Below are 71790 nucleotides of genomic sequence, written 5' to 3'. Positions count from 1 at the left end.
TGGCCTCAGCACACTTTGTATATCTAGTATGAGTTCCTGAAAGAAAGGACTTTGGAGTAGCTTGCACCCTAACCTAGCACTTTGAAGAGAATGGTTATTCTCCAGCAAGCTGGGGTCCATATGTCCTACTTCTCTACTGCACTCTTTGGGCTCCAGGTATTTGTTTTTGACACTTACGCTGGGAACAGTGAGCCCTGTTGCAACACCAAAAGCCTTGCCAAAGATGCTTTCTCTACACCGGGTAGGCAACCTAAGGCCCGTGGGCCGGATGCAGCCCAATCGCCTTCTCAATCTGGCCTACGGACGGTCCAGGAATCAGCGTATTTTTGCATGAGTAGACTGTGTCCATTGATTTAAAACTCATCTCTGGGTTACTTGTGGGGCCTGCCTGCTGTTTTTACATGAGTAGAATGTGTGCTTTTATTTAAACTGCATCTCTGGGTTACTTGTGGGGCATAGGGATTCATTCATCCCCCCTCCCCCCAAAAAATACAATCTGGCCCACCACATGGTCTGAGGGACGGTGGACCGGCCCATGGCAGAAAAAGATTGCTGGCCCCTGCTCTACACCATCCTTGGCTTTTCTTAGTTCTTTCTGCTCAAACTCTTTTCAGAAGTGTTTGCTGCTTCTAGGCATAGTTAGCAGTTTGTGGAACAATACACGCTTGGCTTGAAGGAGTATACCTTGCCTATCTGCCTATATATCTATTCTCCCATGCCATTAGGTTGCCTAGAAACCTCTGCTTTCAAAGAGTAGAAGTTATGATTGGGGGGTGGGAAGTGCTTAAAAAAAACTGCTTTGGAAGACTGGAAGTCTTTCACGTTTACTATTGCAGTATGATTAGAGTAGGCCTGGGGTCAAGTGTGTCCCTCCAAGCCTCTCTGTCTTACTCTCTTTACTCTCCCCATAGGACACCCTCTCTTCTCCCTGGTTGCAGGCAAGTCAAAGGAGTGGTGGAATTGATAGCTCAGTTGGTTAGAGTATGGTGCTAATAACACCAAGGTTGCAGGTTCGAGTCCCCCTATGGGACAGTGGCATATTCCTGCATTGCAGGGGGTTGGACTAAATCATGGGTAGGCAAACTAAGGCTCACGGGCCGGATCCGGCCCAATTGCCTTCTAAATCCAGCTTGCGGACAGTCTGGGAATCAGCGTGTTTTTACATTATTAGAACGTGTGCTTTTATTTAAAATGCATCTCTGGGTTATTTGTGGGGCATAGGCATTCGTTCATTTTCCCCCCAAAAATATAGTCTGGCTCCCCACAAGGTCTGAGGGACAGTGGACTGGCTCACTGCTGAAAAAGTTTGCTGACCCCTGGACTAAATGATCCTCAGGGTCCCTTCCAACACTACAGTTCTATGATTCAGCCCCCCCCCCCCCCAAGCCTGCTGATCCTCCTTCAGTGTTTTTGCAATGCATTTCTCCAGTAAAAAAAAAAATACACACAAAATTGTGTATGTTAGAGTACAAAAATGAATTGTGTTATGGAAAATTGCCAGGAGAAATGTGTGTGTTAGGTAAATTTACATATAACGTGCACATCTACAGTGAAATGTACACAAAATTGCAAACAATCTTTTGCCTGGACCTTCCCCCCTTCCCCTTTTTTTAATGTAAACTAATGTGGAAAAGGGGCAAACTGAACTTTTAAGACTGGAAAAGTGAGAAACCGAAACTGATAATTTTGTTCAGATGGGGCTCTGAATCTTGGATGTTCCCTTGCCTATGGGCATCTCAATCGCACTCTGCTGCATAGCTTTTTGGGGGTTTTTGTTTTGGAAGTCTTTTGGAAGGAGTGGCCCAGTTGGCCAGCTGGCACTCTCTCATCCCTCCACGTTGTTGTCAATGGATGCTCTTTCCTTCACTGCTGCAAGCTGCATCACGCATGTGTCACCACCAGAGGGTGGTGGTGTTTGCGTCGCATGGGGACATGGGGCACAGCTCACTCACCTCGAAGAAGGGAGAGCGAATAGCCTCAGCGATGGAAACTGGCAATTACGAATGCATTCTGCTGGGCGGAGGGTGGTGGCACAGTGAGTAGCCCCCATACTGTATGCCCGTTATGTAAGAAGATAGAGACTGGATCCAACAGCCAGGCAAGCCGCCTCCCAGGCCTTGCTCGTTGCTTCCCTCCACATCCATTGATGGAACGAAACAGTGACTGTACTTGAAAGAGTGGGGGATTAAGGCGCCAGCAAATGCTTTCCGACAAGAAGCATGGTATCCCCAGGCGAAGTTGTGTGTGCGCAGTTAATTCCAGCTCTTCCTTCAGGGCGATCTTCAAGGAACAGAGAGGCTTGAAGCTGCTCAAATCCTGCCCCATGCACCAAGTACTCTTTCCCAGCAGTAGCTGGTGGTGCCAAGTCCTGACTCATAACCCCGCTCACCTCTGCTTCCTTAACGTCAGTCAGTGGGATTAGGTAAAGGTGTGTCATGTCTGGGAGGGAAGGAGCTCCATAGCTACCAGATCTCCACCGGAGGAATCTGCTTCCCTCGAAGAAGGAAAAGGGGGGTAGGGAATAGAAGTATAGTACAAAGTGCAACTTAAGTGCAGTTTTGAAGAGGGGAGTACAGTGGTACCTCGGGTTAAGTACTTAATTCGTTCTGGAGGTCCGTTCTTAACTTGAAACTGTTCTTAACCTGTCCGTTCTTAACTTGAAACTGTTCTTAACCTGAAGCACCACTTTAGCTAATGGGGCCTCCTGCTGCTGCTGTGCCGCTGCTGCACGATTTCTGTTCTCATCCTGAAGCAAAGTTCTTAACCCGAGGTACTATTTCTGGGTTAGTGGAGTCTGTAACATGAAGCGTCTGTAACCTGAAACGTATGTAACCCGAGGTACCACTGGTTTTCTAAAGCAGGTTGTTGACGTTCTTTTTTAAAAACAACTCCCAATGTTGTTTTCACATGCAATTTGACATTTAGATTTTGAAAATGTGTCGTTCTAAAATATCGAGAATGATCTCCTGATGCTCTCTGACAGCTCCCCAGGTGGTCAGTTTTAAATAGGAGGCACCCATGCTGAGTGTTAGGATGCCCAAGTTAATTCCACACTGTTATGTTGCTACCCAGGCAATCAGAAACTACATAGGAACGGGGTAAGAAGGCAGCAGCAGGTGAATGTGCCTGGCCTGCTTGTGCTGCAGTGTGTAAAAAGTGCCTTCTGCATCTCCTCCTCATCCACGGAGAGATCTGTGGGTGCCTGGTGTTACCAAGCACGTAAGGAGCTCCCTAGACACAACTTATGTTGCTTCTTCCTCTGCTGTTGTGAGCCCACAAACCTTTCAACTCCAGGGCATCTCCCCCTTCATGAAAACGTGTGTACAAACTATCATTTTACTCTCCTTCGCACGGACCGTTCAGGCAAACATTTGCATATCCTGTATCTCCCAACCCCAACCTGCTCTATACTCCCATTGCCGTAATTCCTTTATTTGGCCTAAGCATCTCTTTTTCTACCCAAACAGGAGACTCCTGGCCCATTTCCACTGCATCTCTTGCGATCGACCTTTGGAAATGGTGGTTCCTGGCCCGTAAGTCCATGTGTGGAACTCTTATGGTGCTTTTGTGCTTATGCTCCTGTCCTGGGCTCCTTTGTGGGGAAGGATAGAAAATGAACAATAAATATTTATAGGGGTATGTGGTGGTTTAAAAATTGGTGCAGAACAGGACTTGGAAGCCGGGCGATTTGGATTTGAGTCCTCCTCACTCAGCCATGATGGGGCAACCACAGCCTCCAACTGGTAGCTTGGGAAAAACACATCCCATCAGCCAGCCCAGGGCCATGCATGGCCTGCCCTTCCGTGACAAGCAGATGTTAGCAGCTGAACCAGGGACGACTTCCTTGTCCTGTAGCTGCTTCGTTTCCCCACCCCTCCCTTTGCTTAACCTGCCTGCTTATTGTCTTGGCAGACACATCACTACACTCCCTGCTGTGCCAGGTTTACCTGCTCACCAATCCCTCCGGCCATACATGGTTTATGAATTGGAACAAATCAGGCAGCTGAACCGCAGGTACGCAGAGGACAAGGGGCTTTGGAGGGTTTTTTTTTCTGGTTCCCAGCTTGTGTGTATTTTAAGAGGCAGGTCAGGTGGGAATTGGACGGGGCACAGATTTGGAAATAGGGGGCCTGCTGGGGAGAATGAAACTGAGAAGAGAGCAGATGCAAAGTGCCTCTGGCCTTGGTGATATTGCTATCGTTCTGTTGGGGGAAGGCAGGAGTGGTAGGAAAATAGCTTGCAGCCCAAATACTCCTGCCTAGCAAAACAAGATTTTTCACTGACAGGTTGGACAGAGGGAGCTCCCCCATTTCCTCTGCCCCATTTGCATGTGACAAGAATGGGGCAATCATTTCAGCAAATTGGCAGGTTAGGGGAGCAGGACAGGGAATTAGTCTCTGTTGGTGTGGCGAGGGCTTTCCTGGCAGCTAGTGGATGCCATTGTTTGTTGCCTACAGTTCTCTTGCAAACAATATTCTGTCACCGTGTAGCAAAAAATTACAGTGGCATCTGTTAACCAGAGGCTAGAAGAAAGAGCCCAAGTGCCAAAGTTAGGAAACTGGTGGTGGAAGGGAAACGGGGACATAAGGGGGTAGGTGGGGGTGAATCCCTCCCTTTCCTCCAACCATCCCTCTCAAAAATTGGCTGAAAGTTTCCTTTGGGCAATCTCTGAGACAGAAGTGTCGCTGGATGGGGCAGTAGGCCTCAGCAACCCCTCCATTTGTTACACCCAGAGGATCTTCTGTAGAAAATGTGTCCCATTGAACATGTGTCCTTTGCTTTTTAGATTCTTCATAGCTGTCAGTTTACGTGAATCTGGTTAGGTCCTCCCGGGTAGCACAGCTCCATGTAAATGTTCTCACTAGTTCCTGCTTTCTCACAAAAGGAGTGTAAAATGCGAGCAAGGCATGCTGGAAGCAACAGCCCTGCTTAACAGTATGATTTCTCTTTTCCGTTCTCTTTCTGTGGCTGTTTGCCGTCTCCTTGCTCTCTGGCTTGTGCTGCTGCACCCCACCTTTCCCCTTCCCATCCTATTGTACCCCACCCTAGTCTGAAGTTAGGACCTGGTGTCCGTTTTGATGCACTGGAGAAGAGCGCGAGTCTCAATAAGCTGCGCCGCATCCATTCCAAGATGCTCATGGATATACAGAAGGTGCAGAGCCATTACAGTGGTGGAGCAGCGAAGGTCAACGCTCAGATGATCAGGGAGATGCTGCAGGCCCAGTGTCTTGGCTCAACCCCGTATGGCAAACGGTAGGAGAAAAGGTCTCGAGCAGTTGAAGTTCATAGCTCCAAAGCAACGAGAAGCAAAGTAGGGCTGGCACTCAGTTTGAAGGCACCTGGGACAGATCAACCTCCACGCCCCACCCAATTGTGGCTTCCTGGCCTCACCCACCGTACCCCACTTCTGCCACCACGCCCCAGTTCTTGCCAAACCTGGTGCGAGCCAGGGTGCTCCTCTGAGTGTTGCTCCCCCAGGGGAAAACCAAGCAGCAGCCAGCACACAGGAACACCCTGGCTCTTGCCAAACTTGGCAGGAGCCAGGGCACTCCCCCAAATATTGCTGCTTCCTTGGCTTCTCCACCTGGAGGCTGGGAAAAGGAGCAGCAACGCTGCACACGGGAATGCCTCCTCCTGGTGGCAGAAGTGGTGGAGAGGGCAGAGTGCTCCCTCTTGCACTTCCACCACCTGAGGCAGGCGCTGTTCCCTGCATCACAGGCGAGCCGGCTCTGGGTGGTTGCTGCATCAGCCTCCATTTTATTATCCCAGAATGAGTCTGGAGGAATAAAAGATGTTGGTGGCTCAGGCCATTTTGCTCAGTGCTTCTTTGATGAGTATGGAGTTGGGTAAGCTACGTTTAAAAAATCAAAAGGGGAGGGCAGCAGAGTCAGCTCCAGTGGACTTTCTGGGATTTCTGGGCCCAGACATTTACCCCATCATTTCAGGTGCTGTTGCTGGGCTTGAAGTAATGCTTCATTACACAGCCATCCTAGGGATTTCAGGGCATGGACACAACAGAGCTCCACCTCCTGTTCAGAAATCCCTGAAAGTCAGATTTATAAAACAGTCATTAATACTTAGCTAAATCTCTGGGTCGAGCTCCTAGTTAATTCTTTTTATCCAGGTGGATATTCCGAATAGGGTGTGAACAGTATCAGCTTTGCAAGAAATCAGCCACAAGAAGAGTAGGAGCAGCTAACTATTTGCTGAGCCTTCTCACTTACCAATGTGGAACTTCTTCACTTTCTTTCACACATGGGTGGAAATTCCTATACACAGAATCCACATTTTGGAACAAGTTTCTGTGTGGTAAGAAGCCACAAACTCCTCACGTGCTCTTAGTCTTACCACATTGGATACCTGACATGCAGGATTTATGCAGATTCTTATGCAGAACCAACTTCAGTGTAGGAATTTCGTCATGCCTGAAGCAACCCCTTAAGGTGCTTCTCCTTAGCGTACATTTAGCTCTGTGAATGGAAAGAATGCACATATTTAGTGGTCAGACTTGCTGCTGTTGCTGCATGGTAATAAAATCTGGAATTCCAAAGCAAACTCTGAGCTTGAGATGTCTGTTGAACAAGTTGGACCTGACTGTTACAGCTTCACAATATATTTACTGATGTCTGCAGGCCGACTCCTTTACCTGCAGAACCAAAGAAGTAACATGCAAACAAACACTAACCTTATACTGCAGGTCAGGTATGCCACCCCAGTTCCCAACAGCAAAGTTCCACCAAGACTTCAGAAACCCCTCCCATCAAAACTGGCAATGTAGCTTGCATTTTTATTTCTGCTTCATTGTTAGCTTGCTAGTTGCTGCTAGTTGCTGCTCCACCTATTGCTTCCATGCCTGAAATTCTACTTTCTGTCTAGGAAGCTCCCTCCTTGTCTACATACTGACTTGCGACAAGATCTACTCTTTCATTCTGTTTTGTGTGTGTGTGTTGCTGCTTGATGAAGTGCAGGCCAGGGAGACAAAGCCAGGAGCAGGTTGTTTTGTGCACTGAGTATGCACCTAATATTTCAGTTTTCCCTTCCACCGTGACCTCTCTGGAGCGGCTTAGTGTTTTCTGCTTTATTTGGGAAATGAATCAGTTTTGACATTCTGAAAATGTTCAGTGCAATTGTGAGTGGTGTTTTGTGGGACAATTAAGGACAGCGGTGCTAAATTGTGACAAAGACACAATTGTGACAAAGCCCCCCCCCCCAAAAAAAAGTGCTTTCTGAAGTTAGCATTTCAAAATATCCTTGGGCAGGACTTGACCCTAAACAACCTGGGAGAGGCATTTGGCTGGCTCTCTCATATTTATCTTATTTACTTGTCTGTTCCCACCTTTCTCCCTCCAAAAGGAGACTCAAGGTAGCTGCTAAAGTGTACCATAAAAAATCAAGCACAGCATTACTGTGCCATATAACACATGTACACTCAACGCAAGCCCCACTGAGTTCAATGGGGCTTACTGTGGAGTAAGCAAGTGTAGGATTGCAACCTAATATTTTTTTAACATTCGGCACCGAAACCAAATTACTATTGCACCTGGAAAGAAGACCTTTCCTGTTCCTTTTAACCTCTCTGCAGCCACAACAGAAGGTGGTGCCACAAACCTTCCACCTTGCTCATTTCCTGTTCCCTCTTGACCATCTTCTCCCCAGCTATAATGTCCAAAAGGGAAGTCCTGCCTGGTCTAGCTCAAGGGTAGCTTCCAGAAGAAGCTGGACTCCCTTCAGCCCCAGCCAACATGGCCATCGGTCTTTAATGGAGCTGCAAGCCAACAGCATCCTGTTGGTTATCACTGGTCTAGCTAGTAAGCCGTGATTGTGGCCGATGGATGGGCTCCCCAGTTGGGTAAGAGGACAGGGTGGGTGGGTGCTGTACTTTTATGAGCTGCTTAGAAGATGGGATTTCCACATGCAAGGCTTACTGGCTGAGATTCTCGTCTTCTGCACAGTTTAAAGATGTGGTAGCTCACCCTGGTCCCCCTTTTCACCTGGCCACTGTAGTGAGGTGAGAAAATAAAGAATCAGGCAGGAGGAGTTGTGGCTGTGTGTTGGGACATCTGGTCTGTTAAAGAATTGCTGCAGCATGGAGAAGCAAAGCCAGCACTAGCAGTTATCCAACAGTATGCAGATTTTGTCACAATCCCCCAGGTACCTATGTATGGTTTGGGGTGTTGTCCTCCAGAAACCAGGTTAGTGTAGTTGGTTCGGCTTCAGACTCACTGGTAGTGGGGAGCCAGGGGAGCAAGAAGACAGAGCACCTGTGCCTTTGACAGTTGTGTAAAGGATGGTGCAGTTTGTGTTACAAGCTATACTTGCTGAAACTCCACCTCCTACAAACCATTCAAGGTTCAAGAGCCTGCTCTTTTGCATTCGGGCCCCTTACACACCGGGTTTCCCCACTTTGACCTGTTGACCCTTGATTCCTAACAGCGACAGGCTTGCTGATATGTCAGATTTCAGCTACATAAGCGTTCCTCGGCACTGTGGAGGCAGCCACACCCTCACTTACCCATACCGGCGTTACGGACGGCTGCAGCAGTTTGCACAGTCTATGGCACCAGTCCAACCGGACGAAAACGCCATGTTGGCGGTGATGAAGGTAACAAGAACTGGGGGTGGGGAGGAAGACGGAAGGTAGGGTGTGGAAGTCAGGCTGGACTCATAGCTGACCTGTAGGTTTTGGAGCCTACAAGGGATGCACAGGCCTGCACTTACTTTGCATGATCCACTTCACATAAGAGGGAGAAATACAGTCTGGATTGCACTGAGTATTTGCTCATCCTCTGTCCATTTGGTTTCTTCACATGTAACTTTGAACCTCATCAAATTTATTTGATTTTTTTAAAAAAGAAAACACTACTGCACCTTGCATTGGATGATCCCTAGCACTAGTAATAACACAGAGAAAAACTCCCCCCGTCAGTTTTGGCAATACTATGCCTAATTTTATAAACCTCAGGCATGTTTTTCCTGGTCTGCTCCCTGCCCTCCCAAAAAGCTCCAGTGCTTTCTTTTGTCACAAGGGAAGTGCTGCAGCCCCTTCATTTCCTGCACCTTTTCCACCTCTACAATATCCTTTTGGAGATGTGGCAGCCATACTTCTACATAGCATCTCAACTAGATTGATATGAAGGCCCTGTGATATCTACAGGTTTGTTTTCAGTCTCTTCCCTATTAATCCCTAGAAAGGAATTTGCCTCCTTCGCATCTGCCACAAACTGGGTTGACACTGAGCTTTTTCTTCCAAGATCCGGAGACCTCTTCCATGTCACCGCCAGTACAGGCTGATCAAACTATATCTGAAGTTGAGATTACTTTTACTTTTGCCCCAAGGTGCATCTTTACGTACACTGAGCTTCCACCTCCCATTTTGTTGCCTACCTACCCCATTTGGAAAGATCCTTTTGCCTCAGCCAATAAGGAGGTTGACCCTCTGCCACCTGCACACACAGTACCTGCGTGCATCAGTGCCTGTGGAGAGCCCTTTCCCACACTGTCTGAATGTGTGAGGGAGCATTTCCTTCCTGCTTGCTGTCAGCAGCAGACATGACGGTGGTTGTCAATGGAAAGGGCCCCAGAACCCCATTCCCTTGTCATTTTTAACATGGGGGAGAGGGCTTATATGAACTTCCCTACTGAACTTAATAGTCAGGCAGGTTCATATAGGAAACTGAAGAGAAACGAATTTTACTGCTCTTGGTCTTAAGAGAAACCACATACTTTCTTTTTCCTGACCATGGTGTAACCCTTCTTTCAGTATTAGAGACTTGACTTTCCTTCATAAATTTGCACTCGTTCACATAGGCTCTATGCTACTATTTTCTGCTAATTTATTTTAGTAGAAACTGAAGCGGGCCAATTTTAGGTTCCCATTTCAAGGCTCTTCTACTCTTGCATGTGGGCGGGGGACGGGGGACACATTTAAGGTGGTTTTCAGAAACGCAAATGTTATAAAACCCAGGCCCACAATTCTGAGTGCTGTGTAAAGGCTGAGTACTGGAACGGCAACAATAAATGGAAGGCAACACAATTATTGGTCTGGACACACTTGTTGACCTTGAGGAAGTTGCTGTATAGGCTTATTTCAGACCCTGCAAAAAGGGAATAATGTATTATCTAAATGAGAATGAGAACAAGATCACCGTGTGTAGAAAACACTCCTTTCTAGCTGACATTACAATTTTCTCTTAATGGCAGGACTAATGGCTTGGTATTGTTCCTGTGATACACATTCCACCTGCCACCAGCTTATCTCTCTCTGAATTATGTAACATGAAGATAACTGAAAAACAAATTTCCTTTTGACCACACTCTCCTGATTTCTTTTTTTTATTATCTTTTGTTAGCAAAAAGTTAATTTAGATTGCAAAATGTTTTGTTCATCCTTGCTAGCTCAAACCAGTGCTAGTTCTAGGCCAGTATCCCAATTCTCATAGTGCTTGTTGCTAGAAGCCATGCAAGAAATACAATGACTAAAAGGTTTGGAGGCTTCTTGTGCATCAGGATACATGTCCTGATTGTGGATATTTGTTTAGTTCCTTTTTTTATCTCAAATGTTCTTCTCCCCCAGATACCCAATCAGATGCCCACCATCCAAAGTGCAGCCTCTATCTTGGTTTCCACAGCCTTGGCCTCCTTTCCTTCCACATTTCCCTGACGTAAAACGTGCACCCCACCTCTCTCCCATGAATGGCACTCAAAATAGTTAACCACAAGAAATTAAAACAACTGGAAAGTAAAAATATTGAACAGTAGAATTCTCCCTTCTCCAGCTTTCAATTATCCCCCCCCCTCCAAAAAAATATTGCTCAAGCTCCTCCTACTGCTTGGAAATTTAAATGCCACACATAAACAATACAGTATTCAAGTAGTCATTCTGCCTGTAATCCAAACCTGCACGATGGACCTGCTTTTAATTTAAAACATACTTGTTAATCTTTTATTTCCTCTGCTTAGAAAAATGTAAACATATAGCTCTCTTGGTCTGACCTTACCATAGTACAGAGCCCAGTACAGTTGTGGGTTACAGACCATTAGTTCCTGTTCTCCCTTTTCTGAGGGCAAAGTATAGAATTCCTCACCAGTGGCTGCAACTGGGCTCTTTCATTAACTTTTCTAATTCTTGAGGTTTTTAAGACAATATTATATTGTTGCATTTTTAAGTTGACAACCATGGCGTGTTGGATTTACATGAAAGCTGCCAGTCTAGAAGACGAGAGCTTATCTTCCGCTTGGGCTGAAATCTTACACATATATGCACTGGGAGACTACTTTGGATGTCAGAGTTTTAAACCAGTAGATGGAAACCAATGTGATAAAGGGTTGGGACAAATTCATCTTAAAATCCAAGTTGCCTGTTACATCATTGACAGTCTATATCTGTTTACTGCAGAGCAGGGATTCCAGCGTTTCCCACTCTTTCTCAGTCAATGGAACCACCAACAGGTTGCAACCTAGAGATGAAGTTTCTACCTTTGTAAACTCCTTGGTAGAGTAGGGCAGCCTTCTGCAACAATGTATGCCCTCCAGATGTTTTTGGACTCCCATCTCCCATCAGCTGCAGTCAGAATGGCCAGTGGTTAGGGCTGATGGGAGTTGTAGTCTGACAAAAGCTGGAGGTGGGAGGTAACATACAAACAGGTGTGAGTGGACAACAGTACTAAGGCAGAGATGGACAGGGAAGCTGTCACTGGATCAGGGAATTTAAAAGGCAAAGCAGGGATCACTAGGTTCCAGCCTGGCCACCCTACTGTCAAAGTGAGAAAGCTTTTCAAGCTCCACCGTAAGTGTTGAGACTGATGGAGGGAAACTGCAGGGCTGGTTTGTAATGGATTTTTAATGTTTGCCCTTGGGGCTAAATTGAAATCTGCCCTGTGCTTGCATTGATTCCTAGCATGAAGAGGTAGATATACTGGGTCTTGATGGTCATATCTACAAAGGACGGATGGACGCACAACTCCCATCAATAACTGGAAAGGACGGTAAGTGTTACATTCCATGTGCAGATGCTTTGGGTACATTTTGTTAACCCTTTCATGAACACTGTTCAGGTTATTAAGTGTTAATATGCAGAGCTGGCTTTACCTTGCATGGAACAATGTGAAACATTTGCCTTCAGCTGCAGAATGCAAAGCCAGCACCGTTTTCCTGCTGCCGGTTTCTATGGATAGGGGTGATTAAGGGGAAAAAAGAGCTTTAGTCCATCTCTTGATTGACCCTTACTCCAGTCTCAGAGCTGGGATATGTGCAGCAATTGCCAAATGGTTTACTGCAGGGATGGGGAACCTGTGACCCTTCAGATGTTCCCGGTCTACCATCTCTATCACCTCTGGCCATTGGCAGGCTGACTTTGGTTGATGGGAGTTGCTGTCGAGCAACATCTTGGCAGATCAGATTGCAGGATCCTCGCCCCTGGTATACTGAATAAGCACATCTGTAAGAGACCTGATGCATGTAAAAGGATGACTCTTGTTTGGCTTCTTTAAATCACTACATCACTATTTGTATGTGTGTAGCAGAAATACTGAAGTGTCCTTCCACCCTCTGTGCTTTTCCCACCAGGTGTTTTAAAACCGAGAAACAAGCTCATTCGGTCGTCCTCACAAAGGCATCATCCCACGCTCAGTGACATTGCCAATCTTCCAGTTCGTCCACACACTGCCAAAGTGTCTTTGCGCAGCATGTCAGGTAAGTTCCAAGCCAGGTCAGGATCCAGAAAGGATGAAACCCACTCAGATAAGATAGTGAGGTTTCCTTAATTTATATACTCACTCTGGGATATGTGATCTGGGATACTCACAGTTATATGTGATTTCCGTTATAGGACAGTCCACACAAGTGGAGCGTCTGTGAGACAAACTCTGCTTTTATATTGGTTTTATACTGTACCTAGGGCCCCTGCAGACATCCTTTTTATGCATTCATGATTATTTGTGCTAATGATGACATTGGCACAGTTATATGTGATTTCCGTTATCATTGGCATCTACATTGGACATACAGTTTTGTTTCCAAACGTTGCATGTCCTATAATCTCCTGCTGAAATCTGGTAACTTTTCATGCCCAGAATGTTTGGGGTGGTGATGGATGGTCAAGTTTAAATACACTACTAATCCATTGTTAATTGCACCTGCAAAAAACCCAAAACCCACTAGTCTGGTCGGCCTTAAAACTGTTGTGACTTTCCCCAAATAATCCTGGGAATTGTAGTATATAGAGGGAATCTTGTTAAGAGAGCTGTAGTTTGCGCACACTCTTTGCAGAACTATGTTTCCCATAATCCCTTGAGCAGGGGAGATTTCAGTTAAGCCAGTTTTAAGGCTTTAGAGTGGGCATTTCCTCTGTACGTTCTATAGGCCAGTTCCATTGTACATCTTTGCAGATTTTGTGCTCAGGGAAGTAGCTTCAAGTCAGAATCATGCAGGTTCTTTAAATTTAAAAAAAGGGGGGCCAGCAAAGGCTTCTAGTGAGAGGACTGTCACTGGTTCACTGATTCTAGGTCTGCTTGCAATCTCCACGCCTGCCAATCCATCTGTCCATTATAGAGAGCTCCCTTCTGGTAGCACCGTGGTGCTGAACGCTCACATCTGAGATGTAATTGCAAACACAGTCAGTTAGAACAATTGGACTGTGTGCCAGACTGATTGAAGAGCACTGCAGGAAATCATGGGGCTGCTTAGCATAGACCAAGAGCACTGTTTACTTAGCAGCGCACCTAAGTTGTGGAAATGTACAGAACCCGTCGGTGAACTTTGCCTGCCCTGTGCGGCGAAGGTGGGGGAAGAGTGGAAGGAGCAAGGTTGAGGGTGAAAGGGAAAGGAAAGAGCCAGTGGCTGCTGGAGAAATTTTAACCACCTGGATAAAATTCTCTCTCTGCTCAAAGCCGGCCGTCATTTTGCATATAGGAATGACAAGAAGGGCTTGATGCTCAACCCCATTACACCTCGGCTTGAGGGCTGCTTTACATGTTACAAAATTGGCAGTACACTAAGTGTACCCGTGAAGTATTCTGTAACACATGAAAGGCAAATATACTTTTTTAAACTGAATGTGGGAAAACAAGTATACATTGTGAGAAGACTGGACCGATAAAGGCTCTCCACAGCCTTAAAGGTGTAGGGATGTGGGTGTGTGAGAGAGGGGGGAGTGATGTGTTTCCTTGGGTGGAGTACATATGATGCAGCAGGTATATTCTGTTCTGTGCATAACAATAGAAAAGTTGCTAACAGGATCTGGAAGATCATTCCTCTCCTCTTTAGCAGGAGATAGAGAATTGCAAATGCCATATTTCATTTTCCATAGTGACTTCTAGCACTGAAAACTAATCCTGGGGTTAAATGCTTCAGTCAAATTAACCCTGCCTCCATTCAACTACTGACTGTTTGAGATGCTGCTATCTTTTTAAAACCTAGATCATTCGTCACAACCCCATGAGTCTAAAATGTTTGTCACGGTAAATGGGCCAGTGCACCTAATATGCCAATTTTGTGCATCACTTTCACTTGCAAAATAATTTTTAAAAATAAAATTGGAAGCCTTCAAACTCCATGCAAGGAGGCATGGGTCTTGAGCCTTCTGTTGGTGAAAATTCATGCCTCTAGCAGTCAAAGTCTGGCTAGGTGAAGCATCAGGCGTTCTGCATGGGAGCTACATCTTCACTTTTCTAGAAGAACCAAAGCCATGTAAAAAACTAATAAATTTGCCTTCAAGGTCATAGTGCTGGGCAGACCTCTTATCCTCTGCCCTGTTGCTGTCATGTAAGACAACAGGTGGGAGAGTGCTGCTGCACTCAGCTCCTACTTTTGGGCTTTCCACAGGTATCTGGTTGGTTACTGTGAGAACAGAATGCTGGATGAAATAGGCTACTGGCCTGATCCAGTAGCCGCCTCTTCCATTCTTAACAAGATGATCTGAAGCTCTCAAGGCTACTTCCCACATTATAAAATAAGCTGGCACAACCATATATGTAAGGAATTGTTAACCTGGTGCCTGCTAGATGTTGTTGGAATACAAACCTCATTATCCCCAACCATGTTAGCTGGGGCAGATGGTAGCTGTAGGCCAGGCATAGGCAAACTCAGCCCTCCAGATGTTTTGAGACTACAATTCCCATCATCCCTGACCACTGGTCCTGTTAGCTAGGGATAGTGGGAGTTGTAGTCCCAAAACATATGGAGGGCCAAGTTTGCCTATGCCTGCTGTAGTCCAGTGGATAAAATATTGGTTAATAAGTTTCTTATACTCATAATAATTAGATCTGGGCTCGTAGTCCATTCCAGTTCTACAGTTCTATGATTCTGTCTATGGCTGTTGTTCTGTGTTGCAGCTAAGTCTGCAGGGGACAAATCCACAGCCCATTTGCGGATCACGGAAGAGCCTGGGATACAGGACAGAGAAACCATTGAGCTACGAATGACGATTCCCTCAAGACACTCAGATGAGCAGTCAGCATAAGCAGAGACCCACCAGCTTTGTGCCCCAATGAAAGCATGGTTCTTACAGATGAAAGCAAGACAATAAAGAGTGAACAAAATATGAAGAAGATCATGCAGACATACTGCTGCCACAGGAACACAGCCTTCTTGCTGTGCTTTGCCTACAGCAGGTGCAGTCTCTGTGGTTCTTCCATACAGTGATGTTCGCAAGGGCTGGGCTGGGCTGGGCTGGTATGGGCTTGGGACCAAATGTGTTTGGGGGGGTAGCAACATTTCCTTCTGTAGAAACCAGTTTTACTGGGTCAGCGGCCATTCATTTTATTTGTCCAAGGAAATTGGTTCTTCAATACAAATTCTTCTGTTCAAAACAGTTAAAGAGACAGCTGATTTCAAGTCTCAACAACTTCAGCTTCCTCCTTTTCCTCTTGTTGTTTCTTATTCCAGAGCCAGGCACACATTGGCCACTGAAATAAAAAAAGTTGCTGTGACATAAAGGGGCAATCCGGTTTGGGGTTCAGCTAATTGCTGCCCCTGTTGACTTTAGGGAAGGTGGGGGGAAAGATACAAGACTGCAGTGGCTGAGTGGAGCACTGCATGTCGGGCTTTGTATTCTTTAGTTGTTGCAGTTTTATCTTACGAAGTGAATACAGTTGCTTTTGGGTTCAGCACGTATAAGTCATGACAAAATTTATCACTCCTACGTTCATTAATAAATATGGAATTCATAGCTTTCACCAGAGTCAGTAATTCAGATCTGTTTCCTGAGTGGAACTATTTACTGTTCAAAATTTAGATGGCCATTTTTGTTTGTTTTGATGCAATGCACACCAGTAAGGATACCTGTGAGCAAAAAACTAGTTCTCATTAGGGATTGAACATGCTCAGCAGGTTCCTGCTTAAAATGTCTACCTCTTAAACCAACCAGGCCATGCTAATTGGAATGTATGTAGTATGAAAAGATATGTGTTCAGTTATTTGGCAACCAATGTAACATTTAAATGGGTTTATGTTGTTGGCTGGCATGCCGTGGTCATCTTAGTCCTCTGATATGACTGGGCAAGTAAAATAGAAACTTCATACAACCCCAAAATAGCAGAGGAACTGTGGGGAAATACATGTGGGTTTCACAAGGTGAACATTTATTTTCTTCGTCTCAAGTATGGGTTTGAACTGATCAGTGAGTTGAGCAAGCCGCTAACTAAATTCCACTTCTGTGTGGCCAAAACTTTCACCCCCTTGCAAATCTTAAATCATCACTTTGGAATTCCAAAAGCTTTCCAAACCAAATAAGCTTTGGGTGGAAAACATAACATTTGGTTCCCCAGTATGGCTGCGGATCTTTCAGTGCCTAGTTACATCATGCAGAATGCAAGCAGACTGGGAAAATATCACAGGCTGTCTCATAAGACAACAGAAGGGCGATATCGAACTGTTCACGCGGAGGTGCTAACACACAGTAGAATGAGAGGGATATTGGCCGAATTGTTCTTGGAGGTCAGCATGGGTAAGTTACCAAGAACTGTGTTTTAGCAACATCTGTGCACCTATTCAGTCTTCGCCCTGATGGCACAGCTGGCACCAGAGACTGACAGTATCAGGCTTTTGCAAGGACTCAGAGAACAGTAGCAGGGCCACTGCATCCACGTTCTTGCTGTCTTTTATTTTATGCAGGACATTCAAGAAGCTTAAGTAGCAGTGAGAAAGAAAAAACTTCCGGCCACACTCCTGCCTAAACACACCACACAAAGCAAGAGGCTTCACCTACCCTTCCTCCAGAGTTCTCTGAAGGACCAGAGGAGATAGGATTGATCTCTTGTGTCACACCAAGGCCTGCAGTGTCACAGTATTTTCTGCCCACTGTAGATCACAGGTGTCTCCCCACTATACATTATTGGGAAATGCTTCACAGGGACTGAGTGCTTGTGGGAGTCACACCTGGGAACTCTTGGTGACCATGGCAGGTGGGTTATCAGCCCATGTGCCAGCTCCCTCAAAATGGGCAGAATATAATAGAAGTAGAATCTTTACAGATGGGAGAATCGTTAATCCAGAGGTGGGGCACTTGGGACCCTCCAGATGTTGCTGGAATACAATTCCCTTCTTCCCTGACCACTTGCCATGCTGACTAGGGATGATGGGAGCTGGAGTCCAGTAACCTCATGGGCTCCCCACCCTACCCCCTGCTTTTTCCCACCATCACGTGGGGGGATTTAACTTAAGAATTTGTGAATAAATGTGACAAAATTACATTAGTTTGCGCAAGAACCACCCATAGGGCTGAAATTAGGACTCGTCAAATATAGGCTACACCTGAGGCTGTGGAGTTAAAATACCATGATGCTGTCAACGAACTAAAGAAAGGTGTGTGAGACAAACATTCCTCAATGTCAAGCTGTTTCAAAAGCAATCCATCTAACATACAGCATACTTGGGAGGGGTTTAGTATTCAAGCAACAAGACCTGCACTCTGCCTGTACCTGGCTCCAGCTTCGTACAGCCTCCCCAAACCAGAACGGTCAGTCTTTTGACAAAAGTCTCTCTCAAAAACATTGCCAGTTTATTTTGATTTATTTAATAAAATTTATATGTGGCTTGACTGTAGAAAAACCTCTGAACAGTTTATATATTATCAATTAAAAATGTAAAGTATCAATAAAGTACCTTCCATGTATGTACAGGAGGCATGTAGGAGATGCACACCAAGAGATGTTTGACATAATAGTCCTCAGGCTTTTTTGCTGCAATCCATCCTATTGTGTTTGTGAATCAGGAAATCTTTTACATTTGGTTACAAACAACAGAAAAAACATGCTGCTACTCCCCAGACACATTCCTGGACCCAAAGAACTCTGCCCACTTCAACTGCTCCTGCCAATACCATTTGTATTAAGTAGTCAAAGATCCAAAAACCATAGGTATACATGATCCTTCAAGCATGAGACTAGATTTAGCATTTGGTCAAGATAGCCTTCAAAATTCGCTGGAGACTGCACAGTCTACTATGCATTTCCCCCCCAGAAGCAAGCATGGGCTGTTGTATTTTATGCATGCTCCTTTTTATTTGTAGCACTTTCTCCATCCCTAGCATGCATTTGGGCAGCACACACATCCCCTCATCTCTACATCCTCCCAAAATGCCTCCTGCACTTCTCCCTCCCCCCCCAAAAAAACCCCCAAAACCATAAGGCTTTCTTTCCCTCCAATGCTGCATCCTGCCTGCTTTCGCTATACTCTCTCAAATGGTTCTGAAGTTAATGTGCTGCCCTCCACAGTTTGGGCTCCATCATATTGCAAGTCAAACAGATGCCCATATGCCAATGAAAGAGATCCTTCTAGCATAGCACAGCCTAGCTTAAAACGACACCCTGGTCCGAGAGAAATGCAAGGAGGGAGGCAGAATGCCCAGGGCACTTGTGGTCCTCAGCTATTTACACCCCACGGTCACCCCCTTGACACTCAGAACATGTCCCCACTGCAACCCTATCTCCATTTCTTTGTAGTGTGGGCAGAACCTAAGCCAGTAGCTTGCATGCTTGGAGTGTTGAAGTGAGGTAACAAACAGCCAAGCTGTGGACAACCATCCACATTTTATATTCCATGTGATGAAAGTGGAGGAGGGAACTGCATTTCACCACCACTTCCTACTGTGCTTGGCTCCTCAAAACGCACTTCCAGTGAATTTAGTGGGACCTACCCCCAGGTTTGTGCAGGATTGCAGTCGAAGTGTGACGACGAATGCTGTGACAAAGAAGAGGTGTTAGTGTCCACCATCATACCAGAGGTAATATGATAGTTTAGGGGGACCTGCACAGGCAGAATGGCATACAGAGCTCTGCCAAGAGAGAGGAATGGTCACCCCCACCCAGCAGCTGCTGCTTGAGGCAGTCATCTCCGCCCCGTCTAACATTAGGGCCAGCCCAGCATGTTAAGCAGCAAGAAATTGCAAGCTCTCTTCTCCTCCCTCCATACTGTGGCATCTCTAAGCAGAAGCTCCTTTGGTTTCAAAAGTGAGTTATCTATCTTCTCAGAACGACCAGAGCTGTGGCCTGTGGCCTACAAAGTCATCTGCCTTTCACAATATGGTATCCTGTCTCCAGAAGCAGAAGCATCATTCATAACCCCTTCCTTGGCCTGTTCTCTGGGACTGGAGATAGAACAGCAAGAGCCGGAGACACTATCACTTCCATATACCCTCCCCCTCGCCTCTTATTTGCCCTCACAAGCTGCCTCTCATTCACCAACGGCCCTTTCCACTCATTTCAAAAGAGCTCCTGAGGGGCTGTTGCAACACTCAAGACTGGAACACCATGTCACTGAGGGGAAACCACAGAGACCTTAGGGCTTTTTATTTGCACATTAAAAAGGAAGTTGCAACAGCAGCTTGTGCTTTCTTTTAGACATTGTGAAGGGAGAAACTCCCTTGTTTGCACCACCCTGCACTGAGAGGCGTAGGGGCTAGGCCCACATCTGGAACTGGGGCGGGGGGAAGAGACCCACAAATTCCCCCTCTCCGTGTCGTTTTGCAGCACATCTTTCTTTCAAGGACTTCAGGCCAACACATAAATATGGGCTACAAATGGAAATGAGATGGGCCATAGGACTTGTTTTCAATTCTGTTGTTTTGTCTAGTCGTGTAAAGAGCCATAATATAAAGTGCAAGTGATGCCTGCCCTTGTATCTGCATGGAAAATGTAAGATAGAAGGAAAAGGCTACATGGGCTTTATCTCACTAACCTCACAATATAGCCCTGAATGGAAATTAGGCTAGACTCGAGATGAGAATTACCTAAGGCCAACCCCAGTGAACTTCAACAAAGATTTGAACCTAGGTCTCCCTGGGTCAACTACACTACACAATATAATAAAGCATGTGATGCGGCATCTTTCATCACCTCCTGTAATGTGCAACATGAGTTTGAGGAACATTGTGACGGCAGTTCTCTGTCCAGCCTCCTGCAAAACAGAAAGCCGGCGAAGATGCTTTAGCTGTACCTTCTAACATTGGACTAAAGAAAAACCATGTACAGTGGTACCTCGGGTTAAGAACTCAATTCGTTCTGGGGGTCCGTTCTTAACCTGAAACCGTTCTTAACCTGAAGCACCACTTTAGCTAATGGGGCCACCTGCTGCTGCCACACCGCTGCTGTGCAATTTCTGTTCTCATCCTAAAGCAAAGTTCTTAACCTGAGGTACTATTTCTGGGTTAGCGGAGTCTGTCACCTGAAGCGTATGTAACCTCAAGCGTATGTACCCCGAGGTACCACTGTAATCTAAACACACTGGGTACAATGGCGCCCAGATTTTTTCCCTGGACTTTCCACAAAGCATGCAAAGCTGAAGGTGCACAAGTTAAATGTATGTAAGATGTGCGCTTACTATACTGCATACCGCACACAAAAGAACTTCCTAGCATGTAGTGAGCTACTTGGCGTGTTATACAAAGTGTTTTTTTTAAAGGACTGTAGATTGGATTGAAAGGGGTCTGGTCAATTTACTGCACTGATCCAGTTTGTATAGAACCCTAAGCCTAAGAAATAGATAAATAACCGAGTGAACACTATTCCCTCCTGCACTTAGCACTCTGACGATAAATTTTCGAAGGAGAGAGACATCAAGGCGGCATTCTAAAGAGAAAATGTTTTAATAAGTGATTTTAGCTTACTCTCACATCGACTTGAGTGTTCATGTTGAGGAGACAAAATTTCTCGATGTGATAAATTACTGTGACCCAGAGAAGCAGGTCAAATTCACACAGCTAACTAGAGGGGAGGCAACCCCTGACTTAATCACGAAGGCGCTCAGATCTGGGGCATGTTATTTGCTCCTTTACGTGTCATGCGCACAATGAGGAGTTTATGAGAAGGTGAAGCAGGGGTGCACCCTTGTGTGCCTCCCCCTTTCAAGCCCCTAATATCTACACGCAGGTGGCAGGGGGTCATGCAACAACAACTGCAGTGCCAGTGGCAAGGTTTTGCTTCCCCTTATACTCACAGGTACTTATTAATTTGTGTCATGAAGTAGTGATCCTGTGAGCAAGTATTGGTTAGTGGCTTGGAGGGGAGACTCAGGAAATTGACCCCCTCCTTGACAATGTGTACAATGGTAAGGGAGACTTGTGTTACTGAACTGCTTGGGGACAGCCACGCATTTATATGAGTGGTAAGATGCTCCAAAAATTCAATACATTTAACAATGAAAAATGAACTCTGTAATAGAAGATTACTTGCAATGGGAGATTCAAAAACGGTCAGATATATTGAAGATGCTCAAAGGTTAGTTAAAACTGTCGTATTAGGAACTCGAAAACAGAACGTTTATCTTAAAATTGGAAAGTTACAACAATCCAAAGAATGCACCACTGTGGTAGACGAGTTGAGTCAAAGAAACTATAAAAGGAAACACCACGAGACAACTTCCTTTAAAAAGTGGAAGTCCTGCCCAAACGAGATAAAACATGAAAGAGCGCAGATACTGACAAAATAAATATAAGCTGATAAGACAAGCAAAAAGATGTCAAGAAACACAATGCAGCGGAGATGTTGGAAAGCATAATAAAAGCCAGAATGAAGAAGCCTTGCTGAGGAAGTGTCAGCAGAACTTCTGCCAAGTCCTGATTCTCCAAACTTTTAGAATTCTTTTGGTGGGCTCAACACGTTAGGGTTGCCATATATCAAAAAGTAAAAACCAGGACACCCCAAAAGTTGTTGAGCCTTTTTTAGACAAACCCCAAAGCTTTTGAGGCTGACTTCCCAGGTATGTGGTTGCGCTTTGCTAGCAAACTAGCCCAATAAAACAACCAGCACATAAATGTAACTGATATAATATTGCAAAAAAAGAGTCATTTGCACTTAACATATGATCCACACAGACTCTCAAGGAAGTGTGGTTGTGCACACTGTAAAGCTGGTGCTATCATGGCAAAGAAATGTTTCGGAAACCTTTTAAAAACACAACTTGATCACAGTTGACCAGCTGACTGTTGTACCTGGTACCTAAATCAAAGCAAATTAGCAGAAATGCTCAGGAAGGGAGGCACTTGGTCTTATCAGTCTCTTAGTGCCCAGATATAAAAAGCTGGAAGCTACATATGGTGCTTCATAGCAGTCACTGTTTACAAATGATGAACAAGTCTAACTCTGGTCTCAGACCACCACGCTGTTGGTATTTTTTTGTACAACCGATGTGTGTGAGGGGGAAACTGCTTTTTCATCATACTTCTGGCAAGCCTTCAAGTACTTCTCGCAACCGCCTCTTCCTCTCTCTCTCCTGCCCCACGCTTTATGTCTTAAACAACGCAGGAGTGGGGAGGAAATCCAAGTCTGGGTAGAGTGTAGCAGGGCATGCCAGGAGGAAGCACACTCCCCCCAACCCACAGTTCCAGCAAAGGCAGCAAAGCTGGAGAGGTATTTTTATTCCAGAAACCAAGCCACTTGCTTGTCTTGTGGATGAAAGGAGATAAGACGCTTCCTTGAAGCCACTCGCTGCGCAACACGTACGGGAATATTGCATTGGCTCTCCCTATGGCTTCCCTGCCCTTACTTGGCCTCTGTCCAACAACACTGGTCGAGAGTGTTAAAATAAACCTGTTGCAAAAGAATGGTTTTGTATACATACATAGGGGACCTTTAAGGGAAGTTTAGCGGGTGTGGAAGGCCTCAGTCCTGAGTGAAGCAAGAATGTGCTTGCACTCCTAGAACAGGAATTGTTTTGAGCAGCCAGCGGGTACAGTTATCAGTAACAAGGCCAGTCTTTAGCCTTTGTTTTGCAGCCTTGGTTCGCCATGAACCCAGCCTCCTGTTTCACCCGTAAGGAGTGGAAGGGAAAGGAGGCAGAACTGTGAAACGCTACCAGTGCTTTTACTCTAGGGGGGGGGAAAGGTGCTGGTAAAAAAAAAAAAACTTGTTTGTAGCTCAACAACTTTGGCCAAAAAATAACTTTTGTGTCTGGATTTTCACTTTTTAAAATATGGCAACCCTAGCTAAAAGCGCCTTGTTTTTGTGGTTGTGGGTTGTTTTAAATTGTTTCTAATGGTTTAAACCCACCCTGGGACCACAAGGTGAAGGCCGGCTAATAAATTTCACAACAACAACAATATAAAAGAGGCAGTGTTCAAAAACATGTGATACAGATAAAGCTCCTGACTGGCTGAAGGAACCCACAGGAAAGAAGTACAGCTTTTTTCCATATTGGGGGGTGGGTGGGGAGTACAGCTCCTATGCACAACATGAAGAAGCACTTGCGAAACCTGCACTTGGAGTCCCTGAACTAATTTGTGTTGTTGAGCTTGCGGTGTTTGCTGCGTTTTCCTTGGCCGCAATGCCAGAATGCAGCTTGAACCAGTTGAGAAGTCAGGTGTGCCTCAGGTTCAGGGAGCCACAGAGTGCAGGGCTAGATTGGTTTTCAATTTTTAATGAGGAACTTTCCCCCATACAACTCATTTAAGGCTTTAGAGCTGGCCCTCTGACAGAGCAATCCGACAATTTGCCCCACAGCCAGCTTTAATGCACACCCTGGTTCTGTGACTGAAATATCAACAGACTTAAAAAACTAATTCAGAATTCCTGTCATCCATGAGGAAGCACAAAAACCTGCCAGGGTATGCGTGGCGGCAGCAGGGAGATCCAGTTTAACCACCCTGACAGGGTGATTAATGGACAGTTAATTCACAGAATAATAGAATCGTAGTTGAAAGGGATCCAAGGGTCATCTAGTCCAACCCTCTGCAATGAAGGAATCTCAGCTAAAGCATCCATGACTGATGGCCATCCAACCTCTGCTTAGAAACCTCCAAGGAAGGAGAGTCCACCACCTCTCATGGGAGTCTGTTCCACTGCTGAACAGCTGGTTGCAGTTTAAGGACCGCGTAAACTAATTTATTATAGCATAAGCTTTTTGGTCTAGAGTTCACGTCATGTGTAAGCTGCTTGACTGACCTCATATACCTGCCAACTGAGGTAAAACTTCATGAATCTGATGGCCTCTGGGCCATGAAAGTTTTGAGTCATTAAAAAAAAATGCATTCATCTTTAATATACTGTACCAGGACTCTTTTGAGAGACCAGAGGTATAGCAGGTGGGCACCACCTTCCCTTTGCAACACAGTTTATTCAGCTTTCCAGTACTTTAATTTACATTACGGTGTAAACCCTACTGCCCCCTCTGGTGGTCTGAGAGAAGGCATTCTTGGCTTCTTACAGGTATTGCCGTTTCAACTCCCTTTAATACAGGAGTATGCAAACCATAGGCCTACGATATTTGGCCTAACTAAAGAGAAAGCAAGCAACCCAAAGCAAACCAAAGAGAATGCAAGGAAAGAAAGAAAAAGTCCTCTGTGTGTGTGTGTTAGTGCCATAACATGGTCTACATAAAGTACAGTACTTCCATTTCCGACTGGCAGTCGCACGAGAGCCTCAGTCTAACTAAAAGTCTGCACAGGGCAACTAAAAAAATGGTGATACTGTATAAATCAACCCTAATTGAATATAAAAGGGTAAAGCTTCGCTACCCACCGTAGACAGCTTTTATATCCAAGACGACCTGCACTGCACAGCAAGGCCGAAGATATACCTCATTCCTACTCTTAAGGCCTTAATGCTATGAACAAGACAGGCCCAATAAAATGGCCGTTGCGGAGGGGTGGTGTGGAGTCGACTGCATATGGGTTAATCCGTTGTCAACACACACAGCGCTTATGAATGAGCCCAGCGCTCTGGCCCTTCCTGCTGTCAGCCTCCATTGCTCCCTGAACAGAGCAAGCATTCAGTATGTTGCGGGTGGAAACGGGGCAAAGGAGCCCTGTGAACTAGCCTATTCATTGCAGCTCTCCATATTTCCCACAGTGTCGGTACATTAAATACATGAGCACATTCAGTCCTGAAGCGAGAGAAAAGAATAGGCACCGTAGAGTCAAAACAAATTCTAGCCAATGAAAGGCCAACCAAGCAGGCCTGGAGCTGTTGGGCCTCCCTGCTAGGATGAGAGCAGCAAATGCTTTCCATACGTGTGTGTTTGTAAAAATTATTTCTTAGCAAGGTGGATGAATGGCCGCAGTTTATCCACGCTGCTGCTGCTGCTACATGCTACAGGGATCTTAAGTTTATTCTGTGGGCGTATCCAAACTACCAGTGAATACATGCCCCCAAAGAAATTTCAGCATTCATGCAACAGACCTCCTCTATTTAAAGATGAGAACATATTTTGGAGGGGTGGGCGGGCAATTCATTTTACACAATGACCTGAATGTGTGCTGGAGGCGGGGAGGGAGGGAAAATAGTACAGCTTTCCAAACACAAACTTAAAAAGCAAAAGTTTGTGAGACGGCAAGGTGTTGATGCATGGGAAGGGGGGTTGCTACTTAGGAATAGGACGAGTCCTTCCAGGCTTGAATGGGTACAGAGAATGGCCTAGTCCGCATGCCGTATTAAACTATAGTTTTTTAAAATATATATATATGGTTGAATGTGAACAAGCAGTGTGCTCACGCATGCTGCTCAAAAGGCTCCTCCCACTCCTTTTGCTTCTACACTGTCAACAAAACAAGCTGGCGTCTACTTTGTTGTGATGTTCGAATCTGGGCTTGTGGGTTTGTTTCCTCTAAACATGCAACAAGCAGTAAGTCAAGAATAAAGCATGGTTACTGCTTGTGGCTGGTTTGAAGAACGATGAACCACAAGCCAGATACCACAATAAGCCAGACTCTACCTAGTTTCCCAGTGGTGCAACAACATCAGGAGCAGCGCTTATGGGTGGGGAGCAAGAACTTGCTGCACATTCACATTAATGTTGTATTTTAATCTTGTTTTTTTAAGCTGTGGGAGGGCGGGGTATAACTAAATTTATTATTATTATTATTATTATTATTATTATTATTATTATTATTAAACCATAGTTTGTTTCAAAAATTTGGTTTAATGTGATGTAAGAATACATCCCAGTAGTGATGTATGGAAGTGAGAGCTGGACCATAAAGAAGGCTGATCGCCGAAGAATTGATGCTTTTGAATTATGGTGCTGGAGGAGACTCTTGAGAGTCCCATGGACTGCAAGAAGATCAAACCTATCCATTCTGAAGGAAATCAGCCCTGAGTGCTCACTGGAAGGACAGATTGTGAAGCTGAGGCTCCAATACTTTGGCCACCTCAAGAGAAGCGAAGAATCCCTGGAAAAGACCCTGATGTTGGGAAAGATGGAGGACACAAGAAGGGGACGACAGAGGACGAGATGGTTGGACAGTGTTCTCGAAGCTACCAGCATGAGTTTGACCAAATTGTGGGAGGCAGTGGAAGACAGAAGTGCCTGGCGTGCTCTGGTCCATGGGGTCACAAAGAGTCGGACACGACTAAACAACAACAACAAAGAACCAGGGCCAATGCATGTAACTCTGCTTCTACAGTGGGGGGGGGGACTTGGGGTGGTATTCATCCAAGCTTTACTCACAGCAATCGCACTCAAATTAAAGATCATGACTAAGTTAGGTCCATTAATTTCAATGGGTCTATTCTGAATAAAACTTAGTTGACCACCACCCTTTATGTCACACACATAAAGAGGAAGAAAGCTGTTAGTACTGGAGATGGCACAGGGCCCCCCATAAATGGGGCCATGATTCTTAGCCACATTCTACAGAGCAGTCCCTTGTGCTTGCTCAGATTCATGTGTTAGTTGCAAGTCTCATCCATTATGTGTCCCAGTTTGCTATAGTAATAGCTGATGTGCCTGAAATTTTACAAGTGGGAATTCAGAACAGAATACCAGGCGACTGGATTATTGCACAATTTACATGCCATTTGCCAGAATGCTAAGGCGTTTAATGAGCAGCTTTGTTGCTGCCATTGCATGAAACTGGAGGTGGGAGGGGTAGGGTCCAACTATGGCAAGTTTTAACTAATGCAAAGTACACAGCAGAACGTAGGAAGAAGACCACTGGTTCATCTAACTCAGTACTCAGATAATCTGCCTCTCCAGATTTCAGTTAATCAAAGGAAAGATGTACACTTGATTCACTGATAACTCGCAGCTGAATGTATATGGATTCATTGCCCGGCATAGTGTTTGAGGAGAATCAGGCTCTGTAGTGTTTAGTTTCAAATGCCTCATTCAACACCTGCAAGATGCCAAGTTTCAAACTTGCATGTGTGAACCAATACTAATGAGAGATATTTGATTGGAGGGTCAAGGGGGGGGGGTGCAGGGAGAAGAAGCAACACGTGTTTAGAGCCTAATGAGTAGTTCCCATAAATGTAGACAGAGGGGGGAAACCGTTGTTTAGAGCTTTGGGCATTCTAAACCTTCAGCGCCACACTGTGCAAAATACAGAATCCGTGGCCAGGTACAAAATGCATCTTCCTTCAGCAGAATGATGGCTTATGGCTACAGCAGAAGCCGTTAGATGCTAAACATTCAGCATGTGGCTTATTCTGTCTCTTAGTGCACTGTATATTGGCATTATCATACCACATGTTCCTGTGGTACACACAATGAGCAGCAGATATATATAATTGCTTCAACCATTATTTAAAAGAACCAGGGCCTATCTAACATAGGAATGGGGAACCTGTGACCATTGGGGCCATGTTAACTGGGGCTGATGGGAGTTGGGAGTCCAGCAACATCTGGAGAGCCACAGGTTGCCCTTACAGCTGTGAAGAAAATAACAAAACAGGCAAGCAGGCTGAATCCCTTTGCAATGCTCAAGGAGGGTAAGATTCTGTACACAGCATAGTCTTTTTGTCCATGTCCATAACTAGAAGCAGCAGGCAAACTAATGCAAAACAGGCATGTACAGTCAAAGCATTAATGATAGCAGCAAGCTTAAAAAGCACAGTAAACGTGCCTGACAAGACTAAGGGTCTGTTTAGTCCAATGTTTTGTTTCTAGCAGTTAGATGCTCCTGGGGAGCTCACAAACAGGACATGGAATCGTCCTCTTTTGCTTTCCCCCCAGTATACTGCCTCTGGCCAGACAGTTTTCATTTATGTAGTTATCATGGCTGATTCTTATGGGTTCCTTCCTGCATTTGTCTAATCCCCAGCTTTTAAAAGCCATTTCATGGAGGTTTGCTCCTCCTGGAGCTTCACCAGAGCCCTTTCTGCAGAAAAGAAACATTATACAGTGGTACCTCGGGTTACATACGCTTCAGGTTACAGACTCCGCTAACCCAGAAATATTACCTCAGGTTAAGAACTTTGCTTCAGGATGAGAACAGAAATCATGCTTCGGCGGTGCGGCAGCAGCGGGAGGCCCCATTAGCTAAAGTGGTGCTTCAGGTTAAGAACGGACCTCCGGAACGAATTAAGTACTTAACCCGAGGTACCACTGTACACTGAGAAGACATTTTTGATGGTTAATTAGGGGTGGGTGTGGATTTTTTAAAAAATCATTTGCTCTTTTTAATCAGCATTGTTACTGACTTTAAATCTCTGATAGAGGATAAGATATAAACTCACACCACTGAACCCTTTTGCCTGGTGCAAGGAAGCGAATTCATGTGCATTTCCAGGAATCTGCCACGTGTTGCAAGAAGAGCGGAGTACACACAACCCGGTGGGGAGGCTTACGCAAGAGGGCAACTCTCGCTCATAAAAGGGCACAGACAGCAGCACCTGCCAAGCAACTCTCAAGCCGGGATGACACCAGATCCCTAGGCTACCCCAGCCAACTAGGACTGGGTTTCTGAGGTCCTGTGGAAGTGATAGCATTTGGTGACAAGAGTCAACAGTGTCACTGGCTCCATCACTTAAGTCACTGGTTGCTTCACCCTTCTCCAACTTCCCACTGGTTGACATTCTGCAAGGCTATTTTCGGATTTGTTCCCAAAGCACAGCCAAGACATTAGCTTGTTATTGTTCAGCTTCTCTCTCTGCCTTTGTGCAAGATTTAGTAAGTGTAACACAGCCAAGGTTTTTTAACAACATTACAGCATTCAAGGCAGCTTCAGTTACTACTGGAAGAAAAACAGCAAAGCTTTTCTCCAAACCACAAAGCTATCAAGCTAACTGCGACTACGGCCAGGCATTCTGGGGGGGAACCCCCGATCGCCTACTTCTGAAGCAACCCTTTCGCAGTTGTGGCATGCAAAAACCCCACACAAATTGGTGGTCTGTCCCAGTCCCAGGCGATGAAAGCAACAATCGAAACACATGTGTGCTTTGTAGCACTTTAGAAGTCGAAGCACTTCTCTTATCTTCTCAGGAACCCCTATATAAGAATCTTGAAAAAGGTGAGTCAACACCACCCTCATCCTTGCACAACAAGGCACCTACTGAGGTCGGGTCAGATAGATTTGAGTAGAGAACTTCCTGGTTCGCTGCTCAGTTGCTTAACCGCTACATGGCACCACCTCTTAGCTTTGGACTATGTTTCTCTGTGCCCAAACAGTGCCCCTCCTACAGCATGAGTCAACAAATCTAGAAGCAGTTTTTGTGTTGCAAGATCTAGCTGCCAACAACTTTTACTTCAAATTTACATACAGAATCAATCCTGATTAGGGCACCCAAAGCACTATGTCTGTACACTTTATCCCTGCCAGTCTATAACGTCAGCCAGGTCAAGCTGCATAACGTGCCTGATCCTTATCTGTATTGACAATGCCTGCGACTGTGGCGCCATCAGCAAACTTAATTAAAAACACTCCTACTGCCATTACCCAGGTTACTACCCAAAGTATTTCCTAACATGGGTCCCATGACTCACCCTTGAGGAATGCTGCTTGGTACTTATCTCTAGCATGGAAGCGCTTTGTTCTCTCCACTAATTCTTTACCCACTGCATGATACCTGCACAAAACGTTAAGTTAAAGGAGGATAATATGAGCTTCCTGTGCCTTATCGTATCAATGGTTTGCTGAACCAGAGAGGCATAGGTTTTATTTGACCAACTGATGTTCATGTTGCTGAACCCGAGTTTTGATTTACTGAAATCCAGAGAATTGGTTCGGACCACATTTCCCTAATTAAGGAAAATCAGCAGCAATTTTTAGAAGATATCAGATTAGGGTGCACCGATCCATTCTACATTCCGTTACCTATCAAAAGCGTTCTAACACTCACATAGAATCTACTCCGTCACCTTTAGAAGTCTCACTTTTACAGTTTGGTCCGGGCCTTGTTTACCTCTGAAATTAAACTAACAGGTCTGCAGTTACCTAGGCAACTTATTCCCTCTTGTTACATATAGGCAATATATATAACCATCAAGCGGCAGCCATCAGATTCCGTGTCAATCTTCTATTTTACATACCAGCTCCTTTGACACTCTCAGTGGTAGATCAGTATAGGAGTTCACAGAGCGATATATTGAACATAAGCTTAACTGGAAATAAGTCTCATTAAATGTGACTTAGCCCAATACTTCTGAATAGGCGTGGTTTAAGACTTTCAAGGTGTGCTTCCAACAAACGGAGCAAATCTTTCTCTATGATCATTATTGGGACTAATAAGAGTATTCACTGTATATTTATACTACACTGTACCTGATCTCTCTCTCACACACAGCAACTGAAGTACAGTAAGAAGACAGGTGTAGCAGCAACACGTTGACACAGCAAATCCTATACATCAATAGCGAACTCATTCTCTTAAGTGTGGTTCCTTCTGAAGCTAGAAAGGACTCCATCCATGCCTAGTAGGGAAGAAACCTCTTGACAGGTTTGCAAAAGTATGAAAAACAAGGGTTAGGAAAAACCTAAAAGGAGATCCCCAGAACAAACCAAAGATTTTAGCATGCTTAAATGAAACATCCCGGAAAAGGGAATGGCCAACTCATATTATGGACAGGAGCATTTCACACTGCAATATTTCGTTGTAGGTCCAGTGTTTTCTATACAGTACTTCTTATGTTTACAAAGCTTCAAGTATAGCTCCTAATAAAATTTTAAAAATACATAAATCTAGATGCCCACATTTTTGCAGCCTAAGACTTGATTGCAGTCTGATGAACAACAAAGGCCAGAAGACTTCCCAAAACAGAACAGCAGACTCCATTCCCCTCCTGAAACCATTTCCCCCACAGCTGCCAAGTTGCTCATTTGCTGCTTTCAGGAAACAGTAAGTAGCGCATCAGCAGCAGCTGCCTGGAGTTTAACCTCTTTTATACGTAATGCTTCACTGTAATTTCTCGGCTGAACGTGGACACAGTGTGAGTCAGCCTGACTAAAGCACAGGAGGGAGAAGACTTATTTGAAGAAATGAGACCATCAGTGGCCAAAGCATCCACCCCTTTGAAAGGGCATTCTGATCTGTTGGCAGAACAGGACGGGCACTGCATGAGTGTCAATGCCTCTAAGGCAACAGCTGTCACCCATATTATGCACACACAATATCTAAACCACTCTTACTTTTGACTCAATCCATTCTAATAGCAATTTTGGGTCTTTGCACTACTCAAGCTATTGGGTCAATGAGGACTAGAGCCATGACCATTTAAGAGAAAGGAAGCTATGGTTTCCCCTGTAGCCTAAAGCCAGATTCCAGATTTTATATGCCATGCTAGGCATGTGGCACACACAGCAGCTTCGCTGCAAGCCAGGCTTCGAACATGCTTTTTTAAAAACAACAGTAGTGATGAAAACCGATCTTTCCAGAGGGAAAAACACAGAGGGGAAAACCCTCCTGTGTTATATACCCAATTTCTCTCTGCCAAAGCTCAAATCACTTGTAGCACACAGACAGCAGATGCTGCAAAGACATTTTCAGAAGCCAGCCAGGCTGTGCAACTTTCAGCTCCCCTCGCCTCCCATTTCAAGCTCGTTGTTGGTGGGAACTCACCACAGGCAATAGTCGAAAGCCAGAGAGATATACCCCTCAGAAACTTCCAACTGGTTCAAAATGCAGCAGCCAGATTACTGGCTGGGGTTCCATTTAGAATTTATGTAACCCCTTTTTCAAACGGTTGCACTGGCTGACAGTTCATTTCTGGGCCCAGCTCAAGGTGTTTTAACACATTTGTGTTTAAAAAGCACTGATCACATAGCTGTGTCTTGCATTGTATAGCTTTCCCCATATGCTGAAGACACGCCTCTCCCCTGCCCCAACTTGCAATATTTTGTTTTATGGGGTCCACGTCTTTTGCTGAATTTACACGGTTATGTTTCATTTGCAATGGAGAGATTGTGCAATGTGGTTTTTTTTAGTTGTAGATTTCATTGCTGTGATGTGCCCCGGTGGAAGGCAGGATGTAAGAAATCGTATGAACAAACCCTGAAAATGATGAGTTGCAGGTCTCTGCACCTACTCCCACAATTTTCATTGCTTGTGGAAAATGCAATGCCATCGGCATTAAGTTCAGGCCTTACTTAGCCACGTTAAATTTGAGGTGGACCTAGGGGTTTTGAAAACACACACAAAGAAAGTTCTTTAGAATCCGGGCCATGCATCCAGTGTACTTCAAAGAAGCCCAAAATAACACCAGCTTGGTGCTTTTGGCACAAGGAGTCTAAAGAATTGTAGCTTAGCTACGCTGCATGTGAAAAAGTAAGAATCTAATTTCTCAAAGAGGGGCTCTTGGAGAAGGTATTCGAGAGCATCAAGAGCCAATTCCACAGAAGGGCTAAAACCAGAGAGGGAGATTGTAATTCTCCATGGCAACAAGGACATGGGAAGTGGCACCCCTAGCAGTTTTTTAAACATAGAAGCAATCCAGAGGCATTTAGGAAGCAGGGTAAAGCAGCACATGGGCGAGCTGGGGGGGGACAGGACAGTGTGGGACCAAGTGCACTACCTCTACCCCCTGAATCTCATCACCTGCTGCAAATTGGAGAGCACAGCATCATGCAGAAACCTGAAAAAGTAGGGACAGTGGTTGCATGCTCAACCCCCAACAAAAGCCTGAATAGGGCTTAAGAGTCAAGCAAAGATGTTAAGCCTATAGCCTCTTAAAGGTATGTTTAATTCAGGAGTCTTCTACCCAGAATTTTGCTTTCTTTCATGTACGCTGTTATGTTTTGATAGTCAAATTGCTGGGATCTGGGCAGAACAGGGGTGTTGTGGCTCTCCAAACATTGTTAGCCTGGAATTCCTTGTATGTGTGTAAACCAGGGATGGGAAACCTGTGGCACCGCAGATGTTGCCAGCCTCCAACTTCCACCATCCAGCACACTGACTATACTGGAAGGGGCTGATGGGAGTTGGAGGCCAACAAGATTTGGAGGGCCACAGGTTCCCCATCCCTGGACTACATGGGGTGGAGTGGGGTGGGGGAATTCTAGGCTGCTTCTGCCATGCCATCATGCTATTAGAAATAAAGCTCAGCTATTACTGACTGTAACAGAATGGTGCATTCTACTCACTAAAGAGTATTTTTGTTTACCTAACACCGAGATGAAAAGTTGGAACCAACAGTCTCCAGTCTTGCTAAGGATGCTTGACTCAACTCAGCCTATAGGTTTTGTCTCTCAAATGTGTAAACATGGGAGCAAAGAGCCTTCAGTGCTTGGTTGCAAACACAGTACTACCACTCTATACAAATATATGCAAAGCAGGTCCTGCCCACCAATGTATATTTGGGCTGAAGGTGGGGCTTCTGGGTCAGAAAAAGTTGAAGACTACTGGTTTGGAGTGAGCTCAGCGGCTGCTAATATACCTGATCAGGTACGTGGGGGCCACAGGTCTATTGAATATAAGGAAGATTTTAAAAAATGGTCCATTGGTAGATCACTAGAATGACAGACATTTGCCTGAACAGAAGGCAGTCATACAAGAAGGCCTAAACCGAATTCACCAACACCAATGTGGTCCAACAGCGCAAGGCTGGCCTACAGAAGAACAGTGGCAGTAGCACACCATTGCCTGCAGGAAAGTCTTTAGCAATGAAGTGTTGATGACAGCCCCACTTTTGTTCTTACACCAAGTTGACAAGGGGGGGGGGGAGAGAGAGAGATTTGAACAAGTGTTAAAATTCACACTTATAAAGCTACACTTATTAACAAGGCCAATAGCGTGAAGGAAGGGCTTACAGCAGACTTTAGTCTGGGCTGTAGAAGAAAAGATGGGACTGAGAAGCAAAATGGATCTCCTTCACCAAGTTCTTCTCATTGCGAACAAGATCTCCCGGACTTCTTTTTTATGACAGCAGGCTTTCCCTCTCTCTTCGGAAATATGCATAGCACTGCTCTTTTGGGTTACATTATCCCAACTGAAAGCAATAACGGCAGTGACAAGATTCCACAATGCAGAGATCAACCCCCGACTCATAATTATCCCCCAGGTGATGTTAAATTCTACTTTCCTTGCCCATAATTTTTCACCCACCTTCCGTTATATATTGAGCTGCTGAAGGCACCCCCATAGTAAGAACAAACAAATGTACATTCAAACACCCACCACAATTTGGACTAAAATCCACACCTTTATATACATGTAGATACCTACCTCTGTGTGCCCGAGAGACAGAGAGTTTCACACCCCTTGCATGAAACTGGAACTGAGGGATCTTGTGTTTTTCTGGATGTTGGCCTGGCCCTGATCCTGGTAGGAAATGTGTTCAGCATCCAGATCCTGCATTCAAATCAATGTGTGGCCCCTCTGTTCACTTCTCCATGTAGTGAGGGGAGGGATGGCAGAGGAAGTGTGTAACCCCATCTTTTAGTGACACAACAGTGTGTGTGTGTGTGTGTGTGTGTGTGTGTGTGTGTGTGTCTGTTTGCATGCACACTCACACACAATGGAAAAACATGCCTCAACACCCACTTCAATGTGTTTTTGTTCTGGTCAGAGCCTACTCAAAAACTTCTATTTAAAAAAAATCCACTTCTTCCAAAGCAATAACGCCGACAGCAGAGATAAACTTGAATGCAGCTTGATATAGCGGCTCCACACAGAAGTCAAAGCAGCCAAGTGTTCACTACAAGGCAATTAAGATGAGAACATACAAGCACTCTTCTTCAGGGGTCTAGGGTGGAACTAACATGAGGAGGTGGTGTGGGAACAAGTCTGCGAAGGCTGCTGTTTATTCCGTTTTCCTGACATCTCCCTAAATGTTATTTTGCACATTATATTTGAGCTTTTGCACAACGCAAAAGCTACTTCGGGAAAACGAATGGAATGGAATATTGTGCAAGTTTAGCACTCATTTTCATGTTATTTGACTCCAGCAAAAACTGTTTGCAGCCCTCTCAACCTGGAAAATCATGGGACCTTTAGTGTGGCATTCCCCCGTTTTCATGCCGCAGCTGCTCACATGACAAGCCGAGAGGCGGCATACCAGCATGCACTGCACTTCCTGCCCATTTTGAGGCTCATGCCCTCCTTTTTTTACCTGGTTAGAAAGCGTGCCGGAATTTCAGCACAGAACGGCACAGTGTCAAGGGACGGCATTTTGACATCTGTGCGAACGACATTTCCCGCACCGTGTTGGTGCAGAGATAGATATGTGGTGGAACAGGCTTATGCAGCATGCAAGGAAAGTTAGCAAAACCAGGCACTAACCTTATAATAAATGAACGCAATACACCCACCATGCGAATGAAACCGAAGTCTGCCCCCTGCCCCATCATCTCCCTCTGCAAATTAGAGGGCAGCAGCCCGAAAGGGAGGTCCTGGCTCCTAAACAGGCATGTTTCCCATGTGATGTAAATCCTGGTTTTCCAGGGGTCTACACTGCATGGGGGAGGATACATGAGTAGAAGCTGGCTCCCCGATTCACAAAGACACCCTCCAACCTCTGGAGAGAGAAATGGGAATGGGAGTACAGCTAGCACTCTCGTTCCCATGTTTCTCTCCTCATCTGGCACTGAAGTGTGTAAGTGCTTTTTCTTTTTTAACCTGAATTAAGAAGCAATTCCAAATGAATGCTAATATTAACACTGACGACCTAGTTTCGTTTTGCATTTCACATAAGCCAATGAGTGACGTGCAGCAGGGACAACAGGGAAGAGCGGAGTAGGTTTCTAGATAAAGGAAGGGAGGGGGAGGAAGAGGAGAGCAAGCTGTGTGCCTTTGCAATGTCGCGTATGTAAAGAGGAAGCATTGGTTTTTGGTTTCCGTTCAGTTCTAACGTATATCATTCATACCCATCAGATTTCTTTGAATTAAAGAAGAAGAAGTGTAAGGCAACAGGGTGGGGGACAAAGAGACAAGTGCCACTCTGGTTAAAAAAGTGATTTTTTTTTAATTTTTAAATTAATATAAAACCTTCAACCTGTTTAAGCAAGATTCTGATTTTAAAACCTAAAAAACAAAAAAACAAAAACAAAAAGAGCCTCAGCATCGCCCTTGCCGCCGGATGTCAGGGAGCACTCTCTTGAGTCCTCTTTCGAATAATCCATCTTCTGGGGAGGTTGACGTTTGTGTTTTTATACCTTTGAAAACTTCAGCAACTTCCCTTCCAGCTTATCCTCCCAAATGCTTAAACTTTGTCCTTTTAAAAAGGGAAACAGCTTGAGAGCTGAAGGGGAAAACCATTCCCCCAAAAAACAAGAAGGGGACGGGTGGGGGTGGGTGGGAGAGCAATAAAGAGTCTGTGGTAAGGTACCAAAAAACAAAACCCCCAACCCATTTCTAGTTTCTGCTACTTGGAGCACACCTGCTGCAGCCGTTGAAGAAAAAGGGTTTCAATAGGCCAAAGTTGGGGCAATGGAGAAAGGGTTTGAACCCAAATGACAGCACGGACGCAAGCCCACGAAACCCCACTCTCGCCCATAAATTTGCCAGCCCATGTATAGGCTAGAAGAGCTAGCTGGTTTTGCCAGACTGTACATGTCTCGGCACCTGTCAAAAAAGGACAAGATTTGCCTCCTTGAATGTACAAAATCTTGAGTAGGACTCAACATGGTCTCACAGATTTACAGCCCCGATAACGTGACATTTTGCACTATTCCATTTTTTTCCTTTTCTTTTCAGGCTCCTTCTGTGGCCTACAGGAGAGCCCTGTGGAGCGGAGCCCACAGTGGAAAATTACCTCCCCAACCCCTCACGCTCAGTCACAACATGGGGCAGGGGGTAGAAGCTCAATTCCTTTAGCAGGTGACACCCCACCCAGCCTAGGAGGCTCTCTGAACCGCACGGCCACACAGACAGCCACAGAATCTGAGGCCTGTGCTTTCCCTTCAAGCAAGGAGGGTTTCTTCCCTCAAGGCCCCTCAACCGTCTCAGCTGCTGCAGGCAACTCCTGACAACCAGGAGCCAAAGGAAAATCAAGAGGAGGGCAACAAAATTGGGAAAGGGTGGAAAGGAGAGGCAACTTTCTGAGCTCTCCCAGCCACCCCCAATCACATACATACGCGCGCACACACAAGGAGACACCTTGAACCCCCTCCCCGACCCCCCGGATCCAACACAGCCACCCTTCTTTTTTCCAGGCAGCTTTCGCAGAATGCTACCTGGATCTTTGCAATTCCGTTGCTTTCATTCGTGATGTATATACATTAGATATATTTATATATTTATATATTATAGTTATATAATTTTTTTTCTTTTAAAAAAGAGAAAAAGATCAGTTATTAACTCTCCTGAAGAGTGGATAAGGGAAGAGAAGGAAGGTGGGTGCGGGGGAAAGGAACATCGGGGTTTGGGCTGATGACGACATCTCATCAGTTTTTTTTCTTTAAAAAAACAAAACTATAAAATATTCCAGTGCGATCTTCAGGGGGGAAAAAATACCCCCACCCCATTTCCCTGTGCCCCCTTGGATTTGCCACACCCTCTTTACCGCCCCCGCCACCCTATCAACTTCTTCCCCCCCCATTCCAAAAACATTAAGTCTTATCTCTGGCCATCCATTGCCGCCATGGCTTTCTGCTGGGGGGGCCCTTGCTGAGACACAGGAGGCCACATGGGCTGCTGGTGGTGGAGGTGGTGGTGGAGGTTGTGACTGGTGGGCGACGAAGGAGGGATCCAGGCAGGTTGGTGGTTTGGAGGCGATGAAGCCCAGTAGGGGCTGAAGCTACCCGGAGGAGAGCAAGCCATGGATGTGATAGGGCTGTTGCTGCTCTGAAGGTTCTCTGAAGTCCGCAGCTTGGAAAACATGGCAAGGGCGTCTGGGAAGTTGGGAGGCGTGGCTGGAGTATTGCTGGGCGTGCACATCTGGAGGGCAGAGAAAGAGAGAAACAGGGTTATAATTGCGGCTCCCTTCGCCTGGTCAGTGCAAGGGTTCACCTAATGACTTCCCAAGTCTACTTTAAAAATAATAATAATAGAAGGATATCCAGCTTCCACATGCAACACAAGGAAATAGCCCCAACAAGAGCACATGGCTTCCTCTCCTTCCCCCAACTAAGCAGTACAATGTAGAGTCTGGGAAAATAGATAAAAGAGTTTAGGTCGTTTCCAAAGCATGTGCCACACCCTTGAGCTCCCTCCTTAAAAATTAACTACCCCACTCTGATAAATATTGGCAGAGCAGGGTCCCATATTCACAGCTAAAACCAGTGGCTGGATCGGCATTTTCACCAGCCTGACTGAATGCACCAAATGGAAGGTCTGAGAGGAAGGGGAACTCCATTTTCCACATGGATTAATCAACTGGATGTGCAGCGGATCAATAGGAGCTTGGTGTAAACTATTTTGAGCTCATGGTAGAATGAAATAGAATACAACAAAATGTATAAATAAAACCAAGTGATGTTTAAGAAAGGGTTTACAGCTGGTTAAACAGATTTGATGACCTTGGCTATTCAACCTATAGACTGGCTACATTGCCCCTACACCCATACCTGCCGGCAAGCTTCTTCCTCAATAAATTCCCACCTTCCCACACAATAAATTATTGAAGGAGGATGGGGCAGATTGCTGCTTGGTGAGCTCCTCCTACCCAGAAGTGGACAACCTTTTGCTGACAGTAATTACAAAATGTTGCTGAAGGAAACCAATGGCAGGAACTGTTGTCAAGATTCTGGCCAAATCTGACTTCAGAGAATGCCCTGCTTTAGGCAGGGGGAGGAAAGAGAGAAAGGGGTAAAGTGATGGGGGGCGGGGAGAGGATGCAACACTGGTTTACAAGCTGCTTCACAGAAGGATAACAACTAAGGTCTACACCAGTGCCCTTCAGATGTTGTTCAACTACCCATCTTCCCTCACCACTGGATATCTGGCTTGGAGTGATGGGAGTTGTAGCTCCAACAACTGGGGGACCCAAAGTTGAAGAACACTGGTCTACACCATCCTCCATGTTTATCCAGCCCCCAAGCAACTTTTTCTGCCCTTCCCTCCAAAGATGGGGGGGGGGGGGCAGAGAGATCTGTGTGTATGTGTGGCCTAAAAATGTTCGCTCCAAAATCTTCCACAACAATATCTAGTTGCTGATCAAGGTATTAAAACCTTCCCACACAATAATAGTAGGAAACTAAGTGATTTCCCTTTGCACAAACCTGCAGGAAGCAGACTTTGGGCTGGCACCAATCTGTGGGCTGGTAGTTGGAAAACACACATAACCCCCTTTTTGGTTTTTGGTGACAATATAAAACCGAAGCAGGAGGGTTTAAAGGCCCAGACCGTGTATGATCCAGAATGCATGATCTACATGCCAGGAAAATAGCTGGTCCTACAATTCAGAGAAATGGATGCAAAATCTAAAAGCCTCCAAACACTGGTACACACTGACCAAAGAAAGGCAGGGTGTGTAACTGATGCCTGTTTGTCATGTAGTTTGCAAAGTTATGTTTCATTTTGCTTACACAAAGACAGAGATGGATTGCGCAATCCCAAAATGTACAAAAAGCTTTCTGTGTTATGCCATCAAAATGAAGCAGGTGAACAAACAGAACTGAGTGTGTTTTGCATAATTCCAGCACATTTCAGAACGGGGAACCTTTTTGGTTCACGGGAGGCCCCATTGTCAGTGAGCAATGTTGCCTCATCCCCGACAACTGCATTTTCCACTGTGCAGGGCTGCCTCTTTCAGAGTCTTGACATGTCATGTTTGACTTGCATCATTAATCAAGCGCCAACCTCAATCTTCTGGGGAACTCTAAGACTCAGGGCTGGCCCTTTATCTCAGCAGCATCTCACAAACCACCCCCTCACAATAAGCACACTTCCTTATTAAACATCTTCTCCCTCCTAAAGCCTGAGAAGGAAGCATGACAGCTTGAGAGTTGAGAACCCGGCAGAAATTAGCTGCACCAATAGAGGCCAATTTGCAGAACGTGCCATCTATGATGAAACAATGCATATTAATTGCCCCAAGCAAGTTGTCTGTCTATACCTTTTGTCTGGCTCCGTCACCATGTAAATCGACAGCTCTCTAAAGCGGTTCCCTCATCTGCAAGATGACCTCTTTTATCAGATCAAACACGGCCAGGTACGCAAGTTCCAGTTTAAGTGAGCAGCTGTGCCAGCTTCAATCTTCTGCAGCCATCCAACTTTCCTATGGGTCCACCCTGCAGTCAAATTCTACTCATGACGTGCTGGAGTGCTCCAACAGTCCATGCTGGCCTGGTCTGGCACTCCACTTAAATGGGGGCAAGGGACTGCGTTTGGGAAGCCCATCCACAGAAAGGCAGACAAGAAAACGAAAACGCAAGCACAAAAGAAACTAGTTACACTTTAACTGACCTTTTCCTCACACATGGCTCGGCATATAAAGCAGGGGTGGCTAAGCTTTTTCTGGCCAGAGGGTCGTGTTCACCCTTGGCCAACCTTCTGGGACCTGCATGACAGTGGTGAGTGTGGCCAGTTCACATGGGGACATAGAAAGGTGGTTATACAGAGTCAGGCCATCTACCTCAGTGCTGTCTGTACTGAAAGGCAGCGACTGGCAGTGTCTCACAGACCACATGGAGGTACCAGGAGCCGAACCTTTCACAAGCAAAGCAGATGGTCTGCCACTGAGCATCTTCCCCACATGTGCCACACATGCCCATGAAACAGAGGATCATGCGCAGCCTTCCCTCCCAAGCGGATCTATGCAGATCACCTGAGGGAAAGGGGTTATCATCATCTCTCTGCATGTCAAAGGCCTGATCAGATGACTGGGGAAGGGGTGATTTGCATTCCAATTGGGGAGCTGGGCTCTGCGTCCCAGCACTGTCTCTACTTTCTTTTAATTTTGCCAGAGCCAAAATCAATAGGGACTTTGAGGGGTGGGCAGAAAAAAATTGCTGGGGGGGGGACACTAGAGTTGCAATTTTGTCACCTCAATATAAAGAGTAGGGACTTTCCTGTCTTTCCAAATGTTATATATAGGTAAATCAGATCTAATTTGCATTAATACCTGACCATTCCCCAGCTAATTACCCTACAATAAATACACACACACTGCAAAATTTGTATTTGCAAATGAAAGAGTTGAGCACAGTAACAGGCAATATCCACAAGTTTCCATCTGTGTTAATGCTTGAAAACAGAAGCTGAGGGTTCTATGCTTTTTTCTGGCTCAGACATTTCAGAGAGCACGTGATGAATATTTCCTGTCTCTGCTTCCCATGCATCAGGAAGTTTCATCCAAAATGCCCCCATCTCAGATATTAGGTACTTTATACTGGACAGCTTTAATAGAGGGAGTTGGGGGGGGGGTTCCTCGTTCTTCAGGTAATCCTAATAGGGTAGTTTCAAATATCTTGGAGAAAAATTGGTTCATTCCAGCACAGTCTGGGCCCCACCCTGCAAATAAGTATACTCCTTTTTGTCGGGTCCCTCTAAAAGCTACATTCAAAGTCGTCTGAAAAGAGGAGCAGCTACCTCAATCACCAAGCACTGCGTCCATCCTACACACCTACATGTAATGTAAAGCCCTGAAGTACTCTCCACGTTTGCATACAACTTTCCCTTGGGGTGGAATTCGAACACGCCACCCTTCCGCTCAACCTACTGGCATGTTTGTTTTGACGACTGAGCTCTTTTTTTATTATGTGTACGCAGACTCTCCTGCCTTCCATTTCCCCAGTTCTAAGAAAGGTGCTCTTTTTTAAAAAGGAAAGAAGAATGAAGATAAAACACCAAAATGTAATCAATTTGTCTAGGCTTAAAAAAAAATAAAAAATTCCCGTGGCTAGCTCAGACACCAGGTTAATAAAAACAAGTTTCCTTGTGTGCAGTCAACTGTGTGAAGGTGCATCTGAAGGGTAGAGTGGGAACAGCAGCAATTTAGCTAGCGCACTACAGTAACTCTACTCTAAAATAAGAGAAGTTTAAAAGGTTTGCTAGACATCTAGTAAGCATGCATATCCAGTGGGGCATAGGTTGCAGGTATGTTCATGTTCCTCTCCCTTGTGTGCCACAGCGTAGGGTTGATCTCCCAAACCTCCCCCTCATAAAAAGGAGCCTGGAAGATTGCCTATATTAACGTATGCCTTGCATCACCCATCTGCACAGTGAGGTGCCCAAATCATGTATGTAAATAAGCCGGGCTGACAGCATTTCTCAACCCATCAAGATGTCAGCCAGCCCTAACACCCTGATGCCAAATACATTGTGTGGAACTAGTTGAAACAATGGGATTTGGCTGCCAAGTAAGAGTGTCTCAACCTACATAATTTATTCAAATTTAATTTTTTACACAACTGCTTGCATGTAGGGAAAAACCCATGAACGTCATCAGACATGTGCCTATTTCACATCGCATCCAAGTGATGAGGATTAAGATTCCCACTGTATGGAAACGTGACAAGAGAAGACACACAACAGCCTACTTACTGTTTTACCTTCAAGGAAGTGATCTGTCTGTAGGAAACTCAAGCCAAGCAACCCTTACCAGAGGCAACTTAGGCACAAGAAGTTGTCGGAAATAAAAGCCACTGATTTATGGTGCTCACTTGCATCTCGTATATTTAAAACATCAGAAGCAATAGTATTTCTTTACTACAAGTGTACCTCCCCATTTCCTCCAAAGAGCTCAACGGGCAGCATACGTTGTTCCACCCCACCCTTTATTTTCACAACAACCCTGTGAGGAAGGTTAGACAGAGAGATGAAGACTGGCCAAAGGTCACCAGTGAGCTTAATGGCCAAGTGAGGATTTGAACCTGCATGTCCCCAGTCGCAGTCCAACAGCCTAACCACTGTGCCACACCAGCTCTCTTGTTACCCTGATATATTTTGCTTCTTTACTTAGAAAATTTATAAACCACTTGCTCAAAAAGTACAGTCATACCTCAGGATAAATGTGCTTCAAGTTAAGTATTTTCGGGTTGTGCTCCACGGCGACCTGGAAGTAATGGAGCGCATTACTTCTGGGTTTTGCCGCGCGTGCATGCGCAGACGGTCAAAATGATATCACACGCATGCACAGAAGCAGCGAAACGGATCCCGTGGTACCACTGTACTTCAAATGGTGTACAGGTTCACACATACACGGGGGAAAAAATGCACCGTAGAAAAGTACACAGTTACCAGTCTTCATCCAACTCCTGGAATGGAAGATTAGAACCACAGTAGAAATCTGCCATAAGCAGATGAACACAACTAGTTTCTTCTATTTTGCAGCCTACGTAACATCAAGCACAGCTTTTCCTTTGATGGCCTTACTCTAGAAGCACCGTATTTTTCGCTCTATAAGACGCACCAGACCACAAGACACACCTAGTTTTTGGAGGAAGAAAACACGGGAAAAAAATTCTGAATCTCAGAAGCCAGAACAGCAAGAGGGATCGCTGCGCAGTGAAAGCAGCAATCCCTCTTGCTGTTCTGGCTTCTGGGATAGCTGTGCAGCTTGCATTCGCTCCATAAGACGCACACACATTTCCCCTTACTTTTTAGGAGGGAAAAAGTGAGTCTTATAGAGCAAAAAATACAGTACTCTCAAATGAGAAAAACGGGTCATTATTCAAAAGTTGCTAAGTAAAACCTGCCACAAAGTTTTGAAGTGTAGAGCGGCTCCTATTTACGTTTCTAGCCTGTCCCCCATTTTCAATTCTGGTTTTCCCTCTCTCCCACCTGTGTTGAACCAAAGGTGAACTTGTTCCAGAAGCTTTGCTAACACCATCTTGGTAGTCAAGATTAACCCCACAACTAATTGGTAGTAGTTGTAGCAATGAGCTTTGATATACGTGAATTGGCTTGCTTTGATGTTACCCTTATCTGTGGGGCTTGGGGTGCTGGGCTTTGAGCCCAGAAAAGGGGAGCTATCCAAAAGGTTTGGATATTTGCCACCTATGCCCTCATCTGGCCAGGTGGAGTGATGGGAAGTCCTGGCCAAAGTTACATATGCTGCAATTTTCTTAGGCAATGTTTATAGTAAGTATAATATAATCCAGGGTAGGGGAACTGAGTTTATGTAGCTTAATGCATCAAAAGGTTAGCCAGAATATCCCACCTCAGGCAATGAAGTCAAATACATAAAGCCAAGATGCAGTTGGCCTCTACAGTTATCATCCATGCCCACCTTAGGCAATGTTGTGAAGATGCCTCACACCGTATAAACACTGGCCTATAGGGCTATTTTGTGATATTGTGCATGTTTTTAAAAAGCAAGCTTCTAGTCCTCATACATAGAAGGAAAACATCTGCAAGCCGCATGTGCTAAAGGTTCAAACAGCAGGGGCTTGCTGCAGTCAAGGGGCCTTCCTTGCCCCTACCTGCTCCCCACACCTACTTCATCCTTTTGAGGCCTGTTTCTTTCCGCCATTTCAATCCTTTAAAATATTCTGAATTCTGAGGGGAGAAAACCCACCCGACTGGAGTCAAAATGGTCTAACAATGCAATGTCAAAAGCAAGCCTGAAGGAAAAGTTATGTCTAACTCTGAAGCCTCTGCAAAATACTAGCTAGACCCCACCCACTTTTGGCCTCTGGCCCTGAGCAAACTACTTCTGAGGGAATGTGGCCCTCAGAATGTGGCCCTCGCCTGGGAGTGGAGGTTCCCTAGCCCCTTTAATCCTGCAGTCTCCTCACTTGTTCATTTCTAATTCTTTTTTAAACAAAACCCATCTCTGCATTAATTCTGAGGAGATCCAGAACATTTTTGGCATGAAGCATCGTTGTGGCATGTTGCTTTGCTTTGTTTCTCCAACGCCAACAGAATAGGCGTCATGTGAGTCCAATAAGTCACTGTAAAAACACACACACAGAAACTACTAGAGCCTTGCTTTGTTGGAAGGTGTGTTCTGGGGGTCATGTTTACTAGAGGGCAAGTTTCCTGTGTCACAAACAAGCCGAATCAAAAGAACTATAGTCCACAACATATATGGCAAAAACATTGCCAGTGAACACCATTGTCCTGAGGAGAAATGAACATTTCCCTCCAAGTAGCGCGTGCCAGATTAAACAATCCCAGAATAGACCAAAGGGGTGGGGGAAGAGAGAGAGAAAGAAAGAAACCCCACATCAGTTTTAGTCTATTTAGACACCGTGAACATGGCTGCCCTCTCTAAAAGGCAGGGCCCCATGTTAGCAGCCTCACAGTGATCAGCAGCGTTACCACAACAAACAGAGAAGTTACAAAACTAGCAAGGAGGGGGCTTCTTGCTCGGGTTACAAGAGACTTCCAATTCCCCACCACACACACACACCTGCAGGGACATCCATGCTAGGGTCACATAACACAACTTGGTGAAATCCAATACCAACCTAAAATCCAATGGATCTTTCAAGAGGAGAAAAATAGGTGTGAAAAATAACTTACAATTGACAACACCTCTTATAACAAGGGTAGGGGGGACTACATATGTGTGTACACACACACACACACACACACACACACAGAGAGAGAGAGAGAGAGAGAGGTGTTTTTTTCTTTAACTCAAAGTAGTTTTCAAGATTAGGAATAGTAGGGAGCTGCCTGGCACTGTCAATCTATTGGTCCATGTGGCTCAGTTCCTAGACCAGTGTTTCTCAAACTTGAGTCCCCAGCTGCTGTTGGACTACAGCTTCCATTATCACTGACCACTGGTCTTGCTCACTAGGGATGATGGGAGCTGTAGTCCAACAACAGCTGGAGACCCAAGCTTGAGAAACACCGTCCCAGATATTGCTGAACTACAACTCCCAAGCTGCTTGGTCAGGGATTATGGGAGTTGTAGCCCAGAAACATCTAGAGCACTAAGTCTACAGTGCTGACAGTGGCTCTCTTGGGTTGCAGACAAGAGTCTTCCAACCCATCTTGAGATGATAGGGATTGGACTCGAGACCTTTTACATGCAAACCACACACTCTGCGTTGAAGCTAAAGCCCTTCCCTGTGTTTTGGGTTGGAACAATAAAATACACAGTCATGTCAAGTAATATGCTTTGCTGATACTGAATGACGGGCAATTTTTATACAGGTTTTTTTTTAAAGGCACACAAATGGAAAGTTCAGGGTTAATTTGCAATCCAGAGCAAACACACAGAACAGCCATTCACAAACAAAGGTAGTTCCTGGCCTCTAGGAGAACCAGCCAATATAGTTCAAAGATGAGCATATGCATAAGCGCTGCATCCAGCTAAATCAGTATGTGGGGGGAACAATTTCTGCGAAGGCCATAATGGAACGTTTGCGAACACCCCGCCAAATCAGCTCAGGGGATTCCCCCAGAGCAGATTTGGGGTGATGTACCCAAGGAGTAGCAGTTCCACTGTGCTTGAGCAAGTTGTTCCACGCAGACATTTTTTTAAAAATTGGATTCAATCCAAAGACTCAAAAGCCAGGAGAGGCCTGCTGGCCATAGAAACAACTCAGGACACTGTGAGACCTGAAAAATTCAAGTACTGTAGAGAAATGAAATCTAAAGAACACATACGCATCTTCAGAAGAAGCAAGTGGCCAGAGATTGTAACTTCCTTTACTTTTCTGAATGATGTGCAGCTGCAAAGGGTTTGTTCCATCCATGCAACAAATCAAAGCTACGTGGGCTATGAAAAATGTGGACAGGCCCAAGCACAAAGTTCTTTTTACACCTCAGTCTCAGTTCTACTATGTCTACTTTATAAATGGCAAATTGCCTGTGGCAAGCAAACTTGAGGAATTTGTTGTGGGTGGAGTTAGGGCAGAATATAACCTCCATTATAGTAACTCGATGTTAAAAGGGTGGATTTTGCAACCAGGGTGAAAAAAAACCAAGGAACAGGTTCGACTTTGCAATGTAGATGTATCCCTATCAGCAAGAGCCAGGCTGCTTTTCCTTCTCATCTACAGACTAATTTAGCTAGCAGCTTGCGACATCCTAGAAACCTCTGGAGAGGTCCAACACAAAAGAGAAAAGCATCTCCGTCACCAGCTTCTCCTCACTTCCTGGTAAGTCCTCACAATTTTGTGTAATCATTCTAATTTTAGCATCTTAAAACACACACACACACACACACACACACACACACCCCTCCTGTGAGGTCTCTCCCCCCCCCCCCGGTCGTCACCCCAAATGCCTGCTGTCAACACCCATTTTGCAGCTGAAGGTGGGGGGAAACTTAAAATGGTGAGGGCCAGCCCACAGAAGGAAGAATTAGATCACTGTGTTCGGTGTGTACAAAAAAAAGGAAAAAAAAGCCTGCCGAACTTCAGAAAGGAAGAGGAGAACATGACTAACAGAAAAATGGGTGTGTGTTATGAAACAGCTGCCTGGGAAAAAGTGTGCAGCAGCCCAAAGAAAGGAGTGGGGAGGAGGAGAAAGAAACAGCAGCAGGGAAGGGTTCCTTTACCAATGCCCCAGTTTTAAAGGAGCAACAGGCCATTACTCCTTAAAGCATAAGGTATAGAAATACTACTGGACCACACAGCCTAGACACCACTTTGTAAATGAAGGCACCGTATTTTTTGCTCTATAAGACGCACCAGACCACAAGATGCACCTAGTTTTTGGAGGAGGAAAGCAAGAAAAAAAATATTCTGAATCTCAGAAGCCAGAACAGCAAGAGGGATCGCTGCGCAGTGAAAGCAGTGATCCCTCTTGCTGTTCTGGCTTCTGCGATAGCTGCGCAGCCTGCATTCGCTCCATAAGACGCACACACATTTCCCCTTACTTTTTAGGAGGGAAAAATGAGTCTTATAGAGCAAAAAATACGGTAACTCAACGGAACAATAACACCCAAACATACAGCCCAGAAAATCTGTTCTCCCTCTTGTTGCATTTGCTATGGATGCAGCAGAGGGACGGTGTTATCTATCCTAGCTGCAGGTGTGTTACCTCACCATCAAGCAGCACAGCCTGGCAGGAGCAAGCCCAGAACAGGCAGAAAGCAGGACCTATATAATTATAAACAGGGTTCAGCAGGGAGGAAACCATTGCATAATCCTCCCTTATACATGACTCAACCTTCCTGCCTGTCAAATTAAAAACAAACAAACGCAGCAACAACAAAATCCTAACAGAAGCTTTGCAAACTAAGGATTGGCAAGCGGAAGCACAGAAGGTAACCTTGACCTTCCTGGCATAAAACAAGCCCAGCTCGCCACGTGGGGCAAACACTCTTTTGCAATCCCAAGCAATTCAACCTTAACGCTCAATGCAGCCTAATAAGGAGGGGAATAGACATTTCTGAGCTTCGTATGCTGATTTATGGAAAACTATACTAGCTCGGCTACCACAAAGATCTCATCCTGTCCTTCTGTCATTAGCCTTGCACTGGAAGCTCCACTGTATGTTTCATACGGCCACAGTTCAGTGTGGGGTGGTTGTGCAAGCATGTTTTTAAAACAGAGAAGGCATTCACATGTGCCACAACAGGAGCATTAATTCCAACTGATTCGCTGCAAGTCGGAATCACGCTATCAGCTGCTATGTGTGTGGGGAAACGGCACCATTTGTGCCTGCAGCAAGCTGTGCAAAGTTAATATAATTAAAACAGTTAAGCTGTCACAGATCTCTTTTATTAAAGGCAAAGTCAATGCAGTGGTGTGAACTGACCCCAAATGGCATCATTGAACGCATCCATTGGCAAAGTAAGTAGCCTGGGTCATCGTCTATTTAGGGGTGAAGGCGTCAGTTAAACAGGGTGCACACCCCCAGGATAAAGCAAAATGGTTTGCGATAAGCAATACACTGACAGCCAAATCAACAGTGTTGCTAAACGGAAACCCACCAACAGCCAAAGCTGGACTGTTGTGAGAAGGAAGTCTTAGGAAAGAGCCAGTTCATGCGCTGGGCACATGACTGTGAGTTTGTCACTTGCCCACTTTGTGCCTCCTGGTGAACTCCTGTAATGTTTGAAGATTCAAGTCTATAAACACATGGGGACAAACCATCCCCTTGTGACACAAGTCCATCAAGCACCTTTAAAGACATACCTTTCAAACTCTCTAGCAACTACTCAAGTGTACCTGAGAGGCAAATTTGTCTGCTGTGTAGGAGAAATGAGAACTTTCCATGCTGAGAAAACACACAGGCACAGCGGTATCTTCACTGTCAAGCTACATTCATAAATATCACAGGCTGCATCCACAGCATACATTTAAAGCACCACTATACCATGTCAACAGCCATAGCTTCCCCCAAAGAATTATGGGAACTGTAGTTTAAGGGTGATGAGAAGAGAGCCCTATTCCCATCGCTGAGCTACAATTCCCAGAGTTCTCTGGGAAGAAGGATTGGTTGTTTAAGCACTCTGAGAATTGTAGCACAGGTCTCCTAACTCTCAGCTCCCCTTAAATGAGAGTTCCCAGGATTCTTTAGGGGAAGCCAAAGTTGTTCAAAGTGCTGTAACAGTGCTTTAAATATATGGTGTATTGGCAGTCTTTGAATCACAGAGATCTGCTTTGCAGTGCAAGACATTGCCGCTAAACACAAGGCCAAAGTTAGAGCATATCCAACAGCCAGTTGCCTGGGACAACTGCAATTCTTAGAAGGTATTATCAATGCCGTTTGTCTTGAGATGATCCTATACAAACATGGCAGTTTCAAACTAGGTTTACTGTGTTGAACAATTTATTTTGCTTTTGCCAGCCATGGGAAGGGACAACTAGCTAAGCAGGGTCCCAAAGCCTCGCCGCTGGCTATTACTTTTGCTCTCACCCCCAACTTAAGATTTTATGTAGGTCCGTGGGGTGCTCAGTGCTCTGTCAAGCACCAAGTTCTGGCCTTTTGCTTTGTGGAATCTCAGAATATACATAGCTGTGTAAAAACAATACAAATTCCAATGTTGCTGAACACATCTCAACAGCACTCCTACATATTAAATTCAATTATTCCTCGTAGCCTAAACCACTTTCCATTTATCATTCCAATGGCCTCTGGCCACAATCCCTGAACCCTCTGAAGCTGCTTCAGCCCCTCAGACATCACAAGGCGCTACTATTTTCTACGTGATTTGTGAGTCGCCCTGAAGGAGAGTAAGTAACTGCAACTCCACTGCATGGTTAATAATCAAAGCCTGCCATACCTGCAACACAGAATGAGAGCTCAATTTTTTTTTTTTTTAAAAAAAACACCTTTAAAATGGCATTTATTTGGGAAATGGAGCATTTGTCCATATTTGCTTCTATTAGCCTAGAAACCGAGCTTTTCTGGGGTGTCAAGGCTGCAGCTGGACAAAGAAAAAAAGGAGGAAGGTTGGATGCATGCATGTGTGTGTGTAAGACAATCATTTTATTTTTTTAGTTTCCATTTGTTCCTTAATATAAAAATGTTTATCCTACCCTGTTGCTGCTCATGCAGCATTCAGGGCAGTTCCCAACAATGTAAAATCGCATTACACTAGCACATAGTCAAACAGAAAAATAAAACAATAGGAGAGACAAAATAAACTACATTAACATCCATTTGAAAGCAGCAACCGCAGAGATCACAGGTAAAACTGACCATATGTATTTTTAAGTCTTTTGAAGTGTAACACATTTTTGTTCCTTCATATGCTCACCACCTGGCCAAAGACTTTCGGCTGATCTTGGGAGAAGGAAAGTGACATCAAGTCTGGTTTCAATAGCTCTGAAATAAACCCTGAAATAGCTCCATTTACAGCACACCAAATGTAGCAGAAATAGCGCTGATTTACACATTATGAATGAGCGTTCATGCAAGCATTGACTAGAGCATATACGGCCACATGACCAGTACAGTGCAAAGAACTTATGACACCATGTATATCGTCTCACATAACACCTTGCTGTTCACCTGAGCATGCAGAAGCATGCACGTGTGTGTGTGTGCATGTGTGCGTGCAAAGAACTTTGAACCACAAATGAACACTGCATGATCCTGATGTATTAAAACAATGCTCAGTGGGCGGGGGTGGCTTCTAGGAGGAAGTCTGGACCTTTCATTACACGCTGGCTGTGGCCAATGCTACAAGCGCTACGATAACGCACATGGTTACACAGAATGCTACGAAAAGGCTCTGATTTCAGCTGGTCATTTATATAGCACTGACAATGCACATAGTACAGAGCAGAGAAAAGCAAGCAACACACCCGCAGGTTCCTGCCCCAAGGAGATTGCAATGTACAGTTCAACATTGGAGAGATGAAGGCAGGGGGAGAAGAAAAGGGTGAAGCAAGAACAAAAGAAAGCAATCAAGATGCAAACTTAGGAACATGTTGCAGCACTGACACAGCCAGGGGAAAATATCTTATATTGTCCCAGCACAAAGAAAGCACACACAAAGCTGTCATGGCATTTTCACAATAGACAAAACTAAAGTGCCTAGAAACGTACAAAGCCACAAGCAAGCATCTTACGCCAGTGCTCCGTAAACATCCAGCGCACTTGATAACCTTAAATATTTTATAGTAAGCTGTAGTAGGAAGGAGAAGATCCCCAAGCCACCCTTACAATCAAACGCGCGCGCACACACACACACCAATTTCTTTTGTCCACATCCAATTACGCAGTTGGCCTTGACATATATTCAAATGGAGCTTGGCTGTGTTTTTCAGAACTCAACAAACTAAGCAAATAGACAATCATCCTGGGTGCTGGAGGAACTACAGAAAACACAGAATACTTTGATGTTGCTACTTGCTTGCCTTTACTCAATTCTGCGTTGCTCATTCACTTTAGTAGCCCAACTATTCTCCAAGAGACAAGGCTGCTCATGTTACCTCTACTACCTCTTGCCTACAAATATGTACCCTGCTTATCAATAAAACCATGCCCTAGGTAGGCTTACGAAGGTATAACAAAACAAAACAAAATAGAAATAAAGCTATAGCCCAACAATGAGAGGTAGAGGAACATATAAGGAGAGGAATAAAACAACAACAACAACAACAAAACTGCTGCTAAATATATTTGTTAAATTTGCACCTTGCCCTTTCCACCCCATAGTGGCTCACAGTGAAATAAGGTCTGGGTAAAACGCACACACAAACATTTTTTTGCCAAGAGTCAAAAACACAAACCGTTAGGTGCCATGCATACGGAGCTGCAGGGGAAACAATTCTGGAGTCAAGGTAGCACTAGACAGAAGAACCCAAAGTCTCAACCGCCAACCAGCCAATCTTGGCTGGTTAGGTCATCTGAAGGAAGAACTCCTCAGATGACCTCAAGGAATGGGCAAGTTTGTACAGGAATAGGCAGCCTTTGAGATACCATAAGCAAGGGCAGGGATACTATGGCCATCTAGAACTTGCTGGTCTACAACTCCCTTCATCCCTGAGCACTTCAACCTCTGGAGGGCCACAGGCTCCCCATTCCTTCCCCATACAGGGTGGGTTCATGTCTCATAGGTTACCAGCAGCATGTTGACTAAAGCCTCAGGACACACAACATAACGCTCTTGAAACTGGCAAGCTGTGCTCCAAATGGCCTGGTCATGTTGTGCGGATGCCTGATTATCGTCTTCCAAAGCAACTACTCTCTTCCGAATTTAAAAATGGAAAGCATACTGCTGGTGGTCAATGAAAGAGGTTTAAAGACTGTCTCAAGGCAAATCTAGAAAAATGTAGTATAAACACTGACAATTGGGAAACACTGGACTGCAAGCGCTCCAGTTGGAGAACAGCCTTTACCAAAGGTGTCATGGGCTTTGAAGACACTCGAACTCAGGATGCAAGGGAGAAACGTGCTAAGTGGAAGGCATGCTTGGCAAATCCACACCATGATCAACTCCCACCCAGAAAGCATGTGTGGATCCAGAATTGGCCTCCACAGTCACTTATGGACTCATTTTTAAAACCGTGTTTATGGAAGACAATCTTACTCGGCTACGAGTGATCGCCAAAGAAGAAGAAGAATAAAGAGGTCCCAGTTAGAACCACAACCAAAGCTGGTGAAAAGAACTTCGTGCCATTGGGGTGTCCAAAAAGCAGGAGTATAACCTCAGATGAAACTCCAACCCTTGGATCAGACCATTAGCAGCACCTCCATCTTGTGTAGGCAAAATCTCAGTTTACCCCTTGTCCAGTTTATTACCGACCCCAAAACATAAGATCGCCACTTTACTACCATCATTTTCGCTGGTGGAAAACAGCAGCAGAGAGGCACTAACTGAACCCAAGCCAGGAGGAACTCCCAATTCTCCTCAATACAGACAAATTGGTAAATGCATCTGCAGACAAGGTGTCAGATATTCCTTACTGCACAGGTTATTTTCTTCTTTTCAGCAAGTTAATAAACCCAGTCTGTACCATTTCCACTTCTTCTAAATTATCTGCCTTTGAGGGGGGAAGTGGGTGGGTTTTTTGTTTTTTTAACTATTCATGACAAGCATATTTCATTCAAAATACTCTAGGCCAGCACTGGGCTGCCTCTTTTAGCAAAAAGTGCTGCAGTGTTGCACATTAAAATTGTCACACGTACATCAGCATGCAGATTAAGTGCAATTAAAGCATTCTGCTTGTTATTTTCAAAACTCTGGCAGACACAAAGATGTGATTTAAATGCATGTTGTTACACCGTGGCAATAACACAGAATCAGTTATTTTGTGCAGAATTTAGGACTCGGACCCTCATATTTATTTCAAGCAAGTTGCTAAATAGGTATGCTTGAAATTGTTTGTAGACAATGCCTGACAGTGGTTCAGAAACTGGTGAAATGGGAGAGGGTGGTTGTCACCGAGCCGAACTTCCAGAGATGAGGAAGAAGAGCTCAATCCCGTACAAAATAAATATAATCAAATGGGCTTCGTTACACAGGTCACAGAACACAGGTTTCCTTGTGGCTGTGTTTTAAAACAGAGATTGTGAGGAAAGACGTGCACCAGGCTTCAGGAATATGTTTTGTCAGAGCAGAAGACACCTGGAAGCCAGTGGGATAATTACTGTATTGCTACAAGCAACTGCTTGTATAAAGCTGCCCTGAATCCCCTCAAACACACCCCTACTATCCTCTTGCTGCAGCCAGGAGGAAAAACCAGAAGTGATTACCAACTGAGTGACTGCAGGACTGCACACCTACTTTTAACACCCTCCCCAGCTGCATTGGAAAACCTGCCTCCATGGCCCAAGAGTCTAGGCAAGTGGACAGAACTATGCATTTATTTTTGGAGGCTGTCAAGATGCTGTTGGATTCCCCAGTGCCATGATTTGGAGGGCCACACATTCCCAGTCCCCATTTTAAAGGAAAACAAGAGTGCCTCTTGTTGCCTACCAGCATTGTAGAATTCTACAGTGGTACCTCAGGTTAAGTACTTAATTTGTTCCAGAGGTCCGTACTTAACCTGAAACTGTTCTTAACCTGAAGCACCACTTTAGCTAATGGGGCCTCCTGCTGCTGCCGCGCCGCCGGAGCACAATTTCTGTTCTCATCCTGAAGCAAAGTTCTTAACCTAAAGCACTATTTCTGGGTTAGCGGAGTCTGTAACTTGAAGCGTATGTAACCTGAAGCGTATGTAACCTGAGGTACCACTGTATTTCCCAAGGTACTCCCAAACCTCAAAGAGGTGGTGAATGTAAGTGAGAAGTCTGCGAGGCGAGGGGAGCACAAGAGCCAAGAACTATTTCAAGCCGCCCTGATTATCGTAATTTCAGCCTCAACATGCTTACTTGCTTTGAAGTACTCCCTCTCTTTTTTTTAAAAAAAAAAACCCTTTATATAAGGATCAAAGCATCAAAATATACAAAAACATAAGTGTCCATCCATTCTTACCACAACATTGAAAACACTTGAATTTTCAGCTTTTAAAATTATTGATCCTAACTGTTATAGGATCATAGAATTGTAGAGTTGAAAGGGATCGTGAGGATCATTCTAGGCCAACCCCCTGAAATGCAGGAATCTTTTTGCCCAACGTGGGGCTCGAGCCCTATATTTTTATATTTAATAAATTGAATGACTTTTACAGTGGTAAATAAAACACAATCAATTTTCAGTGAATTCATCCCATCTTTGATTTTCTTCTTTCCTTATAACGTATCATTATTTAAGGGTTTGATGAACCAAGAGGATGGGAGGGGGGGGGTTTAAATCTCTGCAATGACAGCTAAGTACCTCCCCAAATAATTGTCCATGTAGACTAAAGCAAGTGTTATATCCATGTGGTGCTCTAAGGAGTGTTCACTGGGGAGGGGGTGCCAGGAAGTGTAGACAAGTGTGCAGAAAAGGAAGATGAGAAGTGGGGCAGATGACGTGTAACCATGCTTGCTTGTGACACAACAGGGGGACAGTCCCTGCAGATTCTAGAAACAGACTGAAGAGCCGCCCAGGAAGAAGTCAAGTTTGCTTCCAGGTACTGCCTCATCTACATGTTAGGGCCCTGTCCTCTTAGGCTGCACATACAGCAATACAGCATACATTTAAAACACAATGAAAGCACATGGCTTCCGCCAAATAATCCTGGGAAATGGTAGTTTGTTAAAAGCGTTGGAAACTGAAGCTCTGAGAAGGATAAACTACAGTTCGCAGGGTTATGCAGCCTTCGGGTCACTTTCTGCTACCCTTGATTTCCAAGTACAGTGATACCTCGGGTTACATACACTTCAGGTTACAGACTCCTCTAACTCAGAAATAGTACCTCGGGTTAAGAAATCTGCTTCAGGATGAGAACAGAAATCGTGCTCTGGCGGCACAACAGCAGCGGGAGGCCCCATTAGCTAAAGTGGTGCTTCAGGTTAAGAACAGTTTCAGGTTAAGAACAGACCTCCGGAACGAATTAAGTACTTAACCCAAGGTACCACTGTAGCTGAAAAATGGTAGGACTGAAGAGGGCAGGATGGGGAGAGGATGGGGAGAGCCCTGAACAGCATTCACTAAAAGGTCAAAAGGCCGTGGCCTTCGCTGCAGGAAAGTGGGGGGTGCAGATTTTATTGTAGTTTTCAGACTAGAGTTTGCCTTTTCAGGCCATCTTAAAATAATTCCTCCTTTCTCCTGCAACTCTCTGTGTCACTACAGCACTACACTGTTCTGGAAAGTCTGATACTCTGGGATAGGTTCTTGGGATCAAAGAAGGCTTCAGGTGTTGGGGGTGGTGGTGAAATGGGTTAAAGATTACCTTCCCTCCTTTCCCCAACTGGAGATCTTCCAGGATCAAAGTTCCTCTGATGGGAACAAGTTAGTCATGCCCACTAATTTCAATGGGTCAATTCGGAGAATGACTAACCCTAGATACAGGCCTCTAGATCCAGGCAGTAACATCTTAACACTGATATTGGGTCACTGAGTCACACACACACCATGTTAAATGCTCTCCTCTGGTCTAAAGGACTGGCTAGGTCTATACATGGTTAGTTTTAAGTTATGCAGCATCACCCTAGAGACCATTCACTGCAATGGGAAAAACCTTTAAATACTCACAACCAAGCAATTACTTCCTTCTCTTCAGATGAAGTACCTAAACTAAAATTAGGAGATTTAATTCAATGTCTTTTCTTGGGAGTTTCCAAATTGCTAGCAGTTCAAAGGCAATGAAAGCCCGCCCCAGGGCAGCTATCTGCCTCCAACGCATGCAAGCACACATGGAATTTTGCCTCTGTAACCCCCACATACATGACCTGGAACACTGGTTGGATCAAGGGAACAGCTGTGCTGTTTTTTTACTTTATTTATTGCCTATCTACAATGTCATATCTGTACAGCCTAAAGGCAGAGTCAGAAGGTCTCTACCCCACATGCCGGCTTACAGCTCTTACATCTGTAACACAAAAACCTTGCACAAATACTATGCAAAGATTGAAAGATCATTAACCCCCCCCATCTCTCTCCCCTCTTCCCCCCCCCCAAGTGTATAATGTCTATGACAACATTGTCTCATACCAAATGTAAACAAACTGTGAAAATGACTATGAATTGAAAGTAGAGACACTGTATGTACTTTTTGGTTACACAAGTAAATTTTTAATAAAAATTCTTCATCATCATCATCTCTTAGATCCTTAACCACTGGCCATGCTAGCTGCAGCTAACAGGAGCACATCTGGAGGGCCAACGCCTGGGTCTAGTGAACAGGCAGTAGTCACATCACTGAAGCTAAGCAGAGCTGGTTCTGGATGCAACTTGAGATGGGAGGGCAGCGGGCTTTAAAGATGCCCACCCCCCCGGAAGAAGATGTGGGGCCTGAGTACCATTAAGTCAGTAACTGGCCCAGGCAAGCAACCACCGAACTCAAGCCAAGTACTGTCACTAACTGCAAAGAGAGGTGTGTGTGTGTGTGTGTGTGTGTGTATTGCAGGAACTCCCCCCCCCCTTTCACTAGAACCCTAAGGTTTACCAGTTGATTCTAAGTACAAAACCATGGGATGGGAAGCAGGCAAGCATTTGGAATTAAAAGAAGAGCCTACTGCCAAGGACAGGAATTTGTGTTTGGTACTAGAACGCAAGCTTGCAATCCTTCCACCCAAAATACCACCCCTGCTTTTCCTGAGCTTTCTTCAATTTGGCGGCCTAATGTAAAGTGGGTTGGGAGATCCGGACCTACGTACTTTTTGCTCATCTAAAGAGAGTAAAAAAAGTAGTTGTGATGGCCTATTAAAAATAAATAAATCCAACAACCACAGCAGGGAAAGGCCTTTATTAGGACCAACCCAAAGTGCACAAAACAATGAGCAAGCTTTTGAGTTCCCCAAAGCTCTTCGTTGAGCAAAAGCAGTGGCCTGGGGAAGAGGAGAAAAGTTTGCATTGGCCTCAGTCTGAAGAGAGAATGTGGGAAGAGACAGCAGACTTAATTGGATTAGCCTATCCCAGGTGCTATGAAAGGTTTCAGATAACACCCAAGAGTGCTAAGATAAAGGAACACACAATTCCTTATTTTTGAGAAGATAAAATCCAGCACCCGGGTCCCTGCCCATTCTGCTGATCTTTCTAAAACAGGGGTGGGTAAGCTTTTTTTTTTTTTGCCTTTCCTTGTGGGCTTGGATACCAGTGGTGGGCAGAGCAGTGGATGTTACTTTTAGCAATACAAAAGGCAGAGAGGGTTTTTTAAAAAACATATTCACACCTCTGTCCTCCTTCCAAGCAAGCAAGAGGCATTATGATCACAGATCAAAGACACATTCCAGACAGGCGAAAGTATTCCCAGGAACGGATCTATGGCCTCAGGGACTGGGTGCAGCTAGGGGAGAGTTCCTGGTCAAACAGAGAGGTCTTTGAAGGCTGCATGAGGCTTGAGGTTCTCTGATCTCTAAGGCAGAGTTCAGCAAACTTAGCGCACCTTGGGCCGGTGTCTCCAGCGCCGATCGCGTGGCGGGCTGGAGGAGCGCGTGCCCATACGCTATTTCCAGCGCACTTGCGGGTTGGAGGAGCACCGGAAATAGCTTGTGCGCATGTGCACGGGCCTCCTCCGACCCGGATGTGCACCAGAAATAGCGCTTCTGCATGCGCACATAACGCGTGCGCATGCGTACAAGCTATTTCCGGTGCTCCTTCGGCCTGGAAGTGGGCAGCTGTGCAGTGCACCGGTGTGGGCGGTGGCAGCAGGCCGGATAAACAAGTCCCTCAGGCCTTATCCAGCCGGCGTACCTTAGTTTGGGGACCCCTGCTCTAAGGAGAGAGGAAGTGAAACAGCAGACTAGCATGGTGGCAGCACAGCAGTTGGGAAGACATGGATAGGGACAATCTTTGTTTCGGTGGCAGGGTAGTGCTGGTGTCAAGCAAACCAAGGACTTGGGCTTGTAGACCACAATGAGGAGGGAGGTGATGTCAGCAACCCAAGACTCTTTAAGCAGAACTAGATGCCCCTTAACTGAACTGCCACAAGAACAAAATAAAAATACACCAAGTTTCTCTCCACTCCACCCCCAAATTTTTGTTTTCTCTGGGGAGCCAGGGATTTTCCATTGGGCTTCATATGCCCCACATGCTAGTGTTTCAACCAGAGAGAGGGGCTGGAAGCAAAGCAAAACACCACCCTCTAAAATCCAACATTTAAGATCCTGAAATGCCTCTGGGAAACGTAGATTACAAAAGGGGTTTCTGGGAGGGAATAGTCACACAGAACATCATGACTTGAGCACTAGTTTCCTGATTAATGTGTCACCGGTTATAGAGAGATTGGGGGGGGGGGATTGAAGATAGCCTTCCAAAGGAGACAGGATATCCTTTGTTTGCAATCTCTATTAAACTGCCCCTAGCGAATGCAGGAACTGTAAACTCCTTAATGCTTGGCAGTTGGGAGAAACATTCCAGGCCATGTAAAAATGGGCCCAGCTCGTGTCTCTTTAACACAGCTATGTTACGGCGATGCCTTGGCTTAAATCTACATCTCAGAAACAGTTTTTATGAATAAATGGAGCCCCGGCAAATCTGCAGTCTGCATGCTAATGAGAGAAATAAGGAATTTCAGAATGCCAGACAAGGAGAGCAGGAAGGAGGTTTTCCTCAGACTGCTGAATCTGTTTACTTCTATTGTTTTGGTTTGGTGCTGCTTTTCAAAGTGGCGTCTACCTGTCAGCGAGCGCTGGTGACTTGCTTGAAACACACACAAACATACAAATATAAGGATCAAAGAAAGGAGGGCAGAAGTGGATTTGCTGGCAATATGTGCAGAAGGGCACACAGCACCAAGAACTGGATATAAAACAGATTAAACAGGCTAAGCTCCCTGTAGCAGTCAGGCACTGAACTAGGCTCCCCCGCTGTGTGCTAAGCATTTCAAACACCTTGAATCAAATCTGAAATCCTACTTGCTTCTTTCAGCCGGCTAGCTGAGCTGCAGAAGGGACTGCACAAGATGAAAGGGGTCCGTCAAGATTCCAGCTTGGCTCCGGGTATGGACATGATTAGCCGAGACTCCTGGTGATCCCTGGAATGTTGTCTAGCTCCATGATGCAAAAAGGGCATCATCACCTTTCCCTTACTTACCCTTAGCAATGTCTCACACACCCAAATGACAAACCCTCAATGCTGCCTGGCTCCATTTGATGTGCTGCAAACCCCAGCTGCCAATCACAGGTAAGCTGCCTTCTCCCCAAGTCAGACCTTGGAGTCCCGTCTAATCCAGTATTGTCTATGTGCTAGCTAGCAATAGTTCTCCAGGATTTCAGACTGGAGCCTCTCTCAGATGTATTTGGAGATGGCAGCACTTGAAACACGAGAACTCTTGAATGCAACGCACATACCAGGGTTTGTCGTTTCCTATATGTATCATACCTACTCACCCGGCATGAAACCTCACAATAAGATGACATCATGCAGATTAAGGTAATCAGGAGCCAGATTTCTGGCGGCAGACATATAATGCCTTCCAGCAAAGCTGGACTTTTTAAAGCCATATATTGGGACAGATGCATGGGGGAAGTGTGGGCTGTGCCCATGTGAAACATCCTACCTATATAATAAAAAGGCTGCTACTACTGGACCCAATAAAGGATCAAGATGGCATCTCCAGTGACTCTAATCCAGATGTGAGGCATCTTTGACCCTCCAAATGTTGCAGAACTACATCTCCCATCATGCCTGGCAATGCTTACCTAGGTTGATGGGAGCTGTAGTTCAACAAGATCTGGACAAATAAAAAAAAAATTGTCCAGTAGCACCTTAGAGACCAACTAAGTTTGTTCTGGGTATAAGCTTTCATGTGCATGCACACTTCTTCAGATACACACGAAAGCTTATACGCAAAACAAACTTAGTTGGTCTCTAAGGTGCAACTGAATAATTTATTAATTTTTTTCAACTGCATCAGACCAACACGGCTACCTACCTGAATCTACATCTGGACAGTGTTAGCTCAAATATATAAGCTAGGTGCCAAATGGCACCTTAAATCTGGGTTACAGTTGCCACAACAGAATGTCTATTTGCCAGGAGGTTGGATTGTGATCTCAACTACATTGCTTGACTGTAGCTTGCTCTTACAACAATTCACTTGTCACAGCATGCAAGAAGGAGAACCACACTCAGTGGAAGTGGAAATAACTGTGGACTAAGGCAGAGGTTTTTAAACTGTGGGCGCCAACTCGGTGTCCAGAAATCTCCACGTAGTCACAATTGGACCCACACCAGTAGGAAAACATGCCTGGCTAATTTCTAACACTGCAACTGGAGAGCCAAAAGTCCTCCATACTTGCTTAACCAAAGGGTCAAGAGGCCTGTTTTATTTCCCCTTTTCCTGGAGAACTCGGCAAACTTTTTGTACACATTTTAACACTGCAACATAGGACCCCATTCCGCAGCCTCAAGTGCAGAATATCTAGGGTTAGTTGATTTATGATTTAGAGGTTTAATGTTACCAGGAGACAGGAAAGTCAACGAGGTCTCAGAGAACTTAGTAGGCCTCACCACTTGGGATGGGCTTGAATTCCTTGTAAGTCACATGTGAAGCGACTCAAGGACACGGCATCCAAGTTTTCAAGCAAACCTCTAAACACAAGAGATCTACTTTCACATTCAGGATTAAAAGAGCAAGCTTAAATTAGCTCACTGGCCACAGGGAACGTGTTCCAACAAACCTGGCAGTGGAATATGAATCAGGATTCCAGCTCTTGCCACCTCATACAGGCCATTCCTCTTATACCACAGTTTATTTCCCAACATCTTGAATTTACTTGTCTATACTGTATTGCACAGCAAACCCCTGACAAAAAGAGGGAGGACTCTGCTGAAGGGGAAGAAAGAACCTGACACATGAACTTTGATAAGGCATTCATAAAATACTAGTGATAAGGCAAAACCAGAGCAATGATAAACAAAACCAGAGAGACGAGGACATTGTGAAGCCATATGGAGAGGGTGTGAGAGAAAAGATCCTTTAAACAGACTAAAGATACTTTAGAGCAGGGAGCTGTTAAATTGCATTTCAAAGAGAAGATGCTGATTCAATATTTTAATAAAATCTTGAATTATTCCAGGAATCAAAACAAGAGAGATATTTAACCCCAAAGTTATAACCTTGGCATGACAAACGGAAATTATCTTCTAAAAGCACGACAATTCTCCATCTTTGAGAGCTCAGCTTTCCTTTGCTAAACTAATACAGACATTTCCTGATTATCATTAATACTTCTGTTAAACTGTGAAAGGGCTTTACACCCCCAAAACCTTGTTTATTCCCGAAAACATTATTTGCATGCAAACCTCAGCTTCACTACCTGAAGAATCATGGAGCAGATGAGGTGACAGACTCTTCTCTGCCTGATATACTAAAGTCAGAGGAGACTATATGTGGGGGTAGATGAACAAATAATCCAATCTGCTGCAAGACAGCTTCCTATGCTTCTGAAGTGCATTGTAAACCAGGTCATGCCCATTACACAAAAAAGACAAATGGAAAGGAACATTTGCTAAAGTTAACCTATCTCCAAGAAAACTGGGTCACACTGCTCATTGCAAAATATATACAGTACAGAAGTAGATGAACAGAGTTTTCTTAAATTTTTTTGTCATCTGGAGAATAGCAAACAGTGTCCACAAATTTCAGCCACTTATCATTTACAATTTTGTTTTGTACACAAAATGCACCTGGGACAAAAAAAAATAGCCCCCCCCCCCAATCTACAGTCATACTTCGGGTTACGAACACTACGGGCTGCGGACAGCGCCAAACCCGGAAGTACCAGAATGGGTTACTTCCAGGTTTCGTCGCTCGCGCATACGTGCAAAATGACGTCGGGCGCATGCACAGAAGCGCCAAATTGTTTCACGCGCATGCACAGATGCAGCACTTCAGGCTGCGAATGGTGCGGGTCGTGAACATGCCTCCTGCATGGATCACATTCGCAACCCAAGGTATGACTGTACAGTGGTACCTCGGGTTAAGAACTTAATTCGTTCTGGAGGTCTGTTCTTAACCTGAAACTGTTCTTAACCTGAAGCACCACTTTAGCTAATGGGGCCTCCTGCTGCTACTGTGCCGCTGCTGCACGATTTCTGTTCTCATCCTGAAGCAAAGTTCTTAACCCGAGGTACTATTTCTGGGTTAGCGGAGTCTGTAACCTGAAGCGCATGTAACCCAAGGTACCACTGTACTGATTTTTGACACTGGGATGTGTTTCCCCCACCCAGGCCAATGTTAATCTATTGTGGTAAAATAAAAATACTATCCAATTTTTTTCAAAGAAAAATTAACCCCCCTTCCCCAAAAAGCAGTTAGGTGCCCTTCCTCTGATAACACACACATCATGGCTTTTATTCTAGGACATTTTACCATCCCAAGACACACTTTAATCAGCTTGGAGTAAAAAAAAACTACCCCATAAAAACTTTCAATGTCTAATTATTAGTATTCTTAACTCAACAAGCTGGTGGGGGCCATTGTGCATGTGATATTCCTTTCCAATATCAATAAAAGGAGTAAATGTGTGCAGTTGCATACCTATGCAGTCATGTTCAAAACTTTCGTATTTTGGTATGTGCAATTGGGACAAAACATACATTTTCATGGGTTTCACAAGTGAAAGTGTGCACGTTTCCCCAACTCTTACACTCACATTGGAAAGGTACATAAAACAACCTTAATTCTGTGACCAGAATGAATCATGGTTTAAAAGTCTCTCTTCCCCAAGATTAACCAGGGGTGACAGGCTCAGAATCTGTTCTACATGAAAACTTAAGGTTTAAGTACAGGGCTTATTTGGCAGTGGCCCCAAAGTTGCTAAACATCCTCTCCAGCTATGTCTAACCCTGTAGAACTTGAAAATGCACAAGAGTCTTTAACTGAGATTGTAAATATCCTAATTTACTTTTTTTAAAAGGAATGTTGTAATTATTTTCCATAAATCACTTTGTTAGGTTCTCCTGAGAAGCAGTACAAAAATGCCTTAAAAAGGAGTAAGGCATGCACACAAATATCCATTTCAGGAAATTTTATGATACAGACCCTTCTAATGTTCCCAGCTGGATGTTTCCTATTAATTTTGTTGTTTTTACATTCTCATAACTTTTATCATATGATTCACTTTAATCTATTTTAAGGCCAGCCTGAGGAACATAACTAAGAATCTAATGAGCATATCTAAAGGTAGAACACTACATAACTAAATTTGTGACCATTTGAATAAACAGGATCGCTCTTACATAGCTACACATTCTTACTGCAGCTAAAGCTTTACAGATATGGGCATGCAATAGCAAAAACAAAACAAAACGCTTTGAAAATGTTCCCTAAATTCAAATGGAAAACTAGTAGGTTCTCGGGGTAATAAAATCTACGCTGCCCAAGTAGCAAGCAAACAGCATTAAAATTCCATGAGATATTTCTTCCCCAGTCTCCCCCCCCCCCCCACTTCTAAGGCTAGACATCGGTTTTAACAATGGCCAAGTACGGGGGTGGGGGGGAGCTGCAGCTTAAGTCTCTATCTTCTATTATCCTAGCACACAGCACTGGTTTAGTTTCCTTTAAAAAAAAAAACCACTTCCTTTGCTTGCCAAAGAAACTTGCCCTCAGTCAAGGTCATGTAAAGTTTTGCTCAAGTTTAGACAAAATGTGCAGAGGCAGGGGGAATAAAAACCCAAACTTTGTCTGAATTTGCTCCTTCCCTCCAACCCTGAAGGTTTTCCAGTTATTCAAGAGCATAAACATAAGTAAGGTAGATTTATGTGAGCACAAAGGTTGGGGGCGGAGGGAGGAGAAGAGAGAAACAGAAGTCCATGTTTCCTGGCAGACATTTTGGCTCTTGTTTACATTTGCAGTCTGTGTGTTTCTCTTGTTGCAGAGCAATATGGCTGTCTGAAGAGCTGACAGCTTTGAATGCACAACCACTGCTGGCTGCAGGCTCGTGTTCCCCTCCCAGTATCAAAGGTTGTGTAAAATTATGCAGACGTTGCACATACAAGGCAAAAGAGTTCCTCCTCCTCATATTTACACGGCTTGACAAGTCAACTGCTGTTAAGGAAGGGGGTGGTCTTTGATTTGTCATTTAGAAGGTGCTTTCTAAGCTTATGGGGAAAGGACTAAGGCAGTTTTGTTCTGGGTTTATTTGTCCACAGAAGCAAGGAATATGCAAAGTGTTTCTCTTTTAAAAAAATAAATGGCACGCACTCACACACAAACACATACTCCAATTGCAAAATTTCACTTCAGCCCACAAGAAACAAAGATACTGTGAAGAACAGCGTGAACCTGAGAAGTTTGAGCTACTTACCATTTGATGGTGGTGGTGGGTGTTAGGAATGTTGGTTTCTTGAAAAAAAGCACTCAAAGCAGTCTATGTTTAAAAAAAAAACACAAGCCTACAATTAGAACAAGGGGCTACAGCCTGAACAAAATAAGTGAAGTTGGAGGGCACGGATTAGCAGCAAGATTTTTGCAGCAATAAAAAGAAAAGGAGAAGACCTCCTGACATGCTTCTTTCCCCCCTCCCCAAATACTTGAAGTGTCAGCAAATAATCTAAGTTGACAAACACAGGCCCGGTTTGGGCCCTTACATTCTTCAGCATTGGCTTGGGACACCTTTGAAATGTTAATTTGTCTTCCCTCTCCCTTTTGGGAGGGGAGAACAGGAACAACAACAACAAAAGAGACAGAAGAAAACCCAAAACAAACAGAGCTTCCCCTGCCTTCAGTTTTCACAAGACAAGAGGTGTTCACACACACACCAAAAGGCAGGAGCCTAGAAGAAGAGACTGAGGAATGTAAGGGAACATACACACACACCCCAATCGCAATTGGGGGTGGTTTCCTCTTTTTTTTTAAAAAAAAAAATGACAATCAAGTCAGAAATACGAGTGTTTGTTTAGATTTAGAACAACAAGAGGGGCAGGAAGAAGTATTGGTATAAGGGGGCAGAAGGGACGAAAATTTTAGTATAATTTATAGTATAGTATAGTATAAACACTATATCTAGTGAAAGTGAACAAAGAGCCTTATTGCATCTGTGGTCAAGATGCAGGCTCAAGCCAACCTTTTCCTGCTCTCCAGCCTTATTAACCAAAACAAAGAGCACACCTTTAAAGCAGTTCGGCTAGGCTGGGCAGAATTTGACCACGTTCCTCTTTAAAACAACGATGTTGCTATGTTTCACCATGCAAACCGCTTGTGTGTGTGTGTTAGGGTGCGAGAGATTACTAAACACAGGCCAAGCTTCGAAACTGATCCCACACCCCCTTCCCCGGTCGAGGGGGAAAAATGCCGTCGTCTCCTTGACACTTCTTTTCCGCAAGGGCCTGGTGGCCTAGTCAAGAAATAAATTACTATTAGGGGGATGGGGGCTAGATAAGCAGAAACAAACCGGTCGTCTTTCTCTTCCCCCACCCCCCTAACTACCGCATGGCCTACTGGAGGTTTCAATTCTTAGAGCGATTCCGAGTTTCCCTTCAACTCGAAGCTTCATGGCTTTTGGAAATAGTTATTCCAACGATTGTTCCGACCATGCAGCAGCCTTTCTCTCCCGGCCTAACAATTACAATAATATAAATGTGCGTCCAACCCCCCCTTTTTTTCTCTCTCTCTCCCACGACCAGCTGCAACAAGAGATTAGTCAACACGCAAAAAGGCCCAGCGCATTCCCAGCCCCGGAAGGCACTTACTACTCCGGGAGGAGGCAGACGTTCTTTAAATGCCTTTGATGGGTTGTTTATTTATCTGTTGCCAGCAGAAATCCGCCGTCCCCCACCCCCCACTCCCGCGTTACACAAAAGGGTGCAGGATCTTTTTGTACGTCTGTGTGGTGCGGGGGAGGGGGGGTATTGCTGAATCCACCACCACGGGCAACTGTTTCCGCCACCCGCCACCCTACTAAGAATTGGAGGTGGGGGGTTCGCGTTAATTTCCACCACCTTTCGCTCGTCGGCATTGCGGGTGGGGGGGAGGGGTGCCGCGTGGGTAAAAAAGAAGGGGTCTCAACGTACCTCGAACTGCCAGTGTGCCGCCTGCAGCAGCTGCTTTGCTTGATCCGCCGCACAGCCCGCAGCCAGCACGAACTGGTTGATCATGACCTGATGCCGAAGCTCCTCCATATTCACCGACATGGCGAGAGAAACGAAACCACAACAAGGGAGGGAGGGAGGAGGAGGAGAGCCAAACACGGCGCCGGCGGTATGCGTGAGTGTTCCGGGGAGGGGAAAATCCACAAAGGATCCCTTCTTCTCCTCTTCCTCCCCAAAACTCCCAAGCCGCTTCTGTGTATCCGAAGCTTCAGAGCCGATGAATCGCCCCCTCGGCCTCCCCCTCCTGCTTCAATTGGCACGAACAAGGGTATGTTGATGTCCCCCTCCCGCCCCTCTCGTAGCTCCTCGGCAGCTAAAACACCACAAACAACAGCATCCAGGGGAGGAGCATGTGGAGAAAATCGGGGTGGGCAGCGGGGGAAGCCGGCGGTGTCTCAACGTTCTATTCCACGCTTCCCGAGGCCGCTGATTGGCCGCTGCAGTGTTCTCTGCGTGTATGAACGTTCGGTTGCGAATCTTCCAGGCGCTGGATGTTTCTCTTTCTTTGTCCCGCCCCCTTCAACCCCATTGCTTGCATTTGATTGGAGGAAAGGAGCCACTAGGCTCCTTGCTTATTGGTTGGATGCTATGTTTTGGCTGAGAGAGATGCTGTTATTGGTTAGGGTTTTTATCGTAAGGGGGAGGGTAAAACTATGCTCTTGTTTGAACTGAACTGGAAATTCTACTCCTTTTGTTGATTGGCTGCTCTGCTCCCCCTCCCGTTCTTTTTTCCACTGTTGTAAAAAAGAAGAAGAAAAAGAAGAAGGAAGAAGAAGAAAAAAAGTGTAGTTTGTAAAAGCCAAGTTCATTGACGAGCTTCACTGTAACCAGCATGCTCAGCTGGAAAAACAAGAAAGCACAGCAGTGAGTCATTTCCTTTGAAAAGGCTGGTCATCCTGAAAACTAAAGTTATCACACAATAGGAAAAGATATAGATAAGATGCATAACCACTGTTGGAAACACAGTTTAGAACTTCCGGAGCAAAAATTGGAAATGTTACTTCTTGTAATTTTATGCTAGACCTGCTTTTACTAATTCATGCCACAGCAAAATGCTGGTGACAACTTCCCCTTGAAAAAAAACATGATTTTGAAGAAATCTGAAATGCAGTTTTTTTTCCTGTCTGCCTTCTTTTTATGAATCAACTTCTCTAGGGCCTTGAATGAAAGGGTGAAAATTCTCTTGGGGCTTCCGGACCCCCCTGGGCTAAAGGGAAATGCAGGTCAATCCTGGTTACCTTTAGCCAGGGGTCAGCAAACGTTTTCAGCCGGGGGCCGGTCCCCTGTCCCTCAGACCTTGTGGGGGGCCGGACTATATTTTGAAAAAAAATAATGAACGAATTCCTATGCCCCACAAATAACCCAGAGATGCATTTTAAATAAAAGGACACATTCTACTCATGTAAAAACACACTGATTCCTGGACCGTCTGTGGGCCAGATTTAGAAGGCGATTGGGCCGGATCTGGTCCCCGGGCCTTAGTTTGCCTACCCATGACTTTAGCTCTACTGTGCTGACTGCTGAGCAGAGCCGTTCCTACGCGATGCAGTAGAGACAGCAGATTTGGAGTTGCCATTAGAAGACAACACGTTGGCAACTATTGTTTGATTGCCATATTTTTTGTTACCACCAAGGGAGTGGTCCTTTAGGCATATTGCTTCCATTTGTCCTGGGCCATCTGTGCTGCTGAAACTGTTGTGGGCATGTTGTCAAACGTAAACCTGCTTGGGTTTATTCGCACACACCTCCCGCTCTCTATGAAGTCCTGCAAAAGGCTATTCTCACACTGGTATTCCAAAATGCAATCCCCAGGGAGTACTGACATGCAGGCTATCACCTCAGTACAGTGGTACCTCGGGTTAAGAACTTAATTTGTTCTGGAGGTCTGTTCTTAACCTGAAACTGTTCTTAACCTGAGGTACCACTTTAGCTAATGGGGCCTCCCGCTGCCGTCGTGCCGCTAGAGCACGGTTTCTGTTCTCATCCTGAGGTAAAGTTCTTAACCCAAGGTGCTATTTCTGGGTTAGCGGAGTCTGTAACCTGAAGCATCTGTAACCTGAAACTTCTGTAACCCGAGGTACTACTGTACATGGTAGGTGCATCTGGAAATCTGTGTGGCTTGACTGAAACTACAGCTTGCTGTGGGATAAGAGCTCTTCGAGAATCACAATTGTGACATTGGTGGGTTCATGGTGGGTTTCAGAACCATCTGAGGGTGTTATATGCGCATCTTACAGAGCAACCCCACTGAGTTCACTCCTAGGTAAGCTGTGTATAGGACTGCAGCCTTCAATACATTGTGAACCTCTCTTTCCCCAATGTTGTCAATATGGGATAGAAACATAAGAATTGCTCTGTCTCCATCAAACTGATCAGCTATAGCCAGCCAGGTGCTATTTGCATTTTCATTGCTGAAGCACACTAGAATATTTACAGGGAACTTTCCACTCAACCAGGGACGCGTGTGGCGCTGTGGGTTAGACCTAGGAGCCTAGGATTGCCAATCAGAAGGTCAACGGTTCAAATCCTCGCGACAGGGTGAGCTCCCATTGCCCGGTCCCTGCTCCTGCCAACCTAGCAGTTCAAAAGCACGTCAAAGTGCAAGTAGATAAATAGGTACCGCTCCAGCGGGAAGGTAAACGGCATTTCTGTGCGCTGCTATGGTTTGCCAGAAACGGCTTAGTCATGCTGGCCACATGACCTGAAAGCTGTATGCCGGCTCCCTCAGCCAATAAAGCGAGATGAGTGCCGCAACTCCAGAGTCGGCCACAACAGGACCTAATGGTCAGGGGTCCCTTTACCTTTACCTTCCATACAACCACAAGATCTCTTTTCTGGTTCAGACCCCATCACGGTAATGCAAAGTGTTTTTGTGTGTATGTCACGTCCCCCCTCCCACCCCCCAACAGTGGATCACTTTGCACTGGCTTAGACTTACACTGAACACCATCTACTGCTTTTGTTCCCATGATCACTCAGTTATAGGAGCTCTTCACAATTTGTCTTTGTTTTCACCATCCTGAATAGCTCAGTATCATTCACCACACTCTGGGCTAATGTTATTCCTGCCTCCAAATCACAAATGACTTAATTAAAGGGAATGGGGAAGAGAAATCAGATGTATATTATAGCCAATAAATACGGACAGATTTGTGCCAGAGTTGATTTAAGCCTCATGTGTCAAAATGCCCCTCTTTACTGAAGCATTTTAGCTGCAAGGATCCAGTTGCCACAAACGGTGTTAATCTCTGAAATCAAGGCATCTGGGATGGCTGGTCCTTTGAAAGTGCTCGTGTACAGTACAGTAGTACCTCAGGTTAAGTACTTAATTCGTTCCGGAGGTCCGTTCTTAACCTGAAACTGTTCTTAACCTGAAGCACCACTTTAGCTAATGGGGCCTCCTGCTGCTGCTGCGCCGCCAGAGCCCAATTTCTGTTCTTATCCTGAAGCACTATTTCTGGGTTAGCAGAGTGTGTAACCTGAAGCGTATGTAACCCAAGGTACCACTGTACTCTGCAGCCTGATTTTAGGCATGCTTATTCAGAGGGAAGTCCCACCAAGTCTCATTTAACAGCCTGATCCAATAGCCCAGGTATAGCCAATATGGTTCCCTCCATAACTGGGGATGATGGGTGTTGCAGCACAACTTTGGCTAACTCTGCAGTAGCACATCATAGTTGCAATACTATATCCAACCAGCAGCAGAGACAACAATACAGCAATAGCCGTAGAAACAAAAGCTATTAGAGCAACGTTGACAGACACTTCTGCAGAGTTCCTGGAAATTCTTATCCCGCCCACTAATCGCAGTGTCACTCGTTGACAACACTCTCTCGTGTTGGTCATATATGGGAAGCGCCAATTAACACAGAGTGTCTGGAGGAATGCGACAGCTTGTCATGCTACCTAATGCCTTCTCTTTTCATTGGCTTGCTGTGGACTGACAGCTGGGTGGCATGCATGCAGGATTCCCAGGAGAAGGGTTTGAGTCCCACTGGAGCACCAGTGATTACAAAAATAAAATGCTAGCAACAACACAACCGATTCGTGTTGCTATCATCAGTAGGAAGGGAGCAAGCATTTTGCAAGGGAGAAGAATGGAATATGTAAGAGCATGCTTGCAGGAAATAGAACCATGAATTGGATGTTAACTCAGTGGGAAAGAGTAATGCAATGGGAAATGGGAAACAGAGGTTCAAAGTTCTACCTTGAGGAAATACAAACATGGCTGCCACTCCCAGAAGGCAAAGTTCCCTTTTGGCAGCTTTTGACAGCAACAATAATTGCAAGTGTTGAAGGGATGAGGCAACAGAACTAGAGGCAGGGCCTCTCATTCTGGAGAAGAACACCCCATCAGATCAGGCAGAAATAAGATCCACGATGAGTTATTGCTGTAGTTATTTCCTG

At 45.1% G+C, this 71790-nt stretch overlaps 2 protein-coding genes and 1 long non-coding RNA gene across 3 annotated transcripts in view; 2 read left to right on the top strand and 1 right to left on the bottom strand.

Annotated features, from left to right (window-relative positions):
- The window catches only part of QRICH2 (glutamine rich 2), a 42271-nt gene extending 26101 nt beyond the window's left edge, over positions 1-16170 (top strand). Inside the window, exons 14-20 of the mRNA XM_083487435.1 lie at positions 3468-3533; positions 3913-4014; positions 5050-5253; positions 8434-8602; positions 11897-11984; positions 12565-12690; positions 15330-16170. Coding sequence (XP_083343561.1) covers positions 3468-3533; positions 3913-4014; positions 5050-5253; positions 8434-8602; positions 11897-11984; positions 12565-12690; positions 15330-15457 — 883 coding nt within the window. The 3' untranslated portion in view covers positions 15458-16170. The remainder of the gene's footprint in view (positions 1-3467; positions 3534-3912; positions 4015-5049; positions 5254-8433; positions 8603-11896; positions 11985-12564; positions 12691-15329) is intronic.
- A 20350-nt stretch (positions 16171-36520) lies between these two features.
- UBALD2 (UBA like domain containing 2) lies at positions 36521-67997 on the bottom strand. Its single transcript, XM_083487740.1, has 3 exons — positions 67306-67997; positions 65601-65663; positions 36521-38453 (listed from the first exon to the last, which is right to left on the bottom strand). Exons 1-3 carry the CDS (start codon positions 67423-67425, stop codon positions 38133-38135), a joined length of 504 nt encoding a protein of 167 aa, XP_083343866.1. The 5' UTR covers positions 67426-67997; the 3' UTR covers positions 36521-38132.
- LOC310699615 lies at positions 56319-67651 on the top strand. Its single transcript, XR_014522157.1, has 3 exons — positions 56319-61082; positions 61152-63246; positions 63475-67651. It is a non-coding gene; the product is annotated as an uncharacterized lncRNA (long non-coding RNA).
- Positions 67998-71790: the final 3793 nt, after the last annotated feature.

The sequence above is a fragment of the Podarcis liolepis genome (genome assembly GCF_965112155.1).
Source record: "Podarcis liolepis genome assembly, chromosome: 2".
Lineage (NCBI taxonomy): Eukaryota > Metazoa > Chordata > Lepidosauria > Squamata > Lacertidae > Podarcis > Podarcis liolepis.
The sequence above is the reverse complement of the archived record's forward strand: the minus strand, read 5'-3'. Positions and strand labels throughout refer to the sequence as shown.

Coding starts and splice junctions, on each gene's coding strand:
- UBALD2 (XM_083487740.1), bottom strand. CDS start 67,425: ATGTCGGTGAATATGGAGGAGCTTCGGCATCAGGTCATGATCAACCAG. Junction 65,664..67,305: donor CGGCACACTGGCAGTTCGAG/GTACGTTGAGAC, acceptor TTTTAAACATAG/ACTGCTTTGAGTGCTTTTTT. Junction 38,454..65,600: donor CCCACCACCACCATCAAATG/GTAAGTAGCTCA, acceptor TCTGCCCTCCAG/ATGTGCACGCCCAGCAATAC.